At 41.1% G+C, this 72,089-nt stretch overlaps 1 long non-coding RNA gene across 1 annotated transcript; it reads right to left on the reverse strand.

Moving 5' to 3' along the window:
* Positions 1 to 23,735: 23,735 nt before the first annotated feature.
* LOC307212467 lies at positions 23,736 to 54,208 on the reverse strand. The gene is made up of 3 exons (XR_013837002.1): positions 54,139 to 54,208; positions 38,357 to 38,595; positions 23,736 to 23,905 (listed from the first exon to the last, which is right to left on the reverse strand). It is a non-coding gene; the product is annotated as an uncharacterized lncRNA (long non-coding RNA).
* Positions 54,209 to 72,089: the final 17,881 nt, after the last annotated feature.

A 72,089-nucleotide genomic window follows, 5' to 3' on the forward strand; every position in this document is an offset into this window, starting at 1 on the left:
GGGGATTCATGGATGGACAACAAAAGTGGATTTTGTGAGCTCTTAGGTGGCTAAGAGACTTGTACTTCAAGTCTTGAAAGATAAATATACCCCCATCTATTACACAGAAGTCTAAGAGCCTTACTGCCCTAGCTACATTTAAAAATACTTCGCATAGGCATTCGTTCGGTGCAGATACATATTTAGACATCCAGAGGGCTTAATATATGTTTAAGATTTGTGTACTTAAAATGTTTACTCTAAAATTTTGTGTACTGATGTTGACTGTCTGTATCCACAGTATGAAGTAATGGTGGTCTACTGTTGCTGTTGGTATGCTTTTCTCCCCTCCCCCACCTTTAATTTATTTTTATCTTTATTTTCCTTATTAAATTTGTCCCCCCCCCAAAAAAAAAGACTTGTTCTGACACAAATTGTCTAGAATCCTGGAAACTAATTTATTAATGGTGCTGAACTCACAGAGCTACAATTCCAAGCACCCTTCACAAACTGCTGCCCTCATGGTCTGAGAGTGCTATAAATGTATGGTGCCAGTATGACCTAAGACCTGTAGATCACACCACTGTTCTGTAAACATGGTTTAGGAAGAAGCAGGGTAACATATTTATTTTTTTTTAAGTAGGACAACAGTAAGCAAAATTGCCAGTGTTGTATAAGTGAGATAGTAGAGCAAATAAGACAGGCTGCAAAGATGTGCACTTTAGCTGCCTTACGACATAAAAGATCTCTAATGGGAGTCATATCACTTCCTTTATTTAGCTGCCTTTGGTGTCAAGAGATGCTGAATTATGCATAAGGGCACTGATACGGATTTAGTGACTTTATTAAAAATGGAGGGGAAATCAATATGAATGGAAATACTAAAAAAGTGCTGGACAGCTTGACGACCTGAGGACACAGCCAAAGGCACACCAGTGAGGTGATGAGGGTGAGGTGGAGGGAACCTTCCATATCAATTTCATTTTTCAAGTTTAAGGGGCCTCGTGCTTCAGGAAGCTGTATTCTCTCCAAGTGTTGAGATAAAAAATAAAAGTTAAACAAGGACTTTTGAGAAGCCAGCCTATTTCTATCCCCCCCCCCCAGCTCGTTTCTCACCTTCTGGCTGTGAATCTTGACAGATGCTGAAAGATGATGTCATATTAATGCAGTGTAAGGTTATACTGAGGGAAAGAGGGTTAAATTAGCATCATATATGGCAACACCCAACTATAGATTAGATAGATGATAGAGATAGATGATAGATGATAGATGATAGATAGATAGATAGATAGATAGATAGATAGATAGATGATAGATGATATATATATATAGATAGATAGATAGATAGATGATAGATAGATAGATGATAGATGATAGATGTTGCCATATATGCTGCTAATTTGACCCTCTTCCATCAGTGTAAGCCAGAACCTTTGTTGCTTGAAGTCAAAGGTTCAGTGATACAAAGGAGCTGTTTATACATTTGCGAAGGAACTGCACATCTATCTGGGTCTTTCTTATTGAGTGTTTGCTCCCACAGCTAATAAGGAAAGTCACTATTTTATTTTTATTTTTTAAAAAAGCTGCTTGCCTTCGTAGCTGTGGGAACTGCAGCAGCAATAATTCCAAAGTCTCAACTACTGTATGTGCTCAGCACCTCCAAGGACTGGTCCACACAGGGCTGTGGTCATCCAGAGGTTGCTGCAATACAACTCTCTTGATCCTTCACTATTGTCCAGGCTGTCCGAGGATGATGGGAGTTAGAGCCCAACAACACCTGGAGGGCCTCAGATCCCCTTTTCTTCATATAATCTAAGAAATATATTTATTGAATTGAATTGAACATCACCTTTGAGAAGTAGGGTGTGGGTTCAGGAATGGTTCCCTACACAAACGAAACAAGAAAGCAAGCAGCTGAATTTGCTCTTCTTACCAGATCGTGGAGCAGGCAGCAGGAAGGACTGTTTAAAAATAGAAAAGGCATATTTGGATAAGTGAATCCGAGCTGCACAGAAATGTGTTTTATGAATAAAAAAACCCACTACTTGTTTCATCTGTTGTATAGACCAAAGCTCTGATCTCCTACTGAATTTTAAAATGACTGTCCTTTTGTCTTTCTCTCACTTCCCGTCGTAACTAAGACTCCTTAGGTGTTGCTTAGATGATTGAATTGCTTGTCTGCTCACTTACATATTTTTATTACAGAGTTCTGACACCAGAATATTGAAGCCTTTATAATTACACCAGTTCATGGGTTACTGAAGAGCAAAATATAATTATTTTGATTTAGCCTTCTGCTTTGCACAGCAGTGATGCCTCTGGTATTCTCCTGATGTGATAGCACCGACCTTCTGTTCATTTGTTCCTATCAAAATCAATATAACATCTTGCATAGTTTTTCCCCATTGAGCTATACCTTAGTTTCATCAGTTCCCCACACATCTCCTAAATAAATATGACAGAATAAACTGATGGACTTAGACCAAACTCTTTTTATTAAACAGAAACCACTGTGTTAAGATCCAGGCTCTGTAGAAATGATTAATGAAGAGGCTCACAGTCGAAAGGGGTTTAAGGAGGTGTTTATCAGAAACAGTTGATAAAACATCTCTGGTACTAATTGGAATTGTTCCCATTAACATCACTGGGGTGTGAATAAGGCACTAATAATGTTGACCTTCCTGCTGTATTTAATCAACCACCACCATTTCTACCTTAACTGACTTTGGCCTCTTTTTCTTTTTTTAAACTCTAAATCTCAGATATTATAGATTGCCATCTATGGGGGATATCAGAGAAAAGTGAAATAAGGCAAGCATACATAGCTTTCGGAGTTGAAGTGAGTTAACAGGTTCTGTTTGGGATGTGGGTGGCGCTGTGGTCTAAACTGAGCCTCTTGGGCTTGCCAGTTGGAAGGTCAGTGGTTCAAATCCTCGCAATGGGGTGAGCTCCCATTGCTCTGTCCCAGCTCCTGCCAACCGCACAGTTCAAAACACACCAGTGCAGGTAGATACATAGGTACCACTGCAACAGGAAGGTAAATGGTGTTTCCGTGCACTCTGGCTTCCATCACAGTATTCCGTTGTGCCAGAAGCGGTTTAGTCATGCTGGCCACTTGACCCGGAAAGCTGTCTGTGGACAATAGGGCAGTTCATAAAAAACCTTTTTTTTAAAAAAAAAAAATGCCTGCTCCAAAGGCCTTATCTTACTACACTAAGGATTATATAGCAATATCTGAAATTTCATGCTTATCAGTTAATATCTTGACCCTGCTCCACTGAATTGAAATTTCAGCCTTCATGACATAGGAAAACGGCCAAGTAAACAGCTATTTTCCTGGAGGAGGGTCAAGACATTAATTGATATGCATGAAATTTCAGATATTGCTATATAATACCTAGTGTACTAAGATAAGACCTTTGGCGCAGGCATTATTTTTTTTTAAAAAAAGTTTTTAATGAACCACCCTAGTGGACAAATGCCAACTCCCTTTGTCTGAAGTGAGATGAGCGCCTCTCCCCATAATCACCTTTGACTGGTCCTTTACCTTTTTGTTTTTTTACCTAACAGGTCCTCTCACCCCAGCACAGCAAATCCACTTCAAAAAAGAATTTTGATTCTGTCTTTCTTTTTTCTTTTCTGTTTTACAATTTGAGAAAATGATGGGGAAATGCACTGAAAAGTGTGGGGTGAACGAATGACTAACAGGAAGACATATAAACATCTCACAGCAAGTTACAGGTAGGTAGCCGTGTTGGTCTGCTGTAGTCGAAACAAAATAAAAAAATTCCTTCCAGTAGCACCTTAGAGACCAACTATGTTTGTTATTGGTATGAGCTCCAATAACAAATTTAGTTGGTCTCTAAGGTGCTACTAAGAAGATCAAACCTATCCATTCTTAAGGAAATCAGCCCTGAGTGCTCACTGGAAGGACAGATCGTGAAGCTAAGGCTCCAATACTCTGGCCACCTCATGAGAAGAGAAGACTCCCTGGAAAAGCCCCTGATGTTGGGAAAGATGGAGGGCACAAGGAGAAGGGGACGACAGAGGACGAGATGGTTGGACAGTGTTCTTGAAGCTACCAGCATGAATTTGACCAAAATACGGGAGGCAGTGGAAGACAGGAGTGCCTGGTGTGCTCTGGTCTATGGGGTCACGAAGAGTCGGACATGACTAAACGACTAAACAACAACAAGGTGCTACTGGAAGGATTTTTTTTTTTTAATCTCATAGCAAGTCAGCATGAATGTTCATTGTTGTATAACTGCCCCTCAAACAAATCAGAATGAATGATCAATAAAGACCAGATATAATTTAACCTCCAGATATGCTTTGTGCAAGCAAATCAGGATAAAAGTGCTATAAATACAGGAAAACAGGATAGCTCTTGATTAATAGACATTCCTCCATGCTGAGTTTCAATGACCGCTGTACAGCTTACTTCTGGGAAGCTGTATAGTACTCAGTGAATAAACCAGTTAAGGCACCAACCCCTGTGTGGCTCCTGGATTCCATAGTTCAACAGACAACACAAACTAGAATGTTATGCAGCCTGGTCATTCCTAGAGGAAATGACATTTGGGATGACTTGTGGTTTTGGGACAAGGCTGGCCCAAGGCTATATGGTTTTTATCGTTTGACTCCACATTTCTGAGATTTTGAACTGAAGGCATAGATGTAAAATCCAGCGAGTATACAATGTGCTTATGACTGAATTGTTACTTCAGCAGAACACTGTGAGATTCAGGTTTTCAGCATTCAAACTTGTACCAGGGGTTTTATTCTTATCTTACAGGTTATTCTCGAAGACTCACTCCAGTCAACAAGCCAGACCAAAGTAGAAAATAATAGAAAAACTTGTGTTCACCGTGCATATCATGAGAGCACTGATCCATGTAATGTGTTAATGAACAAGAATAGCACTTACCTTGGCATTCTCAAGTGTGTTAGGTACTGCATGAATAAACAGAGGAAATAAACATAACTGTAAGCATAGCATCGGAAGTGAAGCGTGACGTTTTAATTTTTCTTCTCTGATTCTATGTTAATTTGCATCTGTGACACATCATAGCCTCTGGGATTTTGCTCTCTCCCTTCCTCTCTTTTAATGCAAATCAGAACTCAGCAAGAATTCCCCCTGCTCCTTCTAAAGTTGGAAATTGCTGATTTTGGCAAGAAGGCATTCTGCAAATCATTGATCACATACCATAAGTGGCAATTGGCAACTGACAACTTCCACTGAAAGTTCAAAATGGGTTATTTCAGAAGTCAGTGGTAATGTTTTAAAAAGTAGCATTCAAAATCTCACATAGATGATGGTTATGATATGTTCCAAGTCACTCACTAAACCATCAAAATCCCCTAAGTCCTCTTTGCACTTATCTGCCTTATCCTACCCAGGCTTCCTGTGATATTAGAGCATGCCAGGATGGATGAAGGCAGCCAAAGGGACTATGGCACATTCTGAGTTCCACTGAGCTAGCACAGCAGATTTTATTTCCTTAAAAGAGGATTTATATTCTGCTTTTCCACTATATAGTCCCCATGGTGGGGGGGGGGGAAGGACAGCAAAATAGTCCCCTAACTAAGGGTGCTTCTCTATTGGAGCTTATTATGTGACTGGGTTTTTGGCAAGCAGCTTTTAAATGTTGTTGTTGTTGCTGCTGCTACATTCCCCTCAGAAATGGCAGGTCTGGATTAAATGTCAAGGAAGAGAATGCATTTTCTCCAGGAAGGCCAAATCCAGATTAAATGGCGGAAGGGCTGGCCTTTTGATGCCAATGATGTCATGTAGATGAGATCGTGTAGTTGGTGCAAAAAACCTTGTGTGCATAAGGAACTCCAACTTAAGGTACTTGCAGGTGAAGTTTATTGTGGGATCAGTGGCATTAATATGTCTTATTAAAATCATACAATAGACTTCCAAAGAGGATCTACTGCCACCATCATTGCCCCTGCAGCACTCACTTGTGAGTCCTAGGTCCCATTCCAATTAACATACAGAAATCTAGTTTTTGTTGTTGTTGCTAAGGTTGGTATTTCTAAAACAGATATTCTTTGCCTTGTAATGTCTGCTGTGGTCATTTGGATAAATATTTCAAAATGCCTTCATTTCCTGTCATTGTGTTGCTCCTCTTCCTTGAATATTTGAAGATGAAATATAAAAGTTGTAGTATCATCATCATCATCATCATCATGAGATTAATGACAACAACAACAACAACAATATTGTTATCATTCCCCCTCCTCTCCTCTCCTGCTGTTGCTGGAAGTCCTTCTCTTTTGATTTTGTCATTGCTTGTCTGTGTCCATCAATATGCTTTGGGGTGAGGCAGGTAGAAGCAATACCTCTTTTCAGTCCCCAATATCTGCACCTACACGTCTCATATGAAAGGAAGCTGGACAAGACTTCGTTGTCTGAGATCTTGGACAGCTACTGCCTGCCAGAATAGACAAGACAAGACTGGATGGGGGTTTTGCAATCCTCTCTGAATTTTCATAGTTCTGCTAATATCAGGGACATCTTCCCTTTTTGCTTTCACAGTGTTGTAAAGGCTGATAGCTTCTCATGGAGCACAACTCTTTGTGTGCATCTGCCATTGGGGAGGTTGTTTTTCTGTCCTAGTATGGCTGTTCTTATATCCACCCTGCTAACAGAAACCTTTAAGCACATATAGCAGAACTTGAAGCTAAACACTGCCCCACCAGCTATGAATGGCAGCCTATATGGAGCCTGCTAACTTCCTGGTTTTTAAAAATATATTATTTTTACTTCCTGGAAATGTAGGGGTAGGATTGTGAGGATCGTGGCCAAGGTTGCATCACGTGGCTGATGGGCTGCCTTTGTCTTCATGAAAGCTAGCTATATTTATTTAAATGTTAACAATATTTCTCTGTCTTCAATATAATCTATAGTAACTGCAGGAATACACCCCTCTGCTCCCCTGAGATTTCTTATTAAGTGCAGCACTTGTGCATAAATCCATCTTTCAATGGCACAGTTTTGCTAATGTTCCAAAACCAATTTCCATTCCTTGCATTCCAGGTTTATTGATTATGCCTCACGATTCTTGGATCATCTGTCAGGCTTATTAAATTAATCTGTAACTAATAACTTAATTGTCTTGAGAAACAGATGTGCTACTTCCACTGAGCACTTAAATTGGGTTATAGACAGCTAAGGAAATGACAGCTTTTTTTTTTAGTGCACCGTTCTTTTAAATCATTTAATTAACCATATTTTAAAATCCAAACCGCTGTAGAAATAGGGCAAGTAGTTCAAAGGCAGAGAGGAGGAGGAGGGAGCCGAGATAAGGCCTGACTCCAAATTTATTTTAAACCCAAAAACTGAGTTCTTTTCATTCAGTCTAGCAAAAAATGAACACATGTATGGAGGAAAATAGGAAAAAAAGAGGGAGAAAAAAAACACAAAGAAGAAAAAAAAGGGGGAAAAAGCAATACAATACACAACCTAACTAAACACATTAAACTAAACAAAACCTTATCCCTAACCCTAACCCTAAACAAAATAAAAAACAAAAACAATTTAAAAACATACATCACACCTTTCCCATACTCTATTTTTCATTCCCTTGTTTCATCGACCTCCTCTCACCTCCCTTTTTGTGTTCCACTTCTATTAATTATTTCAGCAAATCCTTTTCATCTTTCTCTATTTTCTGTCATACTATAAATATCTTAACATATTTTTAACCTTATTTTCCATTAAGACTAGAATACTTACATATGCTTAACTCCTTATAACATTTCTGCTAAGGCCATAAAATTTCATTCCAACATTTTTCTATCACTCATTAATTTTACAGTGTTTCTATAAATAAACTTTAAATTTTCCAATCTTCTTCCACCATCTCTTCTCCCTGGTCTCAGATTCTGCCAGTCCTTTCCGTCAATTCCATATAGTCCATCAACCTGGAGATCTTATGTCCGAGGCTCTTAACTCTTTTCCAAGTCCCTTCTGCAGGTCTTCTTCATATTCTTTAATGCTAAAGAGCAGGTCTCGGGGAGACTCCAACCTAACAATGCTTTTGTTCCTTCTCGACAGGTCATCCAAATTTCCATAATTAAAGTTAAGATCCATAAAGCATTTCAAAACATTTCAAGCTTCCTCCAAATCCAAAGGCCCCCAGAACTTCAATCTCCTCCTGACCCAAGTCCATATCCCAAAAGTCCATTAATCCCTGCATAGAGGGATCTTTCCAACTTTCCTTCTCCAGTCCAAGCCAGTCTCCAATCCTCAAAATCTGACTTTTTCTAGATTCAATCATAAAAGGCCTCAACTTATAGTCCTCAATTTGCTTCTGTAGGGCTAAGGATCCCACTTGTATTACTTTAGGTTCGACAACAACAGCTTTCTCCTTCTCCTCCACAGTTTGTCCTGCCACAGATATCATTGCTTCTTGTGCTAATGAATTCTCTAAGTTAATGTTTGCAAATAGGCAGGTGAAGAAGTGTTTTCTTTTCTCCATCTTGAATATACTACTGCCAAGAAAGGACAATGACCGTCTAGTGCTGGCAATTTATGAAGGAGACACAGGAACAGTACACTAGGAACAGTCACACGAACACCCTCATAGGTTAGAATATAGTGGAATTATATTCTCTTTCCTCTCCCTGCACACTGTTCTGAAGGTTCTCTTTAGCCCTTGAGACAATTTTCAGATGGGCACATGGACAGAAGAGAGGTGGGAAAGCTCCATTATTTTACTGGGAATCCTTGTGCAGGCTTCTGCTAGTGGGACCAGTTAGTTGAATCCACTCCTTAATTTTGTTGCTAAATTGTTTGGTTGAGACAGTGATAGCCTTAAGAGTCTCTAGCTAAGTGGACTTGTAAGAGGACACACACACACACACCAGAAAGATCTCTTCCCCAAAGAAAAAGGTTGCGGCTGCAAGCATTTAGTCACCCTGTTCAATAATTCACAAATCAATTATAATATCATTATTATTCTCCCTTTGCTACTTAGCCTTTGTGATATTTAAAGGTCACCCAGCATCTGTTTGGAAAGAGGAGGGCAATTAGCTGTGCAGCTACAAGCTTCTCTGTGATAACTGTGTCAGTGTAATGAGAGACCCTGCTTAGCAGAAATCCAAACTTGGTTAGAGGGTCCAAACTTGGCTTCATTAATACATATCCACTAAAGAAAACATAGGGAAGGCGCTTTTTAGCTGTTGATCTAAGAGCAGGGCACATGAACCTTGTTGTAAAACAAGCACTGAACTTTCATGACGCACTGACAAATACAATAAAGTTTGGGACTCGTGTTTTGAACTCTACAGTCACATTATGGCCACTAGGGGAAGGTGAACAGCAGAGACAGGCAATATGGTGCCCCAAGATGTTGCTTAACTACAACTCCCATAGTCCCTAACCACTGGCTATGCTGGCAGGGGGATGATGGGACTAGGAGTCTTATAACATCTGCAGGGTACATTGGCTACCCCTGCCTTGTAGCATGGGAGCTGCTGTAAGTTTGTCTCATGCATCCACTCCCCATAATTCCTTGACCCTCCAGGTTGCTCAGGCAGCAGCGCTACAAGGAACGACCACTTCAGATACTCTTACCATGTGACTTTATCAAGTTCCTGTCAGGACTGGAGCAGCACAATGAGATACCCTGCAGAGTCTCTTGTGTTAAGAAGATCCCTGCTGGATCAGACCACAGGCCCTGATGCCTATGGGAAGCCTATAAGCTGGACTTGACTGTAACAACACTCTGCCCACTTGTAGTTCACAACAACTGGTATTCGGAGTCATACTGTCTCTGACAGAGGAAATGAAACTTGGGTACTGCAAAAGTAGAATAATATAGTGTTACTGACCTAATATTAAATGGGATATTCACACGGATAGGGTGATTTTGACCATACTACCACAAATTCTGCTCCCATGTCTTGTTTTGCATCTGGCACCCCCAACTGGGATCTTTGAGCGTTCAAGTCAAATGCTGAAAAAACTCATCAATGCTTTTGTTTGTTTGTTTGTTTCTTTGTTTGTTTTAGTGTTTGACTTGAGCAGCCCAACTGATTTTTATCTATCTTTCAGAAAGATGTCATGTGTGGACCTTTCTACTATATATTCAGGCCCCTTTTTCACAGAGGTATTTGGGTGGATGATGTCAGATTGCATATGGGATGTTCACACATGACTGAATGCTCCTGTACTTCAAAAACAACTCCTCCCTACACATAAAAAACCCACACCAGATGGCAACAGAAAGTCTTCTGATATGCTAGTTTTCTATGTTTGGAAATGCAGATTTGATATTTTTAATAGAGGTGTATTCAGTTATGTGATTTCCAATCTGCAATCCAACATTTACTTTCCATGCACCAGTTTAGTGCTTCAGAGAGAAGTCAGTGTAAGCATCTTCCTGATTGTGTACAAAAATATGTGGTATTAGCTGAAATAGCTGCTCTCTGCTATACTGGCTGCTTTTGTGGTCTGGCTATCCATTTAGATAGCCTTGGTCCTCCAGCTGTTTTGGGACTTCAATTCCCATCATCCCTAGCTAACAGGACCAGTGGTCAGGGATGGGAATTGTAGTCCCAAAACAGCTGGAGGGCCAAATTTGGCCATGCCTGATTTAGTTGAGCGAATTACACTAAATGTGCATATAGATCAGACCAGTTTAGATCCTTGAAAACAGGTCTACACAATTAGTGACCTACCCACACCAAGACACTCCACTGATCACATGTTGCAGCCTGTCATGTGCTCACCCCTCCTGCCTGGAAAATGCACATTTTGTGAGCTAGTCTACAGAATCTGACAATAATTTTACATACCTGGAAGTAATAAATATGCTGGAAGATCAGGTGGAGGGGGGATCTATTTTAGGAAGGTGAGGGGGATGAACAGATCCCTTTTGTTGATTTTTTTTTTTCTTCCTGCATTGGCAGTTTTAATGAACATTTAAGTGTTTCTGTCATTCTCATGTGAGTATATGAAGTGTGAAAATTAATTATACTTGCTAATTGAAAAATAATTGGTTTGAAGGTAGGAACTGTCATTCAGTCAGGCAGTATTAAAAATATCCTTAGTTTTATATAGCAGAACTACAAGAGTTTTCATTCAGCTTGCTTGGAAAGAAAGAATTGTGAATTAGGTGCACAGGAAACTGTAAGATAAATATTCATACATTTAGAAAGTTGTACTGAATATACAGTAGGGTGAAGGAATACATGCAAAGTAGTCAGAGCAGACCCACTGAAATTAATTAACCTTAGTCATGTTCATTAATTTCAGTGGGTCTCTCTGAGTAAAATCACACTATAAGCACAGGCATTTCTATATTTTCTGTTTATTTTCACTATTTTCTTCTTACTTAAAAAAAAGCCCCGCATTATAATTTTTAGCACTGTTCTGAGTAGTGGTTAGTATGGGACACTGAAACCCCCTGCAGTGAGCTTTTGCATGGGATTGGTACTGTGTCTTTAGATAATGAGGAATTTGCCAAAACCAGAGTTATAGTTGAGAAGCATTAATGTGTTTAAATTATTTGTTATGTTAGTATTATTTGCTGTGTTAGTATTCTTTCTTCAAGATGTATTTGTGGTTATCCTTTTTTTCACACCTGTAAGATAGGGATAAGCAAATCTGCTAATTGTGGTTTCTCTCCGTTTCTCATTTTTTCCCAATCTTAAATTCAGTTTTGCAGATTCCCAAATTAATTTGCATTTTTTAAAGGTCCTCATGAAAATTCACCAGCAGTTTAGTGCAAACTTTTTCTAATATTTGTATGTTTGTATGCAATTTTTTCCTAACATACAGATTTTTGCATAGCAATTTCTGCTAACATAGTGCACTTTTGCATGTTATTTTCACTATACATTTGTATGCACAGGGTACTCTAGTATTTGCAGTTCTGAGCACATTTCTTGTGTTGCAAAATTTGAAGAAGTGCAAATTTCAAAAAATGGCTGCTTCCAGTCTTGTATTCCACTCTTGTAGTTGAAAAGGGAAAAAATCAGGTAGGTTTGCCTTTAAACATGAACTGATTGAATTTCGCCTAATGAGCTTCAAAGAGGATTATGGATTTGAATCGCAACTCTTACTGCCCAAGACAACAGTTTAGCTACTACATTGTGATGGTACTTAACAGTTGTGATCAAGCAGATACAGTGGTACCTCGGGTTACATATGCTTCAGGTTACAGACTCTGCTAACCCAGAAATTGTACCTTGGGTTAAGAACTTTGCTTCAGGATGAGAACAGAAATTGTGCTCCAGCGTTTCAGGTTAAGAATGGCCCGTCAGAACGAATTAAGTACTTAACCCAAGGTACCACTGCATTGCACTAGTTGTACAACATATAGGATGTTTTCAAGACTAATCAGGCTTCATAGAGCATATATCCTGTTAGTTCCTGAACAGTTAATTGTCCTACAGCAGAGACTGACAATCCTTTCCTATAGCATCACATTCCTCTACAAAGCTGTAGTAGGGTACTGAAACCTTTTCTAGGCTGAGGTTCTATAATCCTTAAAAACACCCAGCCTAAAAGGTCAGTCTTCTGCTTTCACTCATGGTAGTTCCAGTTCTTAGCCCCCTGACCTACTTTAGTGTGGTGTGTTCATTATCTTTCTGTCTACAGCAGAACGACAGTAGGAAAACAGATTGAGCCCTGCATCAGGAGATTACTAATATCAGAGCATGTGAGCCAACCTACAGTGTGCATATGAGAAATAGCATGGAGGCTGGAGTTTGTGGCACACCTTATGAGTTGCAAGGCGGCTTCAAGACTGGCTATGACCTATGGCAGGGACAGGGAACCTGTGGCCTTCCAGCTGTTGTTGGGACTACAACTCCCATAACCTATGACCTTTGGCTATGCTAGCTAGACCTGATGGGAATTGGAGTCCAGCAACATCTGGAGAACAACCTGTTCCCCAACCCTGGCTGATGGTTAGGAGCTTGCTACTATCTGCCTCTCCAGCATTGTACTATTACTTGCTATCTGGCTCAGTAGACTAGATGCAAAACCACACAAGTCACATCTATGTGAATATTGACTTTGTTGTTTAGTCATTTAGTCGTGTCCGACTCTTCGTGACCCCATGGACCAGAGCACGCCAGGCACTCCTGTCTTCCACTGCCTCCCGCGGTTTGGTCAAACTCATGCTGGTAGCTTCGAGAACACTATCCAACCATCTCGTCCTCTGTCGTCCCCTTCTCCTTGTGCCCTCCATCTTTCCCAACATCAGGGTCTTTTCCTGGGAGTCTTGTCTTCCCATGAGGTGGCCAGAGTATTGGAGCCTCAGCTTCAGGATCTGTCCTTCCAGTGAGCACTCAGGGCTGATTTCCTTAAGAATGGACAGGTTTGATCTTCTTGCAGTCCATGGGACTCTCAAGAGTCCCTTGGGTGCAGAGACATCAAGAGTCTCCTCCAGCACCATAATGTATCGACTAGTGTGATATTATCTCATACTTTGGACTTGGCTTGCAGCATTTTTGCTTCAAAGACTGGCCCCTGTATCTGATCTTCATTCAATGATCTAACCTGACTTTCCCAATATCATCACATCCTGTTGGGTTAATTTCTTTTAGTGCAACTGTCTTTGTGCAGTAAATTACTACATATACTCACTTTCATCAGATGTTTTCCTTAACAAAGGCTCATCTCATTGGTTTGAAGAACTGATGCAGAAAAATATTTGCCTTTTTCAGTATCAAGGAAAATATGCACCGGCTAAAGAACAACACAATGCCAGGAAATCGGGTTGTGATTAAATAAAATAACCTGAATGTTATTTACATTATATCATTATTGGTTCTTAAAATATGGCCGGTCATAAAAGGCAAGGCGAAATGCCACCATGTAAAATGAAAACATGTTCGAGCCAGGAAGCAAGGGATATTTTCTTTAATGCTTACAGCTAGTGAAGCGAGTGGGGAAAAGTGCTGAAAATCAATTTGTTTGGCGAAGAACATAGTGGGCTGATTATGCGTCCCTTGGTTCCACCAACAATGTTTTTGGATGCAGTATTGATTTCAATGCATATGCACTTCATCTGTTCCAGGAGGGAAATGTAGTGTTTGCAAAAGGAAAATATTACTTCAAGTGCCAAGAACCCTGTAGCCAATCATGAAGAGTGTATCCTGCATTTGTGAATTTTCCTCCTTATGTAACACCCCCCGTGAAATCCCTTGATAGTCATGCTATCACCGTTAGATCACTGTTATTATCTTTATTGTTACATCTCTAAAACTGTGCATGACTTGACCTCTGAGAAGGACTCATTCTGAGGCTAAAATAAAATACACTTACCTGAGAGGAAAGCTGCAATCCAACCCCCACCCCCTGCACCATCAGGGCTGTACACAGTGACAGCACCACTGCCACATCTACATCCCTGCTGCACATGGCAGCCAGTGAGGAAGGTGGGGAGGGGGAGATAAGAATGCTCAGACCTGGATTGTGAGAGATTGCAATGAAATCTACTTGGAATCCCGTTCAAACCTTCCATACCCTCCCTTCTGCATATTTGGAAGCCAGTGAGAGGCCATCTTAGCCAGGAGAGGTGGGTGCAGAGACATTTCTGGATATTCCTGTTGAGAATTCCATTCCTCCCGTGCTGCAGATGTGTGCGATTGTTACAAGCCACATGTCTGCTTACATTCCAGCACTGATTATTGGATTCTTGTGAATGGAAAGGGAGATACGTTGTTCCGCTCTGTATAGCTATTGCTTTTGCCGTTCTCTCTCCAAGGAAGACACAGAGAGAAGCAATGTTTTTCTTTGTTCTGTTACGTTTGATTTAATTTGCAATTAAACCACAGAGCCTAGGGCTTGCGGATCAGAAGGTCAGCGGTTCGAATCCCCGTGACAGGGTGAGCTCCCGTTGCTCGGTCCCAGCTCCTGCCAACCTAGCAGTTCGAAGCACATCAAAGTGTAAGTAGATAAATAGGTACTGCTCTGGCGGGAAGGTAAACGGTGTTTCTGTGCACTGCTTTGGTTTGCCAGAAGCGGCTTAGTCATGCTGGCCACATGACCCGGAAGCTGCACGCCGGCTCCCTTGGCCAGTAAAGCGAGAGGAGCGCCGCAACCCCAGAGTTGTCTGCGACTGGACCTAATGGTCAGGGGTCCCTTTACCTTTAGGCTTAGATGTTACTCCTCAAGGCTGAGCTTCTGTTTGGATTCTGGTAGTCGTGTGCTCATGTCCTTGGATATGGGTCACATCAGAGTGACGGGAGACTGGAGTGAGGAATCCCGGGTGACGCTGTGTTGTGGGGGAGGCACCGGCCTCGGCGTTATCACCCAACAATTCCACCCCCACCACAGCTTGGTGTAAGGTTGGTAGTTTGCTTTAGAAGTCCAGTAGCACTTAGGACTTTCTTCGGAATGGACACACGTAGGATATTTTATATAATTAGAAGTGGCTCTTCAGTAAACACATTTTACCTAGGTGGTGTGCAAAAAGCATAATAAAATAAGGTCTGTCAACATTAAAAATGCAAAACATACCAGAACAATAACTTTTTAAAAGCAGTAAAAGAACAATCAAGTTGTTTCAAATTAGCCAGTCAAGTGAGCATAAAACCTAAACAGGGGTGAGAAACCCTGGATTTAGGATTGTATCCAAAATGTCAACAGCATAGAGATGTATTATGCGCACACACATGGAATACAAATTCCCTTTCAGATGATTTACAATTTTAAAGTGATAACACTTTGGAGGAAGAGAGATTGGGCAATATGGGTGCCAGAGTGGAGAGTAACATGATTGCTCTTAAGAGGAAAGTCTGGGAAACAGAACATGGCTTTGTATAGTAGCTTTAAGATAGCCACAAATAGTTTTGCATCATTTATTACTAGCCCTTACAACCAAAATAAAGTTCTGCTAAATTTTGACATTCAAGTTTGGCTCATGAAATTCTGCTTTAAAAAAAATGTTATTCTGTTTTCATTATAAAGAGTTGTTACCTGAGGGAATATTTAAATATATGATCATTGCCCCCACTTGCAGTCCAGAATTCTAGAACCACAGCCTACCATGCTTTGAGCATCATGTAAATATTATCTTTCAAAGGGTGGCTGGGGAGCTTGTAAGGCAAGGCTCCTTTCTGCTGCCTGCTCTTAGGGACTCTCTTCCATGTCTGTACACCAAAGAAACAGACTCATTTTGCTTCATCTTGTGAAAAAAATTACTCAATCAATAATGGATCCAGAAATAAATGTGACTTTGAATATCTTTTCTGTGGAGGTTTCAAGGTAGATTACCCCATAAAATGTTACTGCTGTTGCACAGCAAGTTCCTAGCACATTTGGAAATCTCCAGATGAAGCTCATTGCTGCAGAGGTTTGTTTGAGGACACTGGAAATAAACTAATCACGTATTTCAAATATAATTAAGATTTAGAGGTGGGTCTCTTCCTCATTCATTACTATCCTCGGGTAGTAGCACGTTGATTCTACTACACATCGCATTAGCATAAGGTCAATTAGCAACATTGAGAAGGCATTTAAATGCTTTCATTCATTCTTTCATTCTTGTTATTAATTTGCATTTTGAAGATTTATATATTCTTGAACACAAAGGTGGATAAGGCTGTGAAAGTTTGGCCCCAAATTTGCTGACCTTGTAAAGTGGTACAGCGGGGTGATATCAGCCATCTGTCTTGACTTTGTGCTACAGCTGTGAGAAACAGATGCTAGGATGCTGGTTTATCAAATAATGTGGGGTAGAGCTGTTTTCCATTTTGCCTAAGGCTGAAGCAAAGTGGGGGGGGGGAGATGACAAAAGGGTGTGCGCTATGGAACCAAGAGCTCACTGTTGCATTTCCCTCTACACACGCAAGGACATATCTATACTGCAGACTTAATCTGCTTTCATAGCCAGTCCCTCTGTCCAGGGAACCATGGGAATTGTCTACCTGTATGGGTTTTGCATGCATAACCTTCCAGGTTCAATCTCCCAGGCATCTTCAGGTAGGGTTGGAAGAGACCTCTGCCTGATAACCCAGAGAGCTGCTGCCAGCCAGTGCATCATAGATGGATCAATGGCCTGACTCAGTATAAGACAACGTTCTACTTTCCCATAAGGGCCAGGGGGTCACCAGGGAGAAATTCTCCACCTTCTCACCAAACCAATTCCCAGGTTTATTCCAGAAAACTATGCTACTTAACATAGTTGGAAAACAATTTAATTGTGTGGCATAGCTATAGTCTGAGAAGCATACCAGGTGTGGGTGAATCAGTCTATTTCCGGTCTCTACAACTTTTGCAATCGTTTTGTAATTCCGTCCCCTTTCTGCATTGACAGATCCCACATATGTATATAAATACATATCTCTAAGCACATTTCTCAAAATACACATGTATTATCTCTCAAAATACACACTTACAGATGCATTTGTTCTCTCAAAATACAAAGCGTTTCAAAATGTATTTCATTATTTCATTTTAACAGAGAACGGTGTGGGAGGTGTGAAAGCAGGAGAAGAACTGGGGTGGCCTTTGGGTTGCGGTACCCTGCTGGTGGAACTCTTTCCCTACAGAAGCCAGCCTGCATTTACATTTGTTAGGCACCAGACAAAGACCTTTTCCTTTGTTTTCCCCATATTTTTAACCTTGGATGTATTTCTGCTATGATCAATTTTAATTCTGTATTTTACTATTTTAACTGTTCCACATCCCCTGCCATAAACTAATGTTTGTCTGCGATATGTTATACCTTTAATTGTTTTATACTTATTTAACAAAACTTATATACCACTTGGTTGTAGTAAAACCTTAAAATGGTTTACAAGAAATATTAAAATTGCCCATCAAAATATTTTAAAATAAATACTGCTTACTTTTAAAGGGAAGCAACGGTTGCAACCCAGCAAACTCCTCGGCGTGGGGCTGCCCCCACCTCCCTTGTGGCCAGCTATTTTGCTTTGACTCCAGCCAGCTGCAGGGAACGATGGAATAGGCCACCAAAAGTTTATATTTATATCAGCCAATGAAGGCCTTTCTGCAGGGCTGGGCTTTGGTGGTGAACAGGAAGAAGCAAGGCTTCACTCTGGTTCACTACTGGGATATTTAAGCTAGCTGTGCTGGGTGCCAGCAACACTGTCAACAGGGCATGGTGATATCTCAGTCAAGGGGTCTGGTTGTAAAATTCTGTCCAGCAGCACAACTAGAGAGCTGACAGGCCATAAAACTCTCAGATGGTGGACTTGGGGTCAGTTCAGTTGACCCACATCTTGAGGAGACCTTAACCCAAGCATGACTCTGTTCAACATCAGCCTTTGGACAGGAGGCTAATTTAGGATACATACACAATGCCTGAGCCTACATACATACCCTACCAACATTTGTAGTCAATAAAGTGTCACGGTCCAGGTTACAGGCAGTCAGAGTCCTGGCTTGGTACGTCGGAACCGGGGTGGAGGTCAGGAAGCAGGAATCAGCAGTCCAGGGGTCAGGAAGCCAAGAGTCCATGAATCAGGAAACCAAGAGTCCGAGGGTCAGGGAAACAGGAGTCAGGAAGCCAAAGCACAGCTAGGTGGCTAGCACGTTGCTGTGGCAAAGAGCCAGGGGGAAATGCTGGTCTTATATGCCCCTCCTGGCCCTTGCCACCAGGTGCTACGAGTCTTCTGTTAGGCCTCACCTGTGCGGCCGCGCCTTGCCTTTCCAGGCCAAACTCAGGAAGGCCCCAATCCTGCGAGGCCCTACCATTCACAGGGCCCGGCTCCTGCACGCACTCCTGACAAAGTGGCGGTCATTTTTCAGTTCCAAAACATTGTTGTATGATTTTTCGTCCCTGTTTGCTGCTGCCACACCCCTCTCCAGGACACAAGGGGCATGGGCCCACAACTAACATTATCCATAAAGGAGATTAAAACATGTTGACACCTACATGTCTGGATAGGCTAGCTGAAACAAAAAGTTTTAAGAAGTAACCCCAAAAGAATACATTAAAGGTGCCTGCCTGGTGCCTGCCAGTTTACAGCATAGCTGTCAACTTTTCCCTTTTCTTGTGAGGAATCCTATTAAGAATAAGGGAATTTCCCTTTTAAAAAAGGAAAACATTGACAGCTATGGTTTAGAGTCAATGTAATTATATTATTTTGACCCACCTCCAGCTCCATTTGGGAAGAAAGAGTGGATTATACATTTGAAAACACACAAACTCAAATAAATTTATATTAATTATTTGTACTTGTAGCCTGCCCTTCACGGCAATATAGGAGGAGGGAAGACGACCATTCAACCAAAGTTATTTTAAAGCACCGTGGAAATTTTGAACTGAAGGCTGGTATAAAAGTATCATATGGGATGTTGATAACAACAACAGCTAGAAACTAGAATGGAAGCATGAGATTTCACCACTAATAATTTGAGTGACTTCACTGAACATATACAAGGGCCATCATTTCTTTAAAGCTGATAATTAAAAATACGTGATTGCTAGCATGGATGCAACCAGCATGAACCATTCTGGGAAATGTTTGGCTTCAACCCCAAGTAAACTTGGTTATCATTCCCTTTGTGGAGCTCCCACTTGCTATGAGTTGCATTGAATTTTACAGGCTCATTATCAGTTCACGGTGCAAAAAATCTATATGTACGCTGGCAGATGGAAGGAGGGTGAGGTCGTTTGCTGCTTATTAGAGAGCAAATGTAGTCTGTGTCCTACGGGATTCCATATGAGATACCTCAATTGAAGTGCAACATTAAAATAGCAGGCTTGGAAGCGGATCACATTACATTCTTGCCTTTTATAGCAACACCTTCCTCGTGTTATTATTGTAGAAATGCTATGCTGTCTTGGTCTGTTTCACTTCCATTTCTCATTAAGCCTCTTGAGAAGCATGGGCCTCTTGCATTTGGGAAGCCTGCAACAAGCATTATTGTTTCTGCAGAGCAATCACAAAGCACCCTGAGAGTCCATTAGATCTATGTCTGAGACATGACAGACCAGAGAGTTCCAAAGCCCTAGAAACAGCTTTCATGGCTATGGATGATCTTAATGCATGCCTGATGCTTTCTCACAGTGGAGGAAGTTTGCATCCCATCAAACTCAGTGGCAAACTGTCTAATTTGAGGAAAGCTAGAATACACTCATGGTTTTCACAGAGACACAACAATGTCCATTCTGTTTCTGCAAATGACACAATATCAGGAGTCGCTTAAAAATTTGCCTTCCGGCTTCCACACTTTTCCTTGGGTTTTCAGCCCCAATCCTTGTTCTCTTCAGGTTGAGGGAAACTCAGTATTTAATTGGACATATACTTCTAAATGTCAAATATTTATATTCAAATCTATTAATAAGGCAACTCAATACAGGTTGTAGCTAAATAGAAACATATGAACATAAAATATACATAAGAATTATAAATAAGAATAAAAAGCAAACAAATGTAAAAAACAAAACCCAAAATCTTAACTCTCAAGGGAGGCCACATGGCAATGTCTAAGTTCAGCAGTCTTCAATGTGAATTTAGCTGGCTGTATTAGACATTACACACGTGTCCAAACCACACAACAGATCCTATCCATATCACTATATGCTTCTAAATTCTAAATTCTAAACTCTTAATCAAGATAACCAACCTCTTGCAAAGTCTATCTTTTTGAAGCATTTTTATTATTTTCTGCTGCAACAGGTTTTGCATGATTACAATTTTTACAGTAGACCACCCAGAGAACCTTAATTATTTAGTGGTTTGTAAATACTGGGTGGTATTCAGTGCTAGTTTTACTCACAGAAGATCAGGTGAAGTTCATAGTCGTGACTCGGGTTCATTAATATCAATTTGTCTACTTAGCTGAAGCCAATTCAACAACAAACTTTTTGCACACATACAAATACTGAACATTAATACATTAACCCACAGAACCACACTCAAGAACAAATGACACAATCCGTCTTTCCTCAACCTACTGATTTCAGCACCAGCAAATCTCTTTGTGTCCGGGGTGCAGGATTGGGACTTTTACTCAGGGAAGTCAATCTGGCCCCGGAATGCAAGTTCTCCTGCTAGGCGGTCTAGAAGGGGTAGTGTCTACCTAATGTCTAAATCTTACATTTGTTGTCAATACAGTTGTGGCCTGATTTCACATAAATATTGGTTGTCATGTCTCTTAATCTTGGTATTGGGGATGACTGAAGGGTAGGGGCAACGCTTTGCCATGCAATTCACCCTTGCCTAAGATTTTTTAAACATGGTTCTCCAGAGGTGATCATTTCACTCCAAATGGAAGTATTTAAACAGTATTTCAGCCATTTCTAATTAGGCAGCTTACAGCACATGCCATTCAATTCATTTCTTGATAAATTTTGGCTGAATGGGGCAGAGAAGCCCTATTTGGGTGCTTTGTTCATGTGTGAAACCCACATGAGAGTAGGGACAGCAGGGCAGTGAACATATTACACTCTGCCCCTTGTTGCCATTGCCATCACCCTCCAGCTCATAAAGGGCATAGGTCTGAATGGCGGCTCCCTGTGCAATTTATAACCATGGTTATGCAGCATTCTAAATTGCACTGGAAGCCTCCACTTCAGACCTTCATAAATTGGAATGTGACAGGCACAGCGACAGGGGACAGAGTTTAGCATACTCATTCCCATTCCTCCTGCTCACAGATAGGTTTTAACCCTTGACAAGGTTATAGTCTTGATTTGACACTGATTAGCAAGTTCAGGGGCTATAATTGAACACTGTTGAACCTTTCTGCCTTATATTTACAGGAGTTCTTGACTATGTGTGCAATGGGAGGAGACTGTGTATATGTATTTATTTTGATCACTCCAGTCTAAGTATATGTATTTATTTTGACAAAGCGTGTTCTCATTAAAGGAGAGCACATGTTGCGGATGGGGCCGAGCAAAGCACCCCATGGTTGCCAGGCAGGATAGATTCAAGGGGCTTGGATCGGATTGGTGGTTGGTGTTACTGGGGTAAATTTGATGTTGCCAATTTAGGGGTGGGACCAGTGGTTATTTAAACAAGGCTCACAGCATGTTCCTTTCTCTTTTGCTGTGGGCCCGCCCTCCCTTGATTGGGCTTGTGCTTTGACCTTGCTATGCCTGTCATGGGGTCGTCCGCATTGGTGCAGGGGCCTGATAGGAATTTTTCCTTTTGGCTGATTAGTGTGTGCCAATTGGTTTTTGCCTACTGCGTAGCAAATCGTCACAACTTGTAAGGTTGGCGGTTAGGCATTGGTTTAAATTAGTTGGTGGAGGGGTATGGATTGGCTGTGCCTGCCCCTCCAATGCTGCTGCTGCACGGGAATTCCATTAAAGGAATTCAGGGGCTTACCATCCTTTCGTCCAAACCCCTGGAATCGGGTCTGGGCCGTGTAAGCCCCTGGGAGCATGCGGGGAGAAGCTGAGGGTCTGTGTCGCAGCTCCAGTTATCCCTGATCTTGTTCCTCCACACTGGCTCTCGCTAGAATCCAGGAGTCAGTGCTGTCCCCCAAGGTGGGGGGGGGGGCAGCTAGTCATAACCAATGCCTAAGCAACCACTCACAATTTGTATTTTAATAAAGTTGTGGCCAAAATTATGCCAAAAACCTTAAACAAAAATTTATGAGTGATGTGTGAGTTATTGGGGTAGGGGTGTTTTGGGGACCTCAGCACGCAATCATGATCCATCTAAACCTAAGTGGATTTATTTATTCCAGTGGGAGATTTATAGTGGAATCCTATGCACACTAATCTTGGAGTTAGCTCCATTGCACATAATGAGACTTACTCCCAGGTCAGCATGCAAAAGATTTACTGGAAATCCATTTTAAGCTGAAATGCTATACCTGGGAGCTAGCCACATTGAGCTCAACATGGCTTATTTCATGTTTACAGACTAGAAAGTATTACAGTAGTCTTGTCTGTTATACCCTTGGTGTGTATCACTAAAACTGGGTGTTCTTTCTTCAGATATAGTCACAGCGGCTGAACTAGTTTAAAAACACTCCTGGATTTGCAAGCCTTCTGTATGCCAACAGAGAGCATTGGATCCAGGAGAACATCCAGACTATGTACCAGTTATTTCAGGGGAAGTACAAACTCATTCCAAACTGCTTGCACATTCCATCTTATTTAGAGGTGCTCACTAGTGCTCTGATCCCCGTTGAAGTGATATCTGGGAGCTATCCAAGGTCCTGAAGAGTTTGACCTCTCCTGCTATCTAGCTCTGTCTGTCTAGATATTTATGTGACTTGATACACAATACTAATGGATGAGTCTAGCCAAGTCCCAGTCAAGTCAGTCAATTTTATTGTATGTAGCCAAAGGCCTTTGCAACTGATGACAGAGAATAAAAGGAAAACTTTAATCTAAAATCATACAACGTAACCTGCAAGAGTCTACAACATAAAATAAATTTACAACATTTAAATTTAAGATTGGGGTGCATTCACTTAGCTGGAATGGAGTCTTGTTAGCAGCCTTATGGGCTCTCAGCTTACTCAACAGGATGCCTGTGAATCTTGTAATATTATATATTGACACTACTCTTTTAAAACAACCAACCAAAAAACTTAAGCATTGACTGCTTATGTAGATTTACATCAATCATAATAGCTGAATGTTGTAATTCTGTATACACACTTGTCTGAGAGCTTGTCTCATTAAACTCATTAGCACTTACTCCTGAGTTGACTGCCCTAGAATTGCAATATATATGTTCATACATTTTTAAAAAACCATTTCAGCAGAACTCTACTTTTCTTCAAAGAATTCAAAACCCATGAAAAGAACTTTATATGTTGATTTGCAAAAAAATTAAAAGTTCCCACCAGCTGTATTTCACAATTATAGTTTATTTTAATTAAGGGGGGAGAGAAAAATATCTTGTTGTTTCAATTAGAAAAGTAGGCCATCTATAATGAATTCAGTCAGGAAGACCGTTCTAGTCAAAGTCGGTTTAGGCTCAGAGAAGGGTGAGTTGGAACTCTTTTGAAGGGCTGCTCCTGAGAAAAGAGGAAATAAATTACACAGCATAAGAGAGAGGGGTGTGCAGATGGTGAGGGACTGCTGTTATATTAGCTGTTGAGACTTGAACTTGGCAAGAAGCTGAAATAGGCAGTAAAATTGGAGCTGGGGCTTGGTTAGCAGGTAGAAAGAGATGGTGTTTGCATTAAGTTTAAGCTCAGAGCGTTTGCTACAAATGCAAAATGGGACAAGATGGAAAATGGGATCCCAATAAGTAGTTGTACAGCAATCCTACAATAGTGGTAGTAGTGGAAGATTCTGTGACAGAGAAACTGTGGCCTGTCTAATAGGATGTAGAGGTGCATCTCTTTCTCTTTTTGTAGGGGAGGAGAGAGAGAAATGACACTCCCTAAACAATCTATATGTGCCCACAGACATTAAAAAGGGTGGTGACCTTATCTACGTTCAATTACAGAATTTTCACATTCAAATTAACATAAAAAATCCCAGCAAACTTAATGTCATGCTCTGGCAAAAAATTGAAATTTCAGCATTTGACTTTATTATTCATATATTCAATATTTACTATTCATCATTATCGTTTCCTGATAAGGCTATAATCTCTTGGGGGGAAAAAGAATTTGTGTTCTTTTAAATGGAGTCCTTTAGAGAAGGGGGTGGGGGAAAAACCCTCTCAACCTGTTGGTAGATCTCAGGAGGAGATCGGCAAGGATTTCTGACTCTCGGTTCTTAACAATAAAATCAAAAGTACAATGGAAGCAACTCCAATTGGTGTTCTTGAGGTTCTAGTGAAAACCAGCGCAGAGCTCACAAATCTGAAGTCTGCCCACCCCTGATATACAAGTTGGAAAACACTGGAAATGATTTGGTTAGATTCAAATAGAATTATTGAGATGGCTGAAGGAAGAGATAGACAGTAAATATTTCAAATAATGCTAGTGTATAATATTAGCACGCAGATGGAATGCAAGAGGAACCCAGATTGTGTTTTCTTATGTGGAGAAGGTATTATCTTAAGCAGAGATATTTCACAGTGGAAATATTACTGTAATGTTACAACACCCACTCCTTCCGTACCATTGTAACAATGAATTTACTAGATAATATTCATAATTCATAGAACAGAGAACAGAGAAGAGGACCCCATAAAAGCTTCTCCTAGTGCAAAGCTGCACAAGAATGTGCTGGCTCACTGTGGCCAACAGATGGATTATCATGTACAGAAGTCTCCTTCAGTGGCCTTTGTGTGGTATAACATTTTCACTGGCCCTAGCACATGGCTTGTTCTGAAGAACATCAAAGAGATATGAAGCACTTTACACACTTGATATTCACTGTGAAAATAAGAATGCTTCACCATACAGAACCAGCTGCTGCCTTTTTGCAATTTAATCTTTATTGATTTTAAATATTGAATTCATTAATCACAAAAACAAACAAACAAATCCCATCAAATACAAAGAAAATGTTGCATATAAAATAAAGTTATTCCATACGTTGAGTCTTCCATCCTCCTCAGTATGGGTCCTTTGTTTCCTTGTTGACTGCATATTGTATGACCGTTAACTTATCATAAATTGTCTATAATCTTTGTAGCATATAACATTGCAGAAGTTAATCAAAGCATGCCAAAGGTTTCATATGTGGACAATGGTCTTTCCACCCCAATTCAGTCTTTATTAGTTTATAAACAATACACACACACAAAATTAAAACATAACTTGAAAAAGAAAGAAAGACAACACTGAAACATAAAAATATTACAAACAGACTACTTTCTCCACTGACAATGTTCTCTTAAGTACAATCTGTATATATCCGATTCTTTGTAAAACTTTTGGTTTGTCTGGTTCCTAATTTTTCCTGTCATCTTTGCCAATTCTACATATTCAAATAATTTCGCTTGCCACTCCATTTTAGTTGGTATTTTATCTCTCTTCCACCATTTGGCTATCAGCATTCTCGCAGTAGAGGTTGCATAAACGAATATCTTCCTCAGTTAGCTGTTGCCTTTTTGAACCTGTTGTCAGATAAGTTGCTGTCTGGAATCTTCCAGCTGAGACATCAGCAGTTCCTCATCTGACCTCAAGGTGGCATAATTCAGGGGTCCTCCACCATCATCTACAAAGCCATGTTGTGCCGTGAGTCTGAGGTATCCATTGCTTTTTTCTTGCAGTATTGCTGTGATTCTTTAGCAAACCTCCAGAGATTTTAAAAGAATACAAATCATAAATACAAGCCTCTGAAAACAGAGTCACAACTGCTTACAAGAAAAAGAGATTTTCCCCTCTAATGACAGCAATGACAAATGTTCAGTCAGAACTCAGGGCGTGATTTAATGATTCCTCTGCATTTTATCTAATTAAATATTTTTTTTGAGGGGCGGGTAGGAAACATTCTAGAATTCAGTTTAAGACACTTAATATGCTTCCAGTAAAAAATGTTGAAAATTATTGAAAAAGAATGAAACTGCATTGCCTCTGTCAAAATATTGAAGCCGAAAGAAGTAATTGGAAGAGGCATTTGAAAGTGGGTGTATAAAAGAATGTCAGAAATACTCCTCCACCTTTTATGCCATTTGATTAAATATAGTTCAGATCTATAGCCATTTGCTTAATTAAAGTGGAAGCAAAAAGCTAGAGGCTCCAAGTGATGAAAATAGAATAAATCACCAGAAGTTGGAAAGGACTTCAATTCAGAGAGAATGTGACTGCACGAAACATTTTTTGATAAGTCATTTGGTTGTATGCAACTTTAAAATAGAAAGAAAAAGTTTTCAAGCAAAAATCCAATGGATTGTAATTCCTTTCCAAAACAGGCTCATTAAAGTGCCTCTACAAGCCCCACAAAAAGCATAGGGCCCTTCCCTTTTCTCTTTCCTATAGGAAGTTTAAAGAAGGGAGTAGCATTGATTTGGGGAGCAAATCCCAGTGCTTCTCCTTAGCAGCTGCCCTAAAAAGAACCCCCTCTCTCATCAGTCACTAGACTTTACTTTCCAGCATGCTGCTTTTCAGCATAGTGATGGATAAGGAGGAAAAGTGGGAGCGAATTAAGTGCATTAAAACCAGTATTTATTGACAAGACAGGGAGGAATGAGAAATGCAAAACATTTTATCCAATTGATCATCTTTAAGCCTTGCTAGTGGGTTTTCACTCAAGTAGAGTTGCAGCTTTGCTTTGTGTAACACATGTCAGAAAAATATGGTCTCATAGATTCAGAAAGATTAATGGTACTCCTTCTGCAGAAAATGCTATTAAAACAGTTATGTTGAACACCTTCACTTTGGGTACCACTGATATTTAATTAATATAGTGAAGTTACAAGAATCCAGAAGATTCATGAGCCACAGGAATGAATCTAGCTGTAGTTGATCTCTTTATGAACTAGAAGGTTCATTGGCTGTGTGGAAAGGATTTCTCTCCATCACTAGATTGCTGGGCCAATGTGGCTTACCCAGTTTAGGTGCATTTGTCATGACCGCAGCATTTACCATTATGGAATATATTTGCAGAAAAAGAAGCAATGCTTCCTGAGGCTGCAGTTTAGAATGCCACTAATATATCCTAAATTGTTTTTCCTGCTCACAAAAATGATTATTCAAGGTCCAATTCAATTAAATCTGTTTTTATTTGCTTTCTCATAAATAACAATTCCTGCCTTCCTCTGAGAGTTGAATGATCTCCATAGATGAGAACTGTTTGCTTTGAACATATAAAGGGAGACCTGGTTCAAATCCCCACTCATCCATGAGTGTACTGGGTGACCTTGTGCCAGTTACTATTTCTCAGCATGGTGTATCTCATTGTTGCTGTGATGATGAAATGGAGGCGGGTGACACAAACCACCCTGAGCTCATTGGAGGAAGCACAGGACAACAATAGCATCAACATTCTGCAGGCCAGGAATGATATGAGAAGATATTTTCCCATTTATTCGTCTACTATCAGAACTCTTGGGTTACTTGCTATTATTGGCAACCATTTTCACAACTGCTCATGGAGCAATAAAGAAAAGAAACCCAAGAAAAACCATAATCATGAGCCAATCTGCCCACTTGAAGATGGTTTCTAAGCATCTGCAGAGAACCTTTAGACTCAACTTCTAGATTATTGCAGCCAGACTTCATCTTCCTACTGACATTACTGAAGTAAGCCCAAGATAACCAACCAGGATTTCACCAAACTGTTGTACAAGCTATTGCAGAAGGGAGCCTTTTTGCCCAAGAAACAATAGCTCTGTGTTTGACAGTGCAACAGAATAGCACGAGCACTTCAGCTAACAGATTTTGGATGGCACTCAAGATCTGCAAATTGTCCATTATATAACTTATTGGTATGTATGTGCACATGTGCCACAAGGGAGCACAATTTGTATATGCCGTCTCAGACACCAAGATGCCATGGTTTGGTCCTGCCCAGTGATCTCCTTTGTCAATCCGTACAGACAGTTCTTTGGACAGTAGCCTGCAAAAGAAACAGGCAGGAATTGAAAGGCATCATAGGGTGCTGCTGTCACTTCAATCCTGCTGGAGAGTGAGAAGTCATTATCAGATTTGCTTTGTCCAGGCTTGTCGAGTATTGGCAAATCCTCCTTGATTAAAAACTTGAAAGGGCATGACTGCCAGCTGTGCCTTGTGAGCAACATCTGTATTAGAATTAAACAGCATGGGGAAGGGACAGTAATAGATTTAATGGAGGGGTAGCACACCAACTCCTTCCAGATTTAAGAACTAGCCTGGCAAATAAATTCTATTTTCTCTTATTGCTTTTTAGAACCAGTTGTGTGGAGAGCCTGATACTCATCTCTTGAAATCTATATATATCTTTTAAAAAATGTATTTGCCCATCCAATGAGTGGTGGGGATAGGGAAGAGAATGCTTGGCTTTTCCTATGAAAAGCCAGCAGACCCTGGGATGTTGTGGATTGTAAAGGATAATCTGATACCTGCCTGAAAAGGCCTTTGCCGTTTGTTGGCTTTCAGCAAGATCACCTGAACGACAGGCACCCACACTGCTTTTTGTCAAAGCAGACTGAAGATTTGGAGGACAATGACAAAAAAGGAAGGTCAGTCAAGTTCAAATGAATTCTGAGTAGGTATTGTAACTTTAGTCCCTGCTGTCGCCTCATTGAAGGTAATGAATAAAAGGCTGCTGGCCATTATAAGGGATGGGGTGGCTGAACCTGGCATGGGGGAAAATGGACTGAAGTCCAAACTAATCCTCTTTTTCTGGTTTAGTTGTTCCTGAGTCACTCATGTGGTGTGAGAGGGGCTGACGTGTGGCATGAAAAGTTCACCCACCATCCTGAGGTTGGAACACCCGCTGACAATTGCATTTGAGGACTTCAATAGCTACATAAAAACAGTCTTATCAGGGTCAGATCAGTGTTTCATGGTCTCCATGGCAACCCAAAAGACCGTCTCAATAGATATTTGGGCCAAGACATATTATAAGTCATACCCTGTTTTTTTGCCAGAGTGGCCCTGTAGTTGAGGATGCTCTTATATCTTTGTCATGGATGGGCAATTTCCTGGTGAGGGTTGATTTGATGATAGCAGTCCTCCTATATCCTTCTCCTCCTCAATTGTTCATTCCCAGAGACTTAGGAAATCTTAAAAATTCAGTGATGCTCTCGCATGGCTGGTGCTCTTATTGAGGCTCTGGTATACAATGACAAGATAGAAAGTTCCATCAATTGAATTGCCCCTAGCTGCTTTCTTTGATGCTGTAGAGCTTGGAGTGCTGCAAGCTTCAGACAACAGAACAGTTCAGACCATGGATGGGATGCAAGTGATGTAAATTGAACTTAGCAAATATAGTCATGCCAAACATGTGGTGGTGATGGCAGTTAAGAAAAATTACTTCTCTACCACCATTGCATCCATATATAGTCCTCTAGCAGAGCTCTTCATAGTGGTTAGGGGGACTAAGGAACTCTTGTTCACTGACCTATAAACACCTGAACCATCTGTAGCCTGCTGTGACATACCTGCTAGGCAGCTTAAGGGACAGACTACTCATCTCCACTCCAACCTTGACACTGCTATAAGTACAGTGGTACCTCGGGTTACATACACTTCAGGTTACATACGCTTCAGGTTACAGACTCTGCTAACCCAGAAATAGTACCTCAGGTTAAGAACTTTGCTTCAGGATGAGAACAGAAATCGTGCGGTGGCGGCCCAGCAGCAGTGGGAGGCCCCAATAGCTAAAGTGGTCTTCAGGTTAAGAACAGTTTCAGGTTAAGAACGGACCTTTGGAATGAATTAAGTATGTAACGAGGAGTACCACTGTACAGGCATCCAAGTAACTGTCTAATCTTGTTATTTGGGATCAGATTCTATTAATGAGGTCTGAGTACGTGGACAAGATGCTTGAAGGAATGTGAGCAACTACTTGCTCTCTCAACACCTGCCTGTCATAGCTTAATAGAGCTAGCCACTATCTAATGCCCTTAAACGCTTGGGACTTAGGTATCTGTTGGAGCATCTCTACCCTTACCAGCATGCCCAGACCTTGAAGTTGGCAGAAGGATCCCAGAAATGGTTGTGCATTGTGTAGGGATTTGGGGAGAGTGTTCTCAGCAGTAATACCCCAGCTACATAAATTCATTTACCTGGAGGCATGGATGGCTCCCTCCACAATGAGCTCCTGTTGCCTAATAAAAGCATATCCATTCACCCAGGTTCTTGGTGATTAAGTTCTTAAGTACGTCCACACTAGATCATGGGAGAGTATTGTGACGTAGTTCTGAAACCACAGTATTATTGTCACATTGATTTTATGACATTTTATTTGCTTTACTGTTTAAATGTGATGCTGTTTTAACTGGCTGGGTTTACTGCATTGCCAAAAAATCCAGTGTGGCAAAAAGCAGCAGACAGTATATAAATGTTGAAAACAAACAAGTTGGGCGGGCAGCAAGGTGACTAAGTAAGTAAATCAATATACCCAGAAAATGGCTTCAGTTTAATGGAACTGTGTCTTAACTGAGATTTTTGAAATATTAAATTGTAATGTACAAACATACTGTATTAGATGGCTTGAATACCATTCCTGTTCAGGGGAAAGGCTTCAGTAGTCCTCTAATGATATAGTTTCCACAAGGCATCTAATTTGGGCATAGAACAATCAAAGCACCCTATAGATGTGAGCTATTTCAGCCTGTTCTCAAAGTAATTAATATCTGAGCATGACTGGAAGGTGCATCATATTTATCTCTCCATCAGCGGAAGAATTTTTTTAGATATACCTTTTATCAACTATCAGTCACAGTCATCAGACACAGAAAGGAGGAGGAGGAGAAGAAGAAAAAGAAGAAGAAGAAGAATAGATGGATGGTTTATGCAGAAATGTCAACATTTTTATATGCTTTGAGGCTTAGAGAAATATTGAAAAATGTTTGAAACCTTTCTGTTTGTTTGAACATTAACCTGAAATGTCAAGTCATGAAATGATGAAACTCAAAAGTGAAACAAATCGACAATGTTCCAGTGAAATCTGTAAGTTCAAATAGGGGAACCATATTTGAGTCTAACTTCCCATTACACTCGAATATGTTTAAAGAGAGCCCCTGTTCCCAGGCAAAAGCAGCACCAGAAAGTGGTGCTTTGCAATGGAGTGGGGTGGGTCTTAACCCTTCTCCACCTGCTGCTTCTGGGCTCTTAGTTGTCCTTCCCAAAGGCATTTTTTGATCACAAATACTGGCATTTAACATGTAGTAATGACCTCAACAACATCTTTTCACCTTGTTTGAATTGAAGGTGGATAGTAAGACACTTCCCTAAAGGCAAGAAACACACCTTTTTCTGGTGGTTCACAGTGTCCAGTGTCCATCATCCTGGAACAATGCAGATTCTCAGTGCTTGTGGTGACATCCTCTGGCTGGTGAGGTGTTATATTTTTCCTTAATATTTTAATATGTTTCTATTTCAATATTTTTTTTTTAGAAATGTTTAGAATCAAGAGGAACAAACAAGATGCATTGCATCCAATAATTAGCCTAAGGTTGGTCGGATTCTCTGCCCTGCTTCAGGGTCAGAGAAAGGGTGGGGACCCTCCTTGGAGAGTTTTACACAAGATGACTTTCTGCATCCCAAAGCATCTCTGCGACTCAGCACAACAGGGACAAATTCCCTCCATTTTCAGCATGCGGGAGGAAAGTATAGGACTTGCCCCCACATTTGTGTTTGCATTTAGAAGTGACTGGAGGGCCTTTAAAGCCTGGGATGACAAGACAATCAAGACCACATCTTCTCCCTTAGGGAAGGCGGGGTCAATGTCAAGCACACAGTTTGTGGACCCCTAATGCCCAATCTGTGCCTGCTTCTTTGGAGCTTAATTCTTATATTTGTATTTCTAACCCATTGCTAGCATTCTTCTCTGCAATATCACTGGAAGAATGCCATTTAGCTCTGTCTAGAAAATTGCTTCCTTTTCACATATGGATCAACAGAATAATAAAATTAGATCATCCCTCGGCATTTTTATAATCAAAATGTAGAAATCATATAATTGTTCTTTTAGTATAATTACTTCTATGTTATGTAACGAATACGTGCGTAATGAATTAAATTTGAATGGAATATATTGAAATATTTAACAGGAGCATCCTGGAGCATTAAAATAAGCATAGCAAATTAGGTACACATCAAAATGCAGCTCTTCTTGCTGCTTTGGAAGATATAGCTTTTTTTGCATGTGTATTTTTACTGCAGACCTACAACCTAACATAAGGCCAGTTAATTCAAGTCTACATTTAAAAATCAACACTTCCTTCCCTCCCAGTTACCCCCAAACCTTAAGCTTTAAAAGGCTAAAATATGTTTTAAAATGATACAAGAGAAGTAGGTGATGGCTTAGAAAGGAGTACCAAATAACTCTCTGTAAAGTTGGTACTCACTTAGTGATGAGCAAACTGTTTCATATATGCTTAGGGTTGTCATATTTCATACCCAACAAACAGGAAGTCATCTGAAGAAGTGTGCACACGAAAGCTTATACGCAGAACAAACTTAGTTGGTCTCTAAGGTGCTACTGGATAATTTTTTAATTTTTATTTATTTATTTCGACCGCATCAGACCAACACAACTACCTACCTGAAGGAAGTCATCCCTTAGTGATACATCAATCCCATTTTATGGGGCTGTTCCATGCACCACACAAGACTTCTCATACAGAGATATTCGGTAGTATCCAGCAAAGTAGTTCTGCTAATGCAATGGAATTTCCCCTGCCTTTCCTAGCACTGCATGCCCCTATTGCCCTCCTCAGAGGCTTCCCAGAACAGATTTAGGAGGCATGTGGGGATTTTGCAAATAGAGGAGAGGCAGTGGAAGTTTTACTGAGCTAAAAAGTTGCTGCACATTAGAAGAGCACTACAAATGAGACTTTGGATCCTGGGGTTTTGAGCAAGATCCACCAAAATTAAGCACATTTAAATGCCATTGATTTTAATGGGAAAGTTGATGATGTGCTTACTTTTCCCCATTTGAAATCAATGGGACTTAATAGTGCTGAACTATGGAAGGATTGGACCCTTCATCTTACATACATTGATGTTTCATATATTATTATACAACCTTTTAAACTCCCATTCCTCCTACTGTTCTTTCCTTTCTTTTGCATGCCCACATTTCCTTTCTTAGCATATTAGGGAAGAAGAAGAAAACATAAAAGAATTTCCTTACAGCCATTAAAAGAAACCCTAATGATCAGTAGAAAAAAAGAGCTATTTGGGGAAATTACAAATAAATGAAACAGTGTTTTGAAATGTTAAATTCTTGATTAATCATAAAACTCTATGAACACAGTCTGAATTTCTTCAAAGTACTTGGCATTCTCTGTTATAAAGAAAAGGTCTGATAGGTTTTCTGGATCATACATAACTTAGGATGTAATTGGGTTTTCCGTTCTTCCACCCAATAATTAATTTACCAGCTCCAGCTTATACCAAGTTTGCTTACAAAAAAACCCACTTGTATATTCTAATAATTTAAGAGGTTTTTTTAAAGTGGAGTCTCATTTTGTAAGGAACCAGAATTAACTTTTTAAAGATATATATGGAAATGTTTGAAACTCAGATTGTCAATGACATTGTCAAATGTCATTGAATGCTGAATCTATGTGAAATCTCTCTTCGGTTCTAATTTAGATGAGTTCATCATGTAATGATAACTGAAATGGCATGTTATGACTTGGTTTTATGGAATGGCTCCCACAGATCTGTTATTGCATGTTGCACTTTTTATTATTTGACTTGAGAAATCACCCCCTTAATTCTTTATGTCTGTTGGTCCTGTAACTATTTAAAGGCTGCAGTTTAAAGCGTACAGTTAATAGAAAGTGTTGAAAAGCATGGGATACATTATATATGGAAAAGCTAATGTACAAATGGAAAAAGCTCTGTGGTTTTCACTCAAAATTTTCTTTTCAGTAGTTGCCAGTGCAGTAGAACAGAGCCACTCTCCTCTCATCAGCAGCATCTTTTCAGCTTATTTGAACAGGACAGGCCTGGGTGGAGGCAGAGCAGCAGTGAGGTCATGACTTTACAGATGTACTGGCAGGAGCACTGGACTGGCTCCACTAGTTTGTCTGTGCAGGCTTGTCATTGGCACTGTCCTACCCTTCCAGCTATGTGATGCCTGTGATGTGAGGGTGGCTATGCCCCACCACAATATGCACTTTGCATGGTAGAACATTGCTGTGTGATGGACACGAAGCCCCTTCCCCCTAAAGCTGACTCCCTAAATCCAGAATGCCTCTGATGAAGAAAACACTCAGTGCTCCTAAGAACACAGGACGTTTCACTGAGAAGAGCATGGAGGATAGAGGCAGAAGGTGGTACCCAATCCATTCCTTCTCTCCCCCTCAAGTGAGTCCTACATCATTGCCAAATCTGCTCTGGAACCCCTAGAGCATTTGGGGTGTGCGCGATGGGAGAAGAGGGGGGAAATGTTCCATTGAATAAGAAGAAATGCTCATGGTGGTGGAATGTTCATGTTAGTACTACTTTGGATGCAACCCAGAATTAATGATTAGACCTTTGCATCCTTTTTCAGCTTATGACAACATGGGTGGGACCTGTCAGTAAATGCTGCAATGTATCATCAACTTCTAGTAAGTGTAAACAGGGTTTCTGCCAGCCAGGAAGACCCTCCTGCAGATAGTATAAACTGTAGGAACATAAGGAAGGCATTCCAGCCTCTGGTTTTCACTTTCCCCACTGATATTTAATATCCCATAGCTACTGCTCAGTCCTCAGTGGACTGTTTTGGAGGAAGTTCATCCCCTTAGGTCCCCTCACCCACTTAAGATTGCTTGTACTTCTGCATAACTCAGGTTTCCGTATGCTATTACCTCCCTCTTGTTTCTCAGCGTTTCCCTTTGGGCTCTGCTTCTCTCAGCACCCACCCTCTGAGTTCACTATTAGAGCATATGACAGCATGTGCCTCCAACTGAGTTCAGACAAGCAAGAAACCAATTGCTGCTCATATAAAATTGTCTTGTACTTGGTCCCCTTACAGCTTTATTGTTGAAACAGGGACATCATCTGAAATAGTTCACCAGTTTCATTGAACCCAAATAACATGTGCTTGTTACAGAACAGTTTCGATGGGCAAGTATATGCCTCCGTATGAAATTCAATTCTCTCCCCCCACACCCTGCATCTTCTGGCTACTCTTTGAAAGTTAAATAAGTCATTGCACTTTATAAATAACTATTGATATTTCACATAAGACACTCTAAACATACTTCAGGGCACAGGCCCTATCGATTTAGTCATTACTTTCAGCATTTTCTTATTTACCTCATCCAAGATTTGCTGCATGCTGCGTTTTGAGATAATTCAACAGCTGAATTTTAAATAGAAGAACCAGTCATATAAGCTACCCAGTGAAATGAGCACATTAAGTATTTTTATACCTAATGTTACTGTGATTTTTTGCAGAGTCACAGCTAAGCAAATGTGTATCTTTACTGGACCTCTGTACAGTAGTCCAGTAGCAGATGGAGAAGAAAACTTAATTTATATTTTAGTTTTTATGGGTTACTTTTACTGCTATCTCAGCTGCTTTCAAAAATCACAATTACCTTCTGTCAACATGATCACAAATCACTTTTTTATATACTAATGAAATCATATTTTTATTAATGTAAGCATATATACAAAGCCAGACCACTGTGTATCTATCTAGTGCAGCAGGGGTTGCTAACCTCTGGCCCAGATGTCACGGGAATCCAACTCCCATCAGTTCCAACCAGCTTGAAAAATGCTCAGGGATGATGCAAATATAGTCCATGCCATCTGACCCCAGGCACATGGTTTAGCTCTTTCCAGACTAGCCACGAACTGTGGCCAACATTTGTTTCAATATGTTTTAACCAATTTTAAATCTGAATTTTAAATTGTTATCTGCCCTGGGAAATGCTGGTGAAAGGGGGTGTAATAAATTTAACTAGCAACAAATAATCCTATGGTTTGCAGTTTGCGGTTAGTCCAGGAAGTTAAACCAAGAGCCCAAGTTCCGGTAACATGGTAAGCCACACCATAGCTTGGCTTAGCACAGTGCAGCAACAGAACAAGCAAGGAGGAGCCAGGTGGTTGCACTAAGCTATGGTTGCATGTGAAGCTTGGTGGCTAGGAGTGCCTTTTTCATCTCCAGCTGGTTTGCCAGCTACTCACTGTTTGCACCCAAATGACTTAGCCACTATGTTCCATGCTCTGGTAACTTTCAGACTGGATTGCTGCAATGTGCTCTGCATGAAGCTGCCCTTGAAGAAGACTCAGAAACTTCATCTGGTTAAAAATGAATCAGCTAGATTACTGGCTGGGACTCTATCACATATATCAACTGTTTTTTGTTTTTTTAAAAAAACTTCATTTGTTGCCAGTTCATTTCTGGGCCCGATTCAATATGCTCACATTTGTGTTTAATGCCCTAAAATGCTTAGGTCCCAAATATCTGAAAAACCATTTCCTTCCCTACAGACTTTCTCCAGTGCTAAGATTGGCAGAAGAGACTTCTAACTTCTAAGTTATTCTGCTGCCCTCAGAAGCTCAGGTGGCAGTGGCCCAGGAGAGGACATTCTCTGTCGTGAAACTCCCTCCCCACAAATGTGCATATGGAAATGTTATTATACAGTTTTTGGTGAAGGCTAGAGACAGACCTTTTTACCCTGGCCTTTGACACCCCACTTTCAGGACCCATCCTATTCTTTGTAATTGTGTTTTTCAATTGTAAGTTCTTAAACTGTATTTTAAAATTGTTGTAACCCACCCTGGGACATTAGAGGTTGGGGAAATCCTTCTCCTAATCATCACCATCACCATCACCATCACCATCAGGCCATTGAATACCATCTTCAAATATTTGATGGGCTGTCACATAGACTGATGGAAGCCAAACCAATGTCTGCAAATAAGATAAAACGGATTTCTGCTAAACATTAAGGGAGCTGTGAAGCGGGCTACTATGGAAGGTGATAAACTTTCCTTCCTAAGAGCTTTGTAAGCAGAATCTGGAAGGCCACCTAACCAAAATGCCTTTGTGCTCCCTTCCAACTCAGATTCTGTAATATGCTTGCTGGTATTTTAGTCTATGAAAACATTGTGGTTGTGCCCAGTGTAGCTCCCTCAGAAAGAGCATTTCCGGGAGAACATGCTTTTAAAAACTTCTAGTGACTCCTGAGAGGTTCTTCTGATGCCAAAGAGTAGACAATTTTGACTTTATAAACATCCCATTTCAAATCTCAACCCGGCCTTCGATATCTATCACCCATGGTCCACATGAACCCATGGCACATCCCTAGAGCTATCAGCTTGCAAACTGCTTCTGTAGTGACTAAAATAAATATGTGAGTTTACAAAAAACAACAACACCCCACCAAAAATATATGAGCAGAACTAGCTCATTTTTTTTAGTCCTTTCCTCCCCGCAAAGAGAGGTCAGCAGCACCTTTGCTTTCTTGCTTCTTTTTCTCACCAGTGATGCATTTTCAGCCTGCTTTGAGTGCAAGAAGCATGAGATTAGACAAATGTGTAATTACTTCTTGACCTGCTCTCCTCTGTTATACATTTTCATGAGATGCCATGATTCATTATTTGCATTGATATGTACAGAAGGCTGGGGCTGCTTCGTTGATATTCATTTATTCAACAGTCTGTAATCTATATTTAATGGAGTACCAGACTGTGGCATAATAAACCGTTTAAAAAAGATAGCTGCTGCTTACACGGAGGTTATTGCTTGCATAACCTGTACTTATTTTTCATTACAAACCTAAAAGAGGGGAGCATAATTCATACAAGAAAATGAAGTTAACATTTAATGGTTTAAAAATGATAGTGTGCTATAACACAGTGCAATACGCTGAGTGCTTATAAAACAAAGCAGAAAAAGACCAAAAGGAGAGATAGAATAAATACAAATAAAAGGAGCATTTATACAGTATCATGGATGTTTACCCTGAGCAATATGTTGCATTTTGTGGATAACTTTTCCTTGGAAACAGGTAGGTCCACAAGTTCTTTGCTTGCTTCTCTCATTGTTCAGACCACGCGATTCCCCTCCTTCATTTCTTACAATGACTTCCATGGCATTTCAGGATCCTGGAGGGATGAGGAGGACTTGATTCCCTTCAAATCTCTCCATGCCTGTGTCTCCCTACTTATCTCTCAGCTGTCATTAGGGATGTCAAAGAATTCTGACAAACCAGAATATGAAATGGCCAATGTTTGCTTATTTATCCAATGTCGGAATGGAAATCAATCCAGTGAATATGTTTGTTATTTTCTGTTGTTGCTGCTTCCAGTCCTCAAATGATTTGTAATTGATTGTGTGTCCCCCCCTTGCCCTTTGTGTTGTGTTTCCCTTGCATTGGAATAACACAATGACAATGTCATATGTATAATTTAAGAAATTAATTACATAAATTATGTAATTTGCCCCCAACAGACAGTTCAATGAGTAACATAGTTTTTTTAGTATAACACAAACTGCAGTGGAAAGAAGACAGTGCTGCAAGCGATGAAAATAGTGTACAATGGAAAATGATGCCTTCTTACACCCCCAGCTCTGTTCATGACCTTTGGTCATCCTTCTCCACCACTCTCAAGTATCCAAAGTTTCTTTCTCTTTTAAATGGCTCCTCGCTGTCTGCCGTGCCAATTACCCTCACCTATGACCTCTCTCCCCTTCATGGATCACTGCCTTGCCGTGGCAAAGGGGCTTGAATAACACAGAGAAGCTATGAACTATGCCAAGCAGGGCACTCAAGATGGACAGGTCATAATGGAGAGTTTGGACCAAATGTGATCCACCTGGAGGAGGAACCGGCAAGCCACTCCAGTATCCCTGCCAAGAAAACTCCATGGACAAAGACAACTTTGACCAAACTGCGGGAGGCAGTGGAAGACAGGAGTGCTTGGCGTGCTCTGGTCCATGGGGTCATGAAGAGTCGGACATGACTAAATGACTAAACAACAACAACAACATGACCTCTCTTCCTTCATATACCACCTCCAAATTCACATGCCAAGTCACTGAAGACTTTGACACACAACCATTCAGTGCCAAACTGCATAAGAATGTACAAAAAGCCTTGGAGGATCTGGCTAATGGCCCATCTAGTTTAGCATCCTGTTCTCAAAGTTGACAACCAGATGCCCATAGAAAGCCAGCAAGCAGGACCTGAGCAAAACAACTTTCCCCTCCTGTGGTTTCAAGTAACTGGCATTCAGAAACATATCGCCTCTGACCATGGAGGCAGAGTATAGCCATTTTGTCCATCCTTGCTAATAGCCATTGATAGCCTTGATGTTAGATGGATTGCTTGAATGAAATCAACATGCAACAATATGGCTTCAAGGTACATTCGGTCCTGGGAAAACAGACTCATCTCATATGCAGCCATCAGGTAGAAGGAGTAAGGAGAGGGAGAGGGAGAGAAGGGGATGAGGGAGAGGGAGAGAAAGTGGAAGCAAGGTAGTTGAGGCCTGGCTCTTCAACCTCGTATTTTTTTTTTAAATCTAACTCAGGTTTATCATTCCAAAGTCTCCAGTTTGCCTTGTCCCTCTTTGATTTCACTTTGAAGCAGAAACACTTGCCATCAATACAAATGACAGGGCAGTATTGATGCTCCAAGGGACTTTCAATGATTAGCTGCCAGGTTTGTCCAATTCAAAGAGCTTTGTTGAATGGAACGATGAAGAGTGAAGATGAAATCACCAGCCACGTCCAGTATCATCAATCTCCTGGGATTGACAGCCACAAATAGCAATAGATGTCATGGACAGGTATTGTTGTTCAGGGTCCCCCTTTGAAAGACAAAGCACATCGGGATTAAGGCAGCCTTTCCCCCTTTGCCTTCCTCACTGTTCCATCCCAGACCAGGGCATTTTCCTCCTGACTGGCTTTTAAAAAAAATCTCACTCGCTGAACCTATGTATTATTCATGAACATTGCAATGAACCTAACCAGATTTTTTGCAACATACTGAGCATCTGCATAAATATCCCTGAAAGCACAGATCAGATCACAAGTGTTTATTAACAATCACTCTTGTCATAGTAAGGGAAATTAGGCTTTATGGATCATGTTATTTATGGATAAATGAACTCCATAGACTTCCCATGTTCTCTTGTTAATGTGATAAAACCTCAGATTTATGGGCAGAAATGTTCAAGAAAGCAATTCATTTTACAGAACTATTGTCTAGGCAAGATTTCTGGAGGCAGTGAAACTACAATTCATGGTGGTGATGTGTTTGGCCACCTTGATCACTATGAATGGGCAACAAATGTGTTGTTCACAACCACAGAGTTGTTTTTTCTGGATTGTTGGGAAGCCCTTTTTTGCTTTTGGAATTCAATACTTATTTACTGTACTTTAGGAAAGGTGACACTCCACAGAGCTAACCACTTCAAATAACATGGGATTGCAGGGGCTCTTTCTAAGGTGAGCATATTGCCTGCCTGCTGTAGGAGTGTCTGTTTCCAATATGCCTTGCTTGTATATTTCTAAATAGAACTAATATTCTGTTTATTAGTTAGCACCTTCAACCCCCAATGAGTAAAGGAATTTGAAACCTTGACCATTGCTCATAGACTTCTCATAGACCAGGCAGAGGGCCTTCTCTGTAGTGGCGCCCGCCCTGTGGAATGCCCTCCCATCAGATTTCAAGGAAATAAACAACTATCTGACTTTTAGTAGACAACTGAAGGCAGCCCTATATAGGGAAGCTTTTAATGTTTGATGTTTTATCAAATTATTATTATTATTATTATTATTATTATTATTATTATTATTATTGCTGTTGTGAGCCACCCAGAGTTGCTGAGGAAACCCAGCCAGATGGGCAGGGTACAAATAAATTATTATTATTATTAGTAGTAGTAGTAGTAGTAGTATTAGTATTAGTATTATTACACTGCTCTGGAAAGTGGGGTGCACATGGGCAAACTGTCTTCTAGGGATACTCATCTGCCATTATATCTTATCATGTTTGGAAAGGATGCCTTATAAAGTGCTGAATAATTCCAGAATTTTGGAGCTTGAAAACTACTGAAGTGGGGAATTGCAGGAGAGAACCAGAAATATGCAGAACATAATTGATATCTTAAGATAGCAGGAGCACAACATGCAGAGATATCACCCATACTCTCTGAATGAGTACACAAGAAGAGCCCCTATGGATCAGCCCCAAGCCCCATATGGTCCAGCATCCTGTGGGCAATCAGATGGGAAGCCCACAAGCAAGACCTGAATGCAGCAGCATTTTCCTAACTTGTGATTCACAGCAACTGGTATTCAGAGGCCTCCTGCCTTTCTTAGGGGGTGCCTAAGAGAACTTTTAAGAAGTGCCACACAGGACCTTTCTTTGGATTGAGGCTATGGACTTTCATACACACTGTGGTCAGAATGCAGATTGAGGGCCCTGCATGGCAGTTACAATTAGAAAACGTCCCTGTTGGTGCTATTCATTCACATCATTTCCCACCAAGGATTGCCAGACACATGTGTGCTGCCTCCCTTCCCCTCCAGGGCTACTTGATGTCAGCATGCTGTGTGTGCATGCTTTCCACCAAGTACACATGATGTCATCACGTCCCATGGTGTGCTTGTGCCATTTGCACATGCTTCAGGACATGCTGATGTTACTCGCACATGCTGCAGGGCATGCTGGGATGTCGTGCATATACCCTGTAGCTTGCACAGATGATGGAAGCACACCCCACAGCATGCGTGCACAGCTGCCACAGAACTTTGAGTGGGCCCAGACCCTTCACTGAATTTTTTCAGGTGGTCCTTCCCCTAGGTCCTTGCCCGAGTTGGTGCACCTGCCCGTATACCTTCCTGGCAAGGAAAAAATGCTCTGTCAGGGCTATGAGAGCACCTACTTCCACCTCTTCCACCTTCCTCTTCTCTATCTCCATAGCTCTTGGACTTTCAGGCGAGGGAAGTGGATGAAGGTGTCTCACAAAAAGATCTATCCTTTGGGGATCAAACAATGAGATGCTCATGAAATCCATGGTAGTAGCAAGATTGTAGAAGCTGTGCCATTAATGAAAAAAAGGATTCTGAAACTGAAGAGTAACTGTCAAGGAATAAGTTCTGTTTTCAGTGAAAGGTTTTCTTTTAGCAGAAGCGCCATGACAAAGAAATCATGGTTGGCGAGAATGTCATCCTTTTCCATATGCCACCTTCCAGATTATCTGCAGACCAACAACACCGAGGACAGCTATCACTTGCAAATAGTTATTTGGCTTTATGATAAGTAAAGAATGGAGATGGACCAACACATGCTATTTTTGTGTTAGTTGGTGACAGGACTGTTTGCAAAGTGACAGGCCCAGAGCGCCGGGAGCAGTATACACAAGACAGCAACTGTCACACAGGCTTTGCTCTGAGTAAACATACTGGGACTTCAAAGGCTTATGTCCTCCAAAGGCTCCTCCAGTTCTTTGCTTTGAGTCCTTCTTTCCTTCCTTGCTGCTTTTGATTCTCACTTTCTCCTGATACTCACCTTTGATTCTTCCCTTCATTTCTCTGTCTTTCCATCACATATTACTGAAGTTAATGGCACCTCTTAGATCGGCAGCCATTAATCTAAGTGCATTGTTTCTCACCAATTTTTTAAAAAATCAGTTTCATCACCATTATTTTGTTATACCTCTGGATTGCATTGTGGGAGTAAAAACTTTTTTGCCGCTGCCTGAATTCCTTTCCTACTGAATTGCCTTCCATTCTTCATTTCCTTATCTCAGTGTTCATTTTTCTCCCATCCCTATGACCTCTGTCTTCTTTCCTTATTCCTTTCATTTCTTCTTCTCTTAAAATTAAAATGAAAGAACTCTGTTTATATTGAGGCTACCAATACCTTTAAAGGCAGAAATGACAGGGAAATTTCAATACTGAAAGGTACATATCTCAGCCAATGCCTGCTCCAATTGAGGCCAGAGCTGTGTGTTCTGAACCCTTAAAAAATTAAAAACAAATTATTCTCCAAAGGTGATTATATTCTATGTCAACAAAAGCCACATTCTTTAATTTAAATTATGCATCTTTAGCATATTTACATATATAGGCTCATTCTGCATAATTTATGCTGCTTCTGCTAGTCAAGGGGAAGAGGGAAAAGAACTGAACTAAAAAGTACTGGAAGTTTTGCTTAGTCCAAACGTAACTTCATGGATTTTGTGATATTATTGTGATATTAGCCTAAATATTATGAAGCTTATATTAGCTGGAAACATGCTCACTTGGGATGGAGGGATGAATAGGAGATTTTTAAAACCCCTGAGCTATCAGATTCTCATGTATCTGATTTGCTGGGAATATGGCGAAAGAAGCCCTGACTGTGATTGTGAGACCAAAACATGTATTTTAGAGTTTTATACTGAGGCAAACCATAGGTTCATCTAGCTCAGTACTGGCAACACTGACTGGCAACGGCTCTCAGATTTTCAGATGAGATTCTATTCTAGCCCTATCTGGAAATGCTGGGGTTTGGACTGGGATCTTCTACATGCATGCAAGCAAGTGCTCTACCAGTGAACTATAGGACTTCCTCTTACAGCAAATTAAATGCAAGAAGTTTCTTCCTTAGTGTGACATTCATACCAGCAGCATGCTTGTCATGCACACTTTAATGGAGGATTGGTTATTTTTATGGTGTATCTGGCCATTTGGCCTTGCTGAAGGAGGCTAATATGTGTTTTCTATAGCAGGGAAGTAACCTTGCACAGGAGTCTGGAGTAGGAACAAAATACACTTCAAAGAACTAGATAATAGTGCTTAATGACAGGCAGATTTGGGGAAACACATGGGCACAAGGTGCTTAGATCAGCTGCTAGGGTGACCACATGAGCTCTGAACCCTTGCGCCTCTTGGCTGATGAAAACTAACAGGAAGGGGACAGCTGGCTAGGCTAGGGAGGTGAGTAATGCTTCCTTGCAAGAGGGGATGGTCCCTGCCTACTTGAAGCAGGCAGTGGTAAGGCCACTCCTCCAGAAACCTTCACTGGATTCAGAAAATCTAAGTAATTACTGAACGGTTTCTGATCTTCCCTTCTTGGGCAAGGTTTTTGAGTGGGTAGTCACTGACCAGATCCAGATGCTTTTGGAGAAAATTCATTTTCTAGATCCATTTCAATTGGGGTTTAGGCCTGGTTTGGGCACAGAAACTGCTTTGGTCACCTCGTATGATGACCTCTGTTGATAGATGTGACATTTTTTAATTCTCCTTGACCTCTCAGGGGCTTTCAATTCTATTTGGGTGTCATTTCCAGAGGGTGATGTTTGGGGAGTGCTCTTCGGTCCTGTGGAGCCTTCAACGTTGGGTTCCTCAGGGTTCAATTTTATCCCCTATTCTGTTTAGCTGTAGATGCTGTTTAGCATCTACATGAAACCACTGATTGGGGACCATTTGGAGCCTTGGAATACACTGCCTGCTATATAATGATGACACACAGCTCTATTTCTCCTTCGCATCTGTAGATGTGGCAATGAATGTGCTGGACCTCAGTAGTGGACTAGATGAGAGCCAATAAACTGAAGTTCAGTCCAGATAAGACCCACTGTTAGTGGGTGGTTCCCTAGATCAGATGGATGGGAGGTTGCCTGTTCTTGATGGGTTTACACTCCCTTTGAAAGAGTGGGTACTCAGCTTGGGGGTACTTCTGGAGCCACTGCTGTTGCTTGAGGCTTAGGTGGTCTCATTGGTGCAGAGTGCCTTCAGCTAGTAGTCCAGCTGTGCCATCATCTGGACAGGACTAGCCTAACTTCTGCCACCTAGGCACAGGTAACCTCTAGGAATAGGCAACTATTCCAAAGCAACTACTCTATTCCAAACTTAAAAATGGAAAGCTTCATGCTGGTGGTCAACAGAAGAAGTTCAAAGACTCTCTCAAGGCAAATCTTAAAAAAATGTAGTATAAACACCGACAACTGGGAAACACTGGCCTGCGAACGCTCCAACTGGAGAACAGTCTTTACCAAAGGTGTCATGGGCTTTGAAGACACTTGAACTCAGGACGAAAGGGAGAAACGTGCTAAGAGGAAGACATGCTTGGCAAACCCTCACTGTGATCAACTCCTGCCTGGAAACCCATGTCCCCACTGTGGAAGAATGTGTGAATTCAGAATTGGTCTCCACAGTCACAGTTATTGTTTGTTATCATCATATGCATTTTTTGTTTTTATATTGTAAGCCACCCTGTGATTGTCAGATGAATTTAATAGAATTTAACCAATCAACCAATCAATTACAACAAACACAATGGCTATTCAAGAGGTCCTGGTGACATTCCTGTACCTAATAGTTTATTGCAATGGACCAGTCAGCTGTGTGGTGTTTCTTTCTCTGTATATTGGTACTGCTCTGAAAGCTGATCCCCTGAAAGGTGCTGAGAGCCAGAAGAGGTTCTGCTCAACTGTTCAACTCCCTTGGGGTGCCCTGGTTTCGTCGTGAATCAGAATGTGTCCAAATAAGGGAATGAATGACTATTTATTCAGACTAGTCATGCAAGAGTCTTCATGTTTTGAAAGGAGGGGGGATACTAAGCGGAGAGGGGACGAATTCTCAACAAACCAAGGGGGGAAAACAGGTGTGTGACTGCAGCTAAGTTATCAAGATACCCTCTATATGCTCCTGTTTCCATTTCTTAAATTACATTTCTCCTGACAAATCCATTTTCAGTCATGGTAATGAGCAGATAAACAAGGGATAGCACAGGAGAGGTTCAGAAAGGAACCTTTCCCCATCCTCCTTCCTTTGGGAATATTTCAGTGGTTAAAAATGTATGCCTTTAGCCTTGAGATACGCAAGCCATATGCATAAATAAATAAGTGCCTGACTTGAATGTGTGGCACAGAGCTCTGCAGTGCTGAAGAGATTGGGGGGGGGCAGAGGAAATCAATTGCTCCTGACTATTGAAGATGTGCAATTATTGGGTGTTGTAATTAGATAATGAAAGACCTGCTCCTAATAAATCTGTCTTATAGGTTTCATGGCCATGCCTAACCAAGTGTGTGAGTGTTTCCCTGAGCACAGGGCTAATAAATAAATAAATAAATAAATTTGGCTGTTTTATTTTTGCAAATGGAGACCTCTGTTCTTGCTATTAAATAACCTTACAAAATGCAAGCTTGGATTTGTGTGAGAATCCCACTTCTCACTGACCTAGAATTAGGGCTTTTTTTTCCAGCTGGAACTTGCCAAAACTCAGTTCTGGCACTTCTCAGGTGGGTGCCATTGCCATTATAAGAGAACAAGGAAGGTGTTCATGAAGTGTTCCAGCACCTCTTTTTCTAGAAAAATAGCACTACCTAGAATCCTTAGCTATTGAAATGCAGGCAAGCTGGGGAGGTGAAGGACAGTCCCAAAAGCTATTAGGGAGGCATAGGAGTGGAGGGTCCAGATAAATGTATTATTTCTATATAGGCTCTTTTGGTACAGAATTCCAATGGAACGGCAACCACAGTGCTACAAACCTCTTGTGGGAGACACACATCATGCATCAGAACACCAGTGTTTTCTAGAAAGATAGTAAACAACAGTCCCATTGTTGATTACGTTGCTATTTTTGAAAATCATGTTGTCAGAAACTCACTGGCCAATCCTAATTGCCAAGCTCAATTGCCTCTCCAGTTGCACTGATCTCAGGCAACTCACTGCACTGAGGCTCTGGTGCCGTTGAGTCCTTTCTGTGACATTAATGGTCTAATTCCATCCATTTCCTTTTACCTGGGGACTTGCTCTGACAGTGAGCTGGAAGGAGTTGCAAAACTGCCACCAGTGCCAGATTTATGTATATGGTAAGCAGGCTGAAGCCTAGGCCTCTAAATCTAGGGGGCCTCGCCGGCCAGCCCATTCCCCAGCAGGCAATCTCCCCTTTCCCAAAATTGCAAACCCAAGGCTTCATGAGAGGGCAGGACAACTCGGGCCTCTAAATCTAGGGGGCCTCAGCAGCCTGCCCTCTCCCCAGTGCCACAGTCTCCCCTCTCCCAAAATTGCAAACCCAATACTTCATGTGAGGGCAGGACAACTTGGGCCTCTAAATCTAGGGGGCCTCACCAGCCTGCCTGCTCCCCAGTGCCGCAGTCTCCCCTATCCCAAAATTGCAAACCCAAGACTTCATGCAAGGGCAGGGCAACTCAGGCCCAGCAACAATGAGACTCAGGGCTAGTCAGTGGGGCCCAATTTGAAAAAGTGGGGCACAACTTGAATATTTTTTTTTTGTAGGGGCCCAGTTCACAGCCAAAGTCTGCAAAATCTTATAGATATAAATAAAATCCATCTAGATTGCCCTGGAGCGGCGGGGGGGGCAAATTGGCCAAATTTCTCCAATTGCTTTGAGGTCAGCCCTGATGAGACTGTGCAGGGGTTGGACTGACAAGCCCTGCACCTTCTAGGTCCCTGGTGTTACTATTCAGAGCACAGACTCAAGGACTTGTTATGGAAATAAAGGGGGCACTTATTGGAAATCAGTTTTGTCACCTCTGCCCCCCCCAAACCCCGAGACAATGAGCCCAGCCACCTTTTATTCACAGTCACATAAGCACTACAGCATGGCCATAAACCTGTATGTTCAACCGCTGAAATACACACTCAATATGTAGCAATGGAGATTTATGTTACTGCTTTATGAATGAACGCTGTGTTTTATGAATGGACTCTGTATTTTGTGAATTACCTAAGAGCCACCAATAGGGAGCTCTAGAATCTGACTGCTAACCAATTGGGTACTACCAAACAGCAATCCCTATTCTGAAAGCAGGGAATGCTTCAGCTCAGCCTGAAGCATTCCAAAATACAGGCCAAAAGAGAACAGGTCTGGAAAGAGTGAGGCATACAATGGGCACCACCAGTGAAAAGGCCCTGTTCCATGTAGCTCCTGCCCTGTCATTTGATTGGGTGCCCACTTGCCCTCCCTCTTGATATGGAATGCTCTCTATTGAAGTCTCCAGGTCCAGTACAAAGACCATAAGAAGGGAGAGCAGGGACCTTGATGTTCCCAACAGCTGTTAATCAAGCAAGCACACAGGTCACCTTTGTCACAGTCAGGACGCCTATGTCCTGGCCAGGCCTGCGCCCAATCTTGTTTTTTGTACAATCTTGTTTGTCCTCCGTAACCAAAATTATATTATCAACACATATGAGCAGAAAAGTTGTTTTCCTTCATTTGCAAGGAATCGTACAAAACAAAGTAGTACTAATAAAGAAAAGTTCAGGGTGGCAACAGAAAGAAAACTAAAAATGCTTTTGCAGTTCATCAAAACTATCCAGCAATCTCAAGTTATAGGAAAACTGGTGCTATTAACAGGAATCCTTCTAGTTGGTTAATTGGTTCTGCAACTTCCATGCACATGACGTGTGATGCTAATTATTTTCCCCAAGAGTTAAATGATAAGTAATCAGAGGTAGTTACAGTTGCAAATGGCAACAAAATAGCTGGGAAAGGAAGAGGAGCAGGTTTGTTCAAGTGGGTTGCAGGTAGAAATACTGTTTGTAATGAAGTTAGAGCAGTAGTTTACTTGCTCAAATTAACAAATAAGAAAGTTTTGAGAATTTAAATTCTAGATTAAAATTGATTACTTAATTGAGAAGGGAATTGTAACAAAAACACTGGGGCCTAATTAGAATAGTAGAGTGCCTGGTATCTGGTGGGCAGACCAAAGCACTCGTCAGGAGAGCTATGAGATTCAAGTGAGGGTCAGATGCCTTGTCAATCCCAGCAGGCATATAACAGGAAGACCCGGCCTGCCCAGGCCTGCGGCTGGGGAGGGACCTCATAAGTGGAGTAGCCTAGGGGCTCTCTTCATCTAAATCCAGCCCTGACTGCTGCTGAACATTTCAATTCCATCCCTTCCTTCTCAACAGTCTAATTCACTCCTTGATGTTTGCTTTAGTAATTTTGAAGTTACCCGTTTATGCATTTGCGTCCTAATCCTTTGTTTCTCATCAGTATGGCTGATGGCTGATTTGAATGTTATGACCTACTCCCTGCGGAGACAGCCACAATGCACTTATCCGTGTTTGCACTTCTCACAGTCAGCATAACTTTTAAATCCCACTTACCCTGTATGTTGTCCCATACTCGTGCAGTGTCTGTATACCCCTAGGAGTGCCTGCACTGATAAGCACAGGCATCTATGGACCAATGTACAAGCAGCAAGTATTTTTTATTAAACAACAACAACAACAAATGCTCTAATGTATAGAGTGCCAACAAAGACATACATTTTTTTAAAAAAACCAGCATCTGCATGAAAGCATAAGATGGGCGTTAGATACTGTCAACATTAAGCAAATGAGAATATTTTTCATTTGTAAAGGAATAAGAAAGAGGGGTGCTACCATAAGACAGACTGAGACAGCTGCTAGCTGGTAGATGCCGGGGGTGCTGAGGTGTTGGAGGACAGAGCGATGTGTGCCATTCAACCTACCCTGCAAGTCCTTAGCTAGGTTGCAGAAGAAGAAGAAGAAGAAGAAGAAGAAGAAGAAGAAGAAGAAGAAGAAGAAGAAGAAGAAGAAGAAGATATTTATACCCTGCCACTCTGGGCAGCTCCCAACAGAATATTAAAATTGCGATAAAATATCAAACATTAAACACTTCCCTAAACAGGGCTGTCTTCTAAATGTCAGATTGTTGTTTATTTCCTTGACATCTGATGGGAGGGCGTTCCACAGGGCGGGCGCCACTACCGAGAAGGCCCTCTGCCTGGTTCCCTGTAACCTCACTTCTCGCAATGAGGGAACCACCAGAAGGCCCTGGGAGCTGGACTTCCGAGCTTTACTCGCAGCAGAGCATTGAAGGAGCCTTTACTTAGAAGGGGATTCTTTTCTCCAGTAACTTCTGGAAGGACATTGCTGAAATAGGTTCTCCCAAAATCCAGGGGATTTGGACCATAAAAGAAATACTTGCCCTTTAATGGAAGGGGGAAAAAAAAGAGGAAATCTCACATTCTCACTTCTGCTAAATACCAGGGAGCAAAAGGCATATAAACTTTTAAATGTTAAAAGTCAGGATTTTAAAATCAATGGGGTATTTAATAGAATCTAGCTCAACACATACAAAAGCAGGGGGACGTGACTGCTGAATTTAGAATAAAAGAGTATAAAAGGCTAGACATAGACCTAATTAAAAAGAGGCCAGCAAAAGGGGAATGAAAATAATGTGGCTGATGATGGCTCCCATAATTATGGATCAAGTCTCAGTGTCGGAGAAATTTATGGATGAAAATGCAAGCAATTTTCTAAGTATACCATACAGATCTTTAAACACACACACAAAGACACACAAATGTGGACTCAACATTGGTAATTAGACCAGCTGTGGAAATGTTAATGGAGGGAAATTGGAAGAGGGTCAAAGTAAACAAACAAACAGCTTCACAACCAAGTCCTACACACATTTACTTAGGAGTAAGTGACAGATTAGTTTTTGTTATGTCTTATAAATTTCTGGTAATATTTTGCTTTTATATTTTGAAGAAGTTTATCATTTCTACAAGACATCTGTTTTTGAAAACTGAAGTTAGCTATTTAGGGTGTGGGTGTGCAAGTAGTTAGACTTGCCTAGGGCACCAAGTAGCCTGGCACCAGCACTGAATCTGCCTATGTACGGATCACAGCAGAAGCAGACTATTGGTACTGTTTCCAACCATGCTTTGTGTGTTTGTGTGGAGAGGGGGGTGGGAAGCCATCAGTTTTACTATGTGATCTTGGGCCAGTCACCAGCTCTCAGGGAAGGCCAAACAACAGTGGTTGCAACACAGCTGAAGTTCCTCTTCTGAAGCTATCAGAGAACAGGGACCCAAATATTAAAATAAAAAAGTGACATTGGCAAGCCTACGCTTTGAAAAATACAAGATCAAAATATATTTTCTTACATAAATTACATTATTCAGCTTCACAACAACAGTAAATGCCTTGGTAGGGGAACCCTTCTTTTGCCCATGATCTCCAAAGCCTTAGTGTTCTGGATGTTGTGGCTATGTCATTTACCAGAATCAGAGAGGAAGGGACAGATGCCATAGGTATTTAAGTGCCTGCCATGAGTTAGTGACATTTGCTCTGTAAAAGAAATAAAATGAAAAGGGGTCCTTTCTGCGCCAAAGTAGACTATGCATGAGTGTAGACAAAGATTTCAAAGAAATAAATGTTGGAAATGGGAAAAAGGAGGTACATATTATTATTTAGGCAAATATTGAGGCAAATTATATCTGTGGGTAAATGGATATAAATGTAGAGTTAGTTGGTAGGGGCCATGCGGATCGTCTAGTCCAAGCCACTAAATTAACGGAAGCTTTCACCCAATGTGGGGCTTGAACCCACAACCCTGGGATTAAGAGTCTCATGCTCTGCTGACTGAGCTATCCAGCCACTGATGTTGACATTTAGGAGGGGAACAAACTTCTATCTCTTTTGTCAGGGGTAAACTTACACTCTTACATTTTCCACTTCTTAAAATGGATTCTGCAGGAGACAGCTTAAAATGGAAGTTAAAATATGCTTAACAGAACTGTCATAAATAGGTGAGAACACCACAGTCTGTCCAGAAGGAAATTTTGACAGCCTGTGTGTTTCCTAGAGCTGTCATCTGTCTGTCAGCATGCTCTACCTGTTGGAGAACATCTGGTAGGGATAGCACATAGCTATCTACCAGTACCACTCCTGAGTTTTCTTGGAAGGCCCTCCTCTGTCTTATTTGATCAAAAGTGTATTACCTGATAGCAGTGAAAATAAAATTCACAGATATAATGTGCTGCTGTACAATAGGTTTGATTTCCCTAACATTTGACAGTTTTGCGGGACAGATTCACAAAGTTTTCATATTGTACAAATGAATCTCAAGAGCATCAGACTGTAACTCAGATATGGGAAAGGATTGTTTTGTTTCCTGCAGTGAGAAGCAAATATGCTAGGGATTAGACTTAGTGGTTTTGAAAGATCAGGCCCAGCCATCCTTCTAAATGCAGAAGGCTTTGCAGAATAGCATCTCTAGGTAGTGGGTGAAGTGAGAGACTTTTGCCTAAGAACCTTGATACTCTGCAGCAGACTGATGTAACAGTGAGTAAAAAAAAAAAAGTTTTACACACACACACACACGGGTGCCACACAAAATTGACCAAGAATCAGCCAACTCTGTTTTCCAGAGTTGGTTACCACCCAATTCCATATATCATAACACTAGTGAATGCTCCATAGGCATAGTAGCAATTTTTAAAATAAACTTTAACTGAGCACAGTACGCTCTTTGTTGGCCACCTGGATTCAGTACAAAGAATTGCCGCTGGCATTCCTGATGGTACAAAGTATAGCTTCTGCACTTAAATGGAGTTTGAATCAGAGCCCCAAATTTCAATGCCATAGAATATTTGGGTAAGCATTTTGCTACCAAATATCTTCAGTGCCTTTCTTATTGTAATAGAATATCATCAATGCCCCTATGGTTTTCTGTGCTTTGACTTTCATTGCCTCCACATGTCACTTCCAAGCGAGGGTTCATTAAAGAGTACACCCAGATATCTAAATAAATGAGTTTTTTCTATAGCAGGCATAGGCAAACTCGGCCCTCCAGAGGTTTTGGGACTACAACTACCATCATCCCTAGCTAACAGGACCAGTGGTCAGGGATGATGGGAATTGTAGTCTCAAAACATCTGGAGGGCAGAGTTTGCCTATGCCTGTTCTATAGCTTGCTGATCCAAGCACCATCCATACCTAGGACTGTATCTGCCAAAAATCACAATATTGATTCTTAGAGTAATTTATAGATAGGCTTTCCTGTTTACAGTATGCTGAACACCTCCAAGAGATTAGTGAGACCCAATCCAGAAAGAGAGACGAGCACTAAATCATCTGCATACATTAAGATTAGTATCTTTCTGTTCCTAATTACTGGAAGTGTGAGTTTGCATTGGCTAAATATGGCATTCTATCATTAATATACAAGCTTAAAATTTTCTGTGTCCTTGTACAGTTCTTGGACCAATAGCAGAAGTCTTCAGTTGATGTTGGCAATCTGAATTTTCTTCCACAGCCTATTTCAAATAATAGAGTCAAATGCAGCAGAAAGGTCAATAAAGGCTACATAAAGACTTATTGTTCTTAGTATGGTTCAGAGTAAAAAACTGTTCAATGTCCTCCTCTGAACCCCACTTGTTCTTCATGAACAATGTGGAAGGAGATACCATGAATATAGCTTTGAGGAGATATTTAGCATGTTAATTGGCTGGCAGTTTTGTGGATCATTCTTATATATTTTCTTATAAATCAGGAAAATGATAGCCATTTTCCATCCAGAGGGCATTCGGCGCTTGTTGTTTATGGTGGTAAATAAGCCAGCCAGGATAGGCATCTATCATTCTATGTATTCATTATAGAGTACAGGTGGGAGCATATCTTCTCCAGGAGCTTTATTTGATTTCAGGCAAGAAATAAAGGCCTTTGTGTCATTACAGGAGAATGGTTGCCATTCAGTTAGGTTTCAGAAATCCTTATACACTGCTGGGACATGTGATTGCTCAGTTTGACCACCAAATATATTGGAGAAAGATTTAACCCAATCAGAGGCAGGAACTGAGGCTTCCTGTGATGACCTCACATCATTAAAACCCTGGGCCACCAGTTCCCAGAATTTGTCTACCTTTCTGTTCCATTACCCCTAGTCCCAATTCCTGCCCCTGTGTTTTCATATATTCAGTTTCTTAGTTTACAAGAACTTTGCCAAATGTATTCCTACCTTCTGTTGTCAATGCTATAGAAAGTTGGATAAATTCAGCTTGCTTCTTCGTGTTTCCTTGGTGAAAAATGTTCTACAGTATTGGGCTGGACAAGGCAGTCTCGCCTCGTGCCCAAGCTCATCTCAACCCCTGTTAATCAGTAATTAACGTTCCTTGCTTGCGTACACATGCAGAAAGAATCAGACTTTTAATTACAGCCCCTGTCTTAAGCAACCAGTTGCTGGCTTTCACTGTTTATTTCTAATGGTTCACAGCTGATTCATAACATTAAGTGCACACATTTCACCTTGCTTCCACTGCCTTAGGTTTGCAACACAGAAAGAGAAGCCATTTCCATTGGGTTCTCATCATGCTTCTTTGACATCTACTAAAATGTTTAGGATTTTAAGATTCAGAGTATATTAATAACTCTAGAATCTGGTACCAAAGTAAGACAGCTGGCACTGCAAGTAACTGGAATCTAGGTCAAATTTAGCAAATTAGGATGGGGCCCCAATTTATTTAGGTCACTCCTGTTGTATTTTAGCTAGCTTGCTGGGAATCCTATCAGAGTCAGGGACGACTCAAATTTCTATTCCTTTTCAACATACTAACATTGTGATTCTTTTTTAAAGCATAATGTGTACCCTTGATTTGTCACTGAAGAAGTAACATCATCCCCAGCTACATGTTTTTAAACTAAATATTATCCTACTTTAAAACTGTAGGTCATTAGATAGACTAACAATGTAGTTGTTTATCCACTTACCTAGGAGTAAACGTCAAACAAATCAATGAGATTTACTTCCAAGTAGACAGTCCTTGAAAAACCATGACAGTTACTTCTAATAAACATACTTAGGAATGGGCTTTAAAATACATATGAGTCTGAATTCATTATTCATGTGTTGATCATGGTCAAGGTCTTGTGAATTATACAGTCCTTTTTTTACTGGAAAACAGCTCTTGCTGCAAAATGCCAAACAATAGGGCCCAAGGACAGCTCCAGAAGCCCCATATAATTGAAAGCTTAGTCATTCAATTTGCACAAACATAAGATCAATTTTACTAAATGGTGTTAGTCTATTTAATTTAACCTGATTCCGTCTTCAAAACACTTTTAGACAATCCACTTCCTTATTGGCACTATCACAAAAGCATTTGTACAATTTTACATTTGTTGCCCACTTAGCATTGCTATTGAAAATATTGAAACAGCATGAGTTTCAAAGTTCTGGGGACCCAGTGGTTTATTTTCTACCAAGTGAAAGTTGTCTTTCAGTTCAACTCTTTATCCTGTTTCCTTTAAATTTCTCCTTATCTATTTTGTGATACCTGTATGGATGCTTACTGATGTAATAGGTGCTAGTCTAGACTTTTAACATAGTTTATTTCTATGGATCATGGCATTAGAATAGCTGATAGTTAATATAAAATATACCCCTTATGAGCCATTGATCACCTGGTACAAACTTCTACCTCCTACAAGATCTGTAAAGAACAGCTAGCATCATGACCCTAATTGTTAAATAAGAGATCAGAGTAGGAATTCACATATTTGCCAGGTAGTTAACTGTTTGTCATACATCTGTAAGCAGGAACCATACTCCAAACAGATAGTGAAGATCACTTTTAAGGTAAATTTATGATTCAGATATTATAGAGATAAAGATGTTTTCTTTCCTAAATTAAGGCCATGTCCTATTTACTTCAAACTTATCTCACAAAACATAATAGTAAACCAGAAGGAACAGAAAAAAGTTCAAAGGTTTAGGGCCATGTTATTCCCTCACTAAGCAAGCCCCCCCCCCCCCCCCCGCTTCTTAGTCAGCATCAAAAATATACTTAAATGTCAGGTTTTCAATGATTAGGTGGCTCACAGCTCACACAAAAAGTTCTGTTCCTCTCAGTAGTATATATTGGGTCTATACACATGGTGGTGTCATGGACTGGTTGAACGTAGAGGAATGTGGGGAGGACCCAGCTGAGGAACCACCAAGGAAAGAAGGCTCAGAGCCTGGGGAGTAGTGGCAGGAAAATAATGAGTGGTCAGAAGGAAAAGAGGAAGAAGACTGAGAAGAGGAAGTGTTGGAAACTGAAGAAATAACAGGACTTAGTGAGCTGGGAGACTCTGTGGCAGAGAGAAGTCCAGAATAAAGCAAGTGGGAGGAGAGAGGGCAAGAGGCAGAGATGAGCCAGGCTGGTGAAGAGTCATGAGTATTTCCCCTTTGTACTGTGACAAGTGCCCACCCACCCCGTCTTCCAGAACCAAAAGAGGGCTGAAAGGGGTGGAACAGTGCTAGGCTGCACACAGGTGCAGTCTCTGATTGCTGGAACAAGCCCTGAAGATGAGGGGACACAGATGACTGTGGGGAGGTGGGGACTTTCAATACTGGCAACTGATTCATTGAGTAAGACCTACCGGGGAAGAGCTGCTGTGCTAATTAGGCCTAATACTCAACCAAGTCTGTGAAGATGATTCTATGATTCTATGATTCTAAGATTATGTTTATGATAATGAAGAATTAAGTCCAACTTTGAATGGTGTGATTTACTGCCAGCTGGGACGACAGAGGACGAGATGGTTGGACAGTGTTCTCAAAGCTACCAGCATGAGTTTGACCAAACTGCGGGAGGCAGTGGAAGACAGGAGTGCCTGATGTGCTCTGGTCCATGGGGTCATGAAGAATTGGACTAAATGACTAAACAACAACAGTTGCAATCCTATGTACACTAACTTGGGAGTAAGTCCCATTTAATCCAATGATACTTAATTTTAACATGAGCATGCATTAGATTAGGCCATAAATTCAAAAGGAAGGAGCAGTATTCTTTGGGTTCCAGGTCCTGTAGCCAAATAAATGTTCACCAGCCCACTCTGCTTAGCAAGTAAAGCACTTTGCCCTTCATTTTGCTGCCTGCCATCCAAGGGCAGAAACCATTTGCAGAGGAAGATCACAAATTGGTGTTCTTGTCCATTTTACTGAGAATATTGCTACATTTCCTGGATGACAATTTGCATAATATAGCTCATCATGCCACCTCATACTTATAAATAAACATTGCTCATTATTCTCTTTATGAATAAACATTATTTCCGAAGTGGAGTCACTGGGTTAAGGGCTTCACTTGAAGTGATAATCTTTCTGACAAGTGTTCTGAATAGAAATGGGAACAATTTCTAAAGGATTCCAAGAAAAGAGTTCAGGAACCAACATATGAAGGGTAATGCAGATGGAGTTCCCTTCCTCCATTGATTATGGCAATCACCATGCTACATAGCCACACAAAATTAGATTGTGTGGCTATGTAGCAGAAGACATTGTTTTCTCAACAATGCAATTATAACATGTTTTTGATTGTGGATGGGAAACCAGTTTGAACTCCAATGAATCCTGATCATTGGCCATGCTGGCTGAGGATGATAGGACTTGGAGTCCAATGATATTTGGAGAGCCACAGATTATGCATTGCTGTTTTAGATGCATTCTGTAATATAATTTATTGGTAAGGTGCACTCTCTCTCTTGCGATTTAAAGGCAAAAGCTGGTATTCTGGGACAAGGTCATCTTTAATAACTAACTAAAGCCCTGTTTAATAATACTGGTAATGAATACTGAATTTTTTAATTATGGTGCTGGAGGAGGGAAATATACTGTGAATGATATGGATACTTAGCAGAAAGCCAGGATTGAGTGTAGCTCTCTGTCAGGTATACACTCAGTTGCAAACTGGGGTTATCTGCCATGTAATATGTATAGAATAGCTGTGGTCCAATGACTTCAGGCTCCACTTCTGTCCTAGAGTCATTGCAAAGAATTCAGCAAGTGACTGTGTCTCAGTTCCCCATCTAATTGAAATAGCACTGTCCTATTATCAAGGGTCATTTAGAAGATGAATTTAGAAGATGTGGTTGTAAAGCACATTGCTGCTATATATGAAAAAAAAATCAATGGTACCACAGTCCTTTGTTTCACCATGACCAAGAAGAGATGAAATTATGAACTTGGAAGCACCACCTTGTTATACAAAAAAGCCCACAGTGTGGAGATAATATTGACCATAACTATGTGAAATAATCTGGAGGATAATGTAAAGTCCTACAGAAATGCTGGATAGCAGTAAGAGATGTCAGAAAATGTATCTCTCTACTACTGTGATTTTTAGAAGCTGAGCCTAATGTACACAGTGTAGTAGTGTACAAGACCACGCAAAAGGCAATAGATATGTACCAGCACCTCAGATCTTCAGTTCCGGTATGAATGCCAGTTGCTCAAATTTACATTAAGATCTCATTATATATCACATCTTGCTTCTTTAGCCAAGTAGGATTATTTCATGCAACTAGGCATGGTATTGATGACAGTGAGCTATCCACATTAAGAAGCTCTTAATCCCTTATCTTGTCAGCATGAGAAATGAAAATTGTTAAAGCTCAAGCATCATCCCCAATTTTAGACTGACTGCCCCATGTTGCTAATTGTACTGTAATGAAATGGGCTGCCATCAGACTGAATTAATCAAGTCCCAAGGGAGCAACTTTAAAAAGAGATCAGTCCATGAGAATAAATTTTACATTCTACTCAGTAAATAGGAAATGTGTGTTTTTGGCTAAAGACTAGAGGCCAAGGCCATTTAACCAATCTGCATCTGCATTTAATCTGCATTTAACCAAAAGTGTAAATCAGGGATGGGGAACCTGTGGCCCTCCAGATGCTTCTGGATTCCAACTTCTATCAGTACCAGCCAGGGAACGGGAATGATGGGACCTGTAATCCAGCAATTTATGGAGGGATACACGGGCTCCTCTTCTATAATTTAAATAAACTACAGCTCTGTGTTAGTGCAAAGTTCCCTGACTTCAGAATTCAGAATCCAAGCTTATAAACCAACAGCCCTACTCAAAGATTCCAAAATTCTGACAGATAGGCTATAGGAAGTATTGTGATACTTGGTGCCTACATTAGGTTCTCCAGTGCCATACTTATATAAAGGATTAATTTGTTGAAAGAAGTGGACCCCTGATTCTGTGACATCAGAGGGAAACAGCCCATACAATCAAAGCAGAGAAATAAAAGTTAAGTAAGGGTAAATTGAACTCCAGGCCCTTTGGACTGAAGGTTATCTTGTATCAGTATTTAATACAAATGAGAAAGTCTTCTCAGAGTTTCTAGCGGAAGGAGTAAACCCTCAACATAAGGGACTAGAACTGAGGGGAGGAACTATTTTACCTTTGGATTATTAAATAATCTATGGCCTTTTAAACTGTGGGGAGTGGTTGTTTTGTTTGACGGTATGTATTTTGTTGTGATTTTATATTGTAAACCAGCCTGTGATCTTCAGATGAAGGGCAGTATAGAAATTTAATAAATAAAAATAAAATTGTGTTTGTGTTTTATCCCACTCTGATTCCAACTCGGGGCACCAGGCTTGGCCCAATCCATCTTCTTCCCCCACCAAGCTCTATTATGCTCTACCTGTTGCTCTGAGCCCACAGTGAGACCATTCAAATGTAAAGAAGTATCATGCACAATCACGCCAATAGAGAATATTTTGGTCCAGCTGTCACTGACAAGCATCCCACCCGAAAGAGCTGAGAGTGGGGGCAAGCTCTGTTCTGAAAAGTATATTTCAGGTATCCAGGGACCAGACCATATTGAAAAGGGCACACTTTTAAAAGCAGGTGTTTTAAAAAGGACATACCAAATGTGCAGAACTTAAATGCAAACTTTGCACTAATTTTCAAAAAATCTGTACAAAGGGACAAAATAGACCTATGATTGAGCACCAGAGAGACTGAAATGCTATGGAGTTAGCTACCCATCCCTCTTCAAGACAAATGGCACCTCAAGAGTCATAAGAATGTTTTCATTGCCACCAGAGTATCTATAAAGTTTTGGGCTCTCCTACTTTTGCCTCATGCACCTCTGCCTACGACACCGTGCTGTGAAATGCCATCTCCCATATACAGAGCAGAATAGCAGCAGGAGTCCGAAAAGGGATGGCTTCCAGGGTGACCATAAAGAAGGAGCCAAAAATAGGTGCACAACAAATAAAGTCCACAGGCAAGGAGGTAAGGAAAATAAATAGGTTGACAGGAAAATAGGTTTTGCAGGGATGACAGAGCTGTCCCTATTAAAAATGAAAATGGACCATTGTGAGTGGAATGGATTGCTACATTAATATTGCATTGAGAGCACCGCTAGAGCCCTGTTAATGCTGTATGAAGAGACAGAGGCCAGGCATCTGAATGAGGTCCACAAATCTATATTTCAGCAGTCTTGACCCCAGTGTGTTAAAGCACAATGGGAACACTGAAGCTATGGGTCTCTCAGCAACAAACATAGATGTGATGCATCTGTTTTTGTGCATATGTCTCTCTCTCTCTCTCTCTCTCACACACACACACACACACATACACACAAAACTTCCCAGATTCATTGTTCCTTTATAACCTCTATTCTGTACTGTTATTGCACATAATATTCCCCTCATCAGCAGTAACTGCACACATCTAGAAGTAATTTACAAGAGAAGTAGGGGAAACGATATGCTTTGTTTCCACACTTAACAAATAAATAGCTGTGAGGGAAATAACAAACCTGTTAGCAATGTGCCACCTGTATTGTGCATTTAATAGCTTGCCTGTTGAGTAGTCAAGTGTGAGTCACAGGAGGAATTCTATGACCAGTTGTTTTCCTGGCTTTAGGTAGAGAAAACTCACTGTTTTCAATGTGTCCACTCTCCCTCTGCAGACACATTTGTCTCCCACCTTTTCATTGTGTGGCTATTCCCACCCCTCCCACAGAATGGAATAAATAAAGACACAGGACACCAGAATTTAGGTTAATGGGCGAAAAATGGCCACAACTTTATTGATTACAGGTAAGAGCGGTATTGGCTTTAGGCATTGGCCCTATCAGACTAACCGCAGCTGCTGAAAGGAAAAGAAAGGGGCGAGCATGGGCTGCCCAGACCTTAAATGCCCCTTACAAGTCCCGCCCCCGCTGGCGCGGTGAATAATGAATACTAATGGGGTCACTCAGAGGAGAAGATGGTGAAATGCAAACAGGGGACACAGAAAGGGCTGAACTCCTCAATGCCTTCTTTGCCTCAGTCTTCTCCGATAAAGAAAACAATGCCCGACCTGAAGAATTTGGAGCAAATGATTCAGCAGAGGAAACACAGCCCAGAATAACTAAGGAGATAGTACAAGAATACTTGGCTAGTTTAGATGTATTCAAGTCTCCAGGGCCAGATGAACTGCATCCAAGAGTATTAAAAGAACTGGCAGATGTGATCTCAGAACCATTGGCAGTCATCTTTGAGAATTCCTGGAGAACAGGTGAAGTCCCGGCAGACTGGAGGAGGGCAAATGTTGTCCCTATTTTCAAAAAGGGGAAAAGAGAGGACCCAAATAATTATCGCCCAGTCAGTCTGACATCAATACCAGGGAAGATTCTGGAGCAGATCATTAAGCAAACAGTCTGTGAGCACCTAGAAAGGAATGCTGTGATCACCAATAGTCAGCATGGATTTCTGAAAAATAAGTCATGTCAGACTAACCTGATCTCGTTTTTTGACAGAATTACAAGCCTGGTAGATGAAGGGAACGCAGTGAATGTAGTCTACCTTGATTTCAGCAAGGCATTTGACAAGGTGCCCCATGATATTCTTGTAAAGAAGCTGGTAAAATGTGGACTTGACTATGCTACCACTCAGTGGATTTGTAACTGGCTGACTGACCGAACCCAAAGGGTGCTCATCAATGGTTCCTCTTCATCCTGGAGAAGAGTGACTAGTGGGGTGCCACAGGGTTCTGTCTTGGGCCCGGTCTTATTCAATATCTTTATCAACGACTTGGATGATGGACTCAAGGGCATCCTGATCAAATTTGCAGATGACACCAAACTGGGAGGGATGGCTAACACCCCAGAGGACAGGATCACACTTCAAAATGACCTTGACAGATTAGAGAACTGGGCCAAAACAAACAAGATGAATTTTAATAGGGAGAAATGTAAAGTATTGCACTTGGGCAAAAAAAATGAGAGGGACAAATACAAGATGGGTGACACCTGGCTTGAGAGCAGTACATGTGAAAAGGATCTAGGAGTCTTGGTTGACCACAAACTTGACATGAGCCAACAGTGTGACGCGGCAGCTAAAAAAGCCAATGCAATTCTGGGCTGCATCAATAGGAGTATAGCATCTAGATCAAGGGAAGTAATAGTGCCACTGTATTCTGCTCTGGTCAGACCTCACCTGGAGTACTGTGTCCAGTTCTGGGCACCACAGTTCAAGAAGGACACGGACAAAATGGAACGTGTCCAGAGGAGGGCAACCAAAATGGTCAAAGGCCTGGAAACGATGCCTTATGAAGAACGGCTAAGGGAGCTGGGCATGTTTAGCCTGGAGAAGAGGAGGTTAAGGGGTGATATGATAGCCATGTTCAAATATATAAAAGGATGTCACATAGAGGAGGGAGAAAGGTTGTTTTCTGCTGCTCCAGAGAAGCAGACACGGAGCAATGGTTCCAAACTACAAGAAAAAAGATTCCACCTAAACATTAGGAAGAACTTCCTGACAGTAAGAGCTGTTCGACAGTGGAATTTGCTGCCAAGGAGTGTGGTGGAGTCTCCTTCTTTGGAGGTCTTTAAGCAGAGGCTTGACAACCATATGTCAGGAGTGCTCTGATGGTGTTTCCTGCTTGGCAGGGGGTTGGACTCGATGGCCCTTGTGGTCTCTTCCAACTCTATGATTCTATGATTCTATGATCCCGGGATTCCCTAGGTCCCGCGGGGCTGTAGCCAGCCCCGCGAGGGTGTGAATGGGGCATGAGCCCGCAACCCCCCCTTCTGGATGTCGGGAGTGGCATTGTAACCAGGGCTGAAGCTCGTTATGCTGCTTGGGGGGGGGGGATCATGGTCAAATTGCATCATAGATGATGCATGTGGTACTTCCCTCCTCAATCTATATTTTATCAAATATTGCATTGTATCATAGTGATGTTCAGCTGGGCAACTACCGAGCCACTCTCAGGCAAGTTTATGTTCCTTTGACACTAAGGACAATATAGTAGGATTGGATGATGTAGAAGAGATGGCTTAGCACAGGGTTAGATAAACATTTACAGGGATACAGTCCAGGTCAATGAAACTGTGAGGAAAGGCTTGGGGAGATTTCCAAGAACCAGTTAAAAAAGTCTGGGGGGGCACATTTTGACATGTGTCATGAGAATCCAGATGGTTTGTTGAAGAGGTATCACAAGAATTTGTGAGAACACATAATGCTGGGGAGGGCATGGGGCATGCACAGAGAGAGGAGGGGGAGAGGTTCCATTGCATAAACAGAAATCCTTGCAACCCAAAGCTACAACTCTTATTCCCATTGAGCTAAGTGGGGCTTATCTATGAGTAGAGACAGATAAATAGACAGGATTGCATTGTGAAGCTGCAATAATAGAATCATAGTATTGTCCAGTTGGAAGGGACCCTGAGGTTCATGTAGTCCAACCGCCTACAATGCAGGAATATGCAACCGTCTCATACGGGGAGCAAAACTGCAACCTTGGTGTTATCAGCACCACACTTTAACCAACTGAGCTATCCATATTAAGGGGGTCAAAGGCCCTTTAACCTCTATAGTTGGCACCCATGGCTATCCTTAAACATGCTTACTAGGAAGAAATTAGGAAGAAACAATGGAACTTATGTCCAAAGCTTCCTGCTCTACAACTTTGCCCTGCAGCTTGTGGACAGATGGCAAAAAGGAGATGGGGACATGCTGGAAAGGGAGGAGCTTAGAAGAGCCCTCCCACTCTCCCTTATACAATTGTCATCATGGATAGACACTGAACATTCCAGTAGGGCTACAATTATAGAACAAATAATGTGTGACCATGTAGAATCTTAAGTGTAGGAAAGGCAATTATTATGACTCCCTGATTCACAGTTTCTATGTGCAAATTTGCCAGGAGGCTGGCAGATTTCTGTACAGCCATTCAGAATGTGTAGGAGCTCATATCTGGGAGCAATTATTACTAGCACATTCATCTGTGAGTATTTACTATAAATTTGTTACTTAAAAGATGCTTAACCTCTAGTAGTAGCTAGGTATAGAATTCCATTATCACCTAGCCATTTATCTATGATTTGTGTCAAACCAAGTACGCCAGTGTTCAACCTTCCCCGTTGCTCTTATAATGAAAGTTAGCAAGAAGCACCTATTACAGTTCATTAACTCCTTTAGTATTTGTTGCTTGTATTGTTTGCTCTTTAGTTCACTGTTACAATTAATATTTAACTTTCATTACGCAAAGGCCACTTATCTGTGTTAAAATTCTATTTGCAGGGTTTCTGTGTCAGAGCTCTTGCCTTGCTGGTTTCATCAGGCACTACTGGCATCTGAAACCCAATTTCCTTTGCTTATCATGTTAATATCACAGGCAAATTTCTGAAAGGTGGCTTGTTATTCTTTCATCTATGTAATTGATAGAGATAGAAAACCAAGAAACCCCACTATTTGCCTCTATAAGCCATTACCCATTGCAATTTTATTTCCAATTTCCAGCCAATTTTCCACTCAGCTTGCTGTTTCTCTTTGGTGCTTTTTTATTTATTTACTTTTAATCTGATTCAGCCTTGCCTGTAACTATTTGAAATTAAAGTACAGTGAACACAGTGTGAATAATATTATTTCCATTGGCATTTCTAAGGCACTTGGGTAATGTTATCTGCTCACAAATATCCACATGACAAAATATAACACGGAGCTGGCATTCTGACATCGTTTACTCCCAGTTAACTAATTCGTAAAATTATTGAACTAACTCCTGTTCTTCTGTCTAGCATGCCATGCTTGTGAATAGGACCCCTGCATAACATCAAGGCAGATAGTTACTATAAGGATATTTCAAGGGTTTGGATCAGATATATTTTAGATGTTAGCAACAATGTAGAATGCTTCCTCCTTTTTACTCAAACATTTCTTCTTATACGTTCTTCTTCACTATCACAAAACACAGTATTCTTAAGGAAGCACACTCATCTTGGTCCTTCTGCCTAGGCACAAATGGGGACATTTTGTTCCAGAAAGCAGACACTCCAAGTGTCCCTGTTTTCCAAGGACAGTCCCAGAGGCCATCCTGGTTTCTGATTTGATTCAAGAATGCCGTGCTTTTCCTTAGGAAGTCTCTATTTCATTGAAGAAATGTTGGAAGGTATGGAATGGGACGTACCTGTTTTCATGAGAGAAATGTTTGAGGATATGAGAAAGCAGACTAAGCTGAGAGTTAATCACCCAGGGCAAGAAAGCGGCAGCCAAGTTTCCCCTGGCCTCATTTCATGTGGTCAGTATCTCAGGTAAAATCCAGAACTCAACAATGCAAAATGGGCTGGGGTGCACTGGATTTTACACATCAAGACCCTCTTTGAATATGGCACCCCTAAGTAGGCATTTGGGGTTGTCAAAGGCAGGACAGGTGGGATGTGTCTGATACAGCTGCTGATACAGCTCAGAGTATCACAGCTGAAGCAAGCAGAACATAGTTAAAAAAAAAAATTGGGGGGGGGGATGTCCAGTAGCACCTTAGAGACCAACTAAGTTTGTTCTTGGCATGCACACAAAAGCTTATACCAAGAACAAAGTTAGTTGGTCTCTAAGGTGCTACTGGACAATTTTTTTAAAAAAAATAAAATATATTTCGACTGCTTCAGACCAACACGGCTACCTACCTGAATAGTTAAATTTGTAAGGTCATCCCTTGCCTGGTACCCTACTGCAGACCATATGCTAATGAATGTCGTTGTGCTCCTACCTTGCTTCTGGGCTTCCCATGGACATTTGATTGGCTGTCGTGAGAACATGATGCTGGACTATATGGGCCTTTTGTCTGATCCAGCAGGGCTCTTTCTATGTTCTTAGGATCCTCTGCTGGAGGAATTCATTCATTGCGAATTCCATTATGAACTGACCTGATTCACACTATCTGGGTTAATGTGTGAATCGTAATATTGTTATGTGCTGGGTTTTCACACTTCCTTATTCATTTCAAAATCTATATTTCTAGGGATAATATGTACATTTAAAATGTGATTGTAAGAGAAAATGTTTAAATATGCATGTGAATGCATTTTTTTTTGCATGGGTTTATAAATTTAAAAAGCACATTGCAGATTAATGCAGAAATGGGCTAGAGTGAACTGATGGATAAATACCTGCAGAAGGGTGGAAACTGACTGATGCCCCTCACATAAATAAGCCACACCACCATCAACTGAACACAACCAACCAAGCTCGGGAACCCCTAACCTCTCGCAACATCAACATCAATAAAAATAAATAAATATGCAAACAAAGGACCTACCCATGTGATGCTGACACAAACCCCCACACTAAAAATAGGCAATAAAATGAAAGAAGATCCCCATTTCTCTCCCCGTTCCTCTGCTCCAACTGCAAGATGTCTATGACAGAAGTGTCTCTCACCAAATGTAAATGAACTGTGAAAAAGAATATGAATTGAAAATGGAGACATTAGACATACCGCTTCCTGTTTATCTGTTTGCTTTGTAACACAAAAAACCTTTAAAAACTATTTTTTTAAAAGAAAGAAAGAAAGAAAGAAAGAAAGAAAGAAAGAAAGAGAGAGACTGATGCACTTGTCCCTAGGATAAAGTCACATTTGGAAGTAATTGATATGGGAATGCTGATGATGTGGGTTGTATTTGGCATGGAAGAATCTCATTGTCATCCATGTGCAGAACTATATTTCCCCATGAGATGCTATGTGGTTTATATCTCAGACTCCCAAGAATGAGATATCTATGTCACTGTTCATCGAATCATTGAATTGAATGGGACCCGGCGGTCTCCCAAGTCCAAGTGTACACTGAGATGAGATATCTTGTACAAAAATGCAGTCCTCCTAACAAACATCTGCCCAGCCTTTGAAGGAAATTTCTACAACCATCAACAATATAAATATGTGAGGCAGGGTTGCACTGTCATTTTGGCTCTTGTTGTTGCTATTAAGAAACATATTTTATGGATATGGTAACCATTCAGAGCCATTTTGTTTTCTCTCAGGCACACTGTGGACTGTGGGAAATGTGTTAATTTAACCAGACCATCTGTTCTTGGCCGCCATCCAGGCATGCCCAGATATAGGACCCAAGAGGAGATCCAAGCTAATCTTTCCTTTTAAAAAAGATATAATACAAATGCAGGAGCAATACAGGCTGAGCATTCTTATATCTGCTTTAGAGATCTGTCTGGTGATTTCCTGTTGCAGGTGGAATGCAAAACCCAAAGGCCTCTGTCGCCTACACAGTATTGCAATTAGCCATTACATATATCACAGTTCATGGACACCTTCTATTTATAATTTGTGGAACATGTCTTTCTTATTCTTATTTCATTTCTCTTAATAAGAAACCTGTGAGGCAAGTCTTCATTATTCCATTAAAGGTAAGAGACAGCAATATGCTGAAGACCTTCCAAGAAGACGCAAATTGCTCTGCTTTAGGTCTCTTACAGTCAAAGGTTTATAGTTTAACTAAAAGATTTTTATCGCTGCCATTTTCTAAATGAATATCTTGCTCAGTCCAGCAAACTGCCCCAAAGTACCACCCTACAATCCATTCTACCATGCTAGCATATAGGTTCCTTGGAGGACCATCTATCTGTCCAACCATCCATTCATTCATCCTCCCACCCATCCACCCCATATTTTAAACTTCTGTCACACTTCCAGAAGCTATGTAGATAGGGGCTGTCTTGGTTCTCAGTGGCTACCTTTTAGGTCTATGAACAGAAGAAAACAGCTGTAGTCTGTAATACCATTGAGAGTGGTCATTGAGTCAAGAGCTTACTAGATAGGCAAATTTTGCTTCCACACAGTGTTGGTCCCATTTTCTTTTCCCCCATATAAACAAATGACTGCTATTTATTCATTTTAGACACAGTAAACCTCAATAGGAAGGCCATTGTGTGCATGTGGATGCATTGAGGCATTGGATTAATGGGATGCTACTGAGTCAGATCATTGTTCCATTGATCTCAGTTATTGTCTACTACACCAACTGGTCACAGCTTCCAGGGTTTCAGGCAGGGATCTTTCTCAGTCCTGCCTGCAGATGACAGGTGGTGGGAATGGGGGGCGGGATCTGCATGCAGCACATATGCTCTGCCACTGCAACTCTTTCTCACCTTCTCTGCAGCAGAGGCTGTTACACTCAGGACTTGCTTAAGGGATTCTTATAGGCATCTGGTTGGCTACTGTAAAAAAGGATGTTGAACTAGATGGGTCTTGGCCTGATCTAGCAGAGGTTTCCCTATGTTCTTAAGATACGAGCCTTCCTTCCATTTTTTTATTTCCTTCCATCTGTTTACAACCAGAAATGCCACAAGTTGTGTGACATGCTAATATAAGCAAAGGTGCATTAATTACACCATTAGTCCATCAAGACCAGTTCTTAGTCATCTGACTGGCAGCAGCTCCCTGAGCCCTCTTGACTTGCCCAGCCCTGCTGCCTGGAATCTTCCAACTGAGAAGAACCAAACCATTTTGGAACTTTCTGCATCGGAATATGTGCTCTGCCACTGTGCTATAGCCCCATCCGTGCAGATTGTGCGTGTTCACCTGCAATCCATCTCTGGCAAATGGCTGCCAGATTCAAGTGTGCATGACAGCATTCTGAGTTTCTCCTTCCTAATTGCCTGTGGAAAGTGGCATGCTGATTCAGCAGCTGTCCTAATAGGAGATCCTACGCGGCCACTTTTCTCTTCTTGAAATCATCCTTGAGAGCAAAAACTGAGCCCTAAATTAACAAGAGGCTGCCAGATGTCTTGCAGGCAGCACTCACAGAAACTGTGGGGAGGCTGCATCAACTTAGGTTATGCCTAGTTGCTCCTGCCCTAGAGAGGGACTGTGATGCAATGCTGCATTCACAGACCCATCAGACCTTCTTTGCTGGTGCTATCTCTCTGCAGGACACTATTGCTGCACATTGAAAATTCATCCTATGGGACTGCTGCCATCCTTACCTTAATTGACTCCTTTGGCTCAAATCCTCCAGTCCTGTCTTACCTTGCTGTGCAGGAAAGGTTTTCCTTTCACTGCATTATTTAGTAACAAAGTAGCAGGCTTTGAGATTTGAGATGCTCTGAAGTCTTTGAGCTAGATTATTTTGTACCTTGGCTTATTTAAAAGGAGATGACAATTTCTGCAAGGAGACAGTGATTTCTATGAAGTCCAAGACAGCAGGAGCACAAGGAGCTATACTTTTTATATATAAAGAAAACTTATCTTGTGTTCATAAAAAGGTGCCAAGCTGACAACAGTTGGAGACTGAAATCCTTTGCTTGTGCTCAAGGCAGGCAGAGAATATCTAATACTTAACTCCCCACAGGGGAATTCTTAGCTCCTGTATTTACCCACTGGAACAATGCAATTCAAATTTCACTGGAAGCCTATGGACAGAAAGGGGGAGAGGTTTTTGAATAGCATGTGCTGCCTGCATTGGTGTCATCCCAAAGTGAAAATGAGTATTTGTTTTCAACGTGATCTATTTGTGTGAAATCAAACCACAAAGATATATCACCTCAGGCTTATCTCTTGCATTCATTTACTGATGTTCTTACATCCATTTGTTTTCTTATATTTATGTCCCACTTTTCTTGGAATCCGAAGCCACATACATGTGATTTACAGGCAGTCACCCATCCAGAGTCTGACCAGACTCAGACCTGCTTAGCTTCAGCAAGAAGGCACAGATTGTGTGTGCCTTCTGACCAGGGCTTCTCAAACAACCTCCCATTCCACAGACCACTTGAAAATAGCCGAGGGTCTTGGTGGGCTGTTTAATGATATTTTTGCCTGTTCTTTATCTATTGTAGTGCACTGTGCTAGACAATAAAGTGTTTTTTTTAAAAAATGGAATCCCAATTTTAACACAGTAAAATACAATAAGAAATAAAAGAAACAATTAAAATACAATTAAAATCAATATGATTTGGCAACACATTTAAGTACAATATGCAAAGACTACTTCAATCAAGCACTTTGTTATCTTACAATGAAAAGCACTGTCTGAATTTATTGTTTTTGTATTTCATTAACCACAATACAGAATTCTGATAGGAACTGTTTTCTTTTGTAACTTTATTTATACAGGGACAGACTTTGGTGTTTCAAATTTCAGTGGCACCCTTTGTGAGGTCAATTCCACCCCACCCATCCCCACTCTCACTTCCCCGTTCTGTTCAATGAATTACGTTATAGTTGTGGCACCCTGCGGCACCCCCTAGGATCAGCTCCCAGTGTGGCAGAACCGTTCATACTGCCCAAAATATACCTCTGCATTTAAAATAGATTGATTAGAAGATATGGAGAGAAACGCAGACAGAGACACAAATATCTCCAGCAAACGAGAGCCCAACCCATCATGAGGCAGGTTATTCCACAGTCAAAGAGCTCTTCCCTTCATCTGAAATTGTGATAAAGTCTCAAGCGTGCTGTGTCGCACACTTTTTCTCAGTCAACCACCAGCTACAATGAAATAGCCTGCCTGCCAGCTGTTGGAATTTAGCTACTGTTATTTTCAGCTTGAGGAAGGGTTGCAGGAAAAGAAGACACCCCCACTTTTTTGAGTCCATATATGTTTCCCAGTACTGATACTGAATACTATTACCAGCTATCTTGTTTCCTATTGCCCATCCTTCAGGGCAGATTTTTTTTTAAAAAAAATCACATTTTTTGCTGCATGCCTTGCAGGTTTAATTTAGTGGATGGACAGCAATCCAAGTGAAATGTCTTATCACTAGTCGCATCATAATAGATACCCAGGGGCAGGAGTTAGAACGAAACAGGAAGTGAATGTATTCTGACAAGGTCTTGTTAATGCTGGAGACTTGCGTTTGAATATGTTAACGGGAATCAATAAGTGGCAATGGATATACTGGGAAGACAAAAGGATAAAATCAATTAAAGATGTCATCTCTTTGTAAATTAGAAACATCAGCCATATCCAATGGCTTAAAAATGGAAGACAACAAGAATATTAACAAGCAGCAAGCATCTTGACATGACTTCTAAAAGCTTTCTCTTTGCCTTTTTTAAGGCAGACTTTTGTGTGGTGGGAAAATGAAGTACAAAGGCATGACTGGCTGAGCATCAGGCTCCATGGGAATCTGGCAAAGGGTCAGGTGGGGCCTTAAGCCATTTCACTGATCCTAATGAAGTGCTCCAAAAATATTTTAAAAAAAAGAAATAATAAGGCAAAAGGCAGTACGGCTTAGGTCAATCAATGCCTATAGGTCATAATGGCTTCATGTCAGTTCTGGCAGTGGCACCATCATACCAGGCAACTGTCCCAATATTCCCAGGACATTCCAGAATTACAGAAGGCACCCAGGTTTCTGATTGGATCCTGGAATGTCCCATTTTCTCCTTCCAGCATGCCACTGATCTTGGGGGAGGATGAGCTTGCAGCCAGCACTGGTACCTGTAGTGCTGCTGCACTCTCACGCAAGTCAGCTGGCTCCCACAAGAGCTCAGCACTGAAAGATGCGCCATCTGACTCGCACGAGTACACAGCACTAAAAGACATGTGTCCCAATTTTCTTCAGCGGAATGCTGGAGGGTATGCACCATCAGGGCAGGACTCTGGGGCAGACATGTAAGGGCCTCATCTAGAAGAATGAGCAGAGGGGCCTCCAATTGCAACAGGGCTGGCTTGCCACACTTTGAAGAAGGGCACATTAACTCCAGAGTCTAAAATCTAACTCTCTACACAGCATGCAGCTAAACATTTTTTGTTGGAGACCAACAAGAGCAGAAGGCTTCCCTTCTTATGGGTTTCCTGGAAACAGGAAACCCACCATGGGAAGCAGGAATATGGAATAGATTGGCCTTAGAGTCTCCATATAGTATTAATTCATCCCTCACTGGGCCAGCATTTCAAAAACA

Source organism: Podarcis cretensis, assembly GCF_951804945.1.
Source record: "Podarcis cretensis genome assembly, chromosome: 1".
Lineage (NCBI taxonomy): Eukaryota > Metazoa > Chordata > Lepidosauria > Squamata > Lacertidae > Podarcis > Podarcis cretensis.